The 70630-nt window shown below is 32.9% G+C and overlaps 5 protein-coding genes across 7 annotated transcripts in view; 3 read left to right on the top strand and 2 right to left on the bottom strand.

Moving 5' to 3' along the window:
* Window positions 1-9931: 9931 nt before the first annotated feature.
* Window positions 9932-14709, top strand: LOC115700521 (glycosyltransferase BC10). Of its 2 annotated transcripts, XM_030628070.2 has the most exons (11): window positions 9932-10601; window positions 11067-11180; window positions 11422-11522; window positions 11703-11774; window positions 12044-12125; window positions 12276-12356; window positions 13231-13269; window positions 13472-13537; window positions 13708-13857; window positions 14098-14226; window positions 14366-14709. In XM_030628070.2, exons 1-11 carry the CDS (start codon window positions 10374-10376, stop codon window positions 14381-14383), a joined length of 1080 nt encoding a protein of 359 aa, XP_030483930.2. In that variant the 5' UTR covers window positions 9932-10373; the 3' UTR covers window positions 14384-14709. The 2 variants fall into 2 exon arrangements, with proteins under 2 accessions (XP_030483930.2, XP_060958859.1); XM_061102876.1 differs by lacking the exon at window positions 13231-13269 and having other exon boundaries at window positions 9942-10601.
* Window positions 14710-38618: 23909 nt separating this feature from the next.
* Window positions 38619-42181, top strand: LOC115699070 (probable galactinol--sucrose galactosyltransferase 5). The gene is made up of 4 exons (XM_030626283.2): window positions 38619-40258; window positions 40614-40791; window positions 40953-41320; window positions 41416-42181. The coding sequence occupies exons 1-4, from the start codon at window positions 39026-39028 to the stop codon at window positions 41977-41979; spliced, it is 2343 nt and encodes a 780-aa protein (XP_030482143.2). The 5' UTR covers window positions 38619-39025; the 3' UTR covers window positions 41980-42181.
* Window positions 42182-47901: 5720 nt separating this feature from the next.
* On the top strand, window positions 47902-53092 carry LOC115699033 (zinc finger CCCH domain-containing protein 41). The gene is made up of 5 exons (XM_030626239.2): window positions 47902-48291; window positions 49148-50008; window positions 50278-51495; window positions 51793-52179; window positions 52309-53092. The coding sequence occupies exons 2-5, from the start codon at window positions 49241-49243 to the stop codon at window positions 52747-52749; spliced, it is 2814 nt and encodes a 937-aa protein (XP_030482099.2). The 5' UTR covers window positions 47902-48291; window positions 49148-49240; the 3' UTR covers window positions 52750-53092.
* Window positions 53093-58815: 5723 nt separating this feature from the next.
* LOC115701561 (pentatricopeptide repeat-containing protein At5g40400) lies at window positions 58816-62755 on the bottom strand. The gene has a single exon (XM_030629379.2). It carries the CDS (start codon window positions 60849-60851, stop codon window positions 58848-58850), a length of 2004 nt encoding a protein of 667 aa, XP_030485239.2. The 5' UTR covers window positions 60852-62755; the 3' UTR covers window positions 58816-58847.
* Window positions 62756-63713: 958 nt separating this feature from the next.
* LOC115700522 (protein RST1) overlaps window positions 63714-70630 on the bottom strand; it is an 11778-nt gene continuing 4861 nt past the window's right edge. For both annotated transcript variants that reach the window (XM_061102873.1, XM_030628071.2), the window contains exons 13-25: window positions 70321-70492; window positions 70020-70150; window positions 69811-69902; window positions 69329-69420; window positions 69036-69251; window positions 68827-68904; window positions 68410-68592; window positions 66808-67707; window positions 66407-66700; window positions 65128-65787; window positions 64712-64859; window positions 64473-64591; window positions 63714-64209 (exon numbers count right to left, since the gene is read on the bottom strand). In XM_061102873.1, the coding sequence (XP_060958856.1) occupies window positions 63844-64209; window positions 64473-64591; window positions 64712-64859; window positions 65128-65787; window positions 66407-66700; window positions 66808-67707; window positions 68410-68592; window positions 68827-68904; window positions 69036-69251; window positions 69329-69420; window positions 69811-69902; window positions 70020-70150; window positions 70321-70492 (3451 nt within the window). In that variant the 3' untranslated portion in view covers window positions 63714-63843. The remainder of the gene's footprint in view (window positions 64210-64472; window positions 64592-64711; window positions 64860-65127; window positions 65788-66406; window positions 66701-66807; window positions 67708-68409; window positions 68593-68826; window positions 68905-69035; window positions 69252-69328; window positions 69421-69810; window positions 69903-70019; window positions 70151-70320; window positions 70493-70630) is intronic.

The raw sequence follows: 70630 nt of genomic DNA, 5'->3' as shown, positions 1-70630 counted from the left end.
CAAATCAACCCTAAGAACCTACCCTAACCTCAGTTTATACCCCAGCTCAGGATTTAAAGAAAACCTTACCAAAACCTAGCTAAACTCAAGGAAATCCATTAAGGGAAGAGAAGAAATCTTACCTCCACTTAGCTAGCTTCTAGGGTTAGGATTTGCTCAAGAAATTGAAGAGAATAAATGAGTTTTCCCCTGGTTTCCAGCAGCCTCAAAGATCGGCAGAAGGAGAAGAAGAAGAAAAGCTTGGTGTTGTGTCTTTTTTTTGAAAAAAAATAAGTGGTTTCTTGCCTTGGAAGGAAACTCTTAAATAAGGGTTTTCTTTTTTTTTTTATTTTTCTCTCCAGCCCACAAAATATATATATAAAGAAAAAAAAATTGCCAAAACATAAAATGACTAAACTATCCCTCAAAATAACCTAAACTTAAATTATAACCTAGGGGCATTTTGGTAATTTTTACTAACTCCCCAATCCGACATTCTAATAAAATTCTAACTTAATCCGGGATATTCTCAAAATAATTCTTTCATTTAATATCGTGACATTGCTAACCACATAGCTAAAATTCCACAATTACCGGGCTCAAAATAACGCATTCCATTAAATAATTTCCCAACAATTTACCTAAGTAAGATCATAATCCTACTTCATTTTCCAAGTAATTACATATTTAATAAAATATGTCCATTTAAATATTATTTATTTTCTGGGATATTACATGGAATGTCCAAGGGATTGGAAATCCTTGGACATTAAGGCGTTTGGTTGGGAGGAATGAAAATATAAGAATAAGAATCGGAATGGGAATGGGAATAGGAATGGAATGGAATAAAATTTAAAATGCATAAAAAAAATTGATAAAAAAATAATTAAATTTTTTTCTTGTTACATTGGAATGGTCATTCCTTCCTTTTTAAAATGGAATAGCCATTCCACCAAAATGGTGGAAAGAGCATTCCATTGGAATGTCATTCCAATACTTTAAAATGCAACCAAACAAAGGAATGGAATGAAAATTATTTCCTTTCCATTCCATTCCATTTCATTACCTCCAACCAAACGCCACCTAAGAGCATTACAATTCCAACTTTTGGAGTTCAACCCAAGTATTATATTTCTTGCAGAAAGTAAACTGACGAGGTACTAAGTTGAACAATTATGTTCTCAGCTTTAGTTCGGTAAGAATTTATGGATAGTGGATCATATTGGTTTGAGTAGCGAATTATTATTGTTATGGAAAGATGAATTGACAGTGAGGGTGGATTTTAGTTCCTTGGGGCATATCGTGGCCAAAATAGCAGGGAAGGAGTTTTTGCCTTGGACCTTGACTTGTTTTTATGGCCATCCGCAAATGGCGTAACGTAATTTTTTATGGGAACTATTGAGGAAGATAAAAGAAGAGGTGCGGGGACCCTGACTTTGTGTGGGTGATTTTAATGAGAGTTAATTGTAGCAAAATTTTTAAAACTTTCACTTCGCTAGCAATTACCCTTCAAAACCCATTTTAGCAGCAAAACTCCCAAAATCTGTGTTCTATTAACAGTTTGTCATTTCTATCTATTTTATAGGTGTTAAGTGCCATGTTGCACATTCTATGTGTACACAGTGTGTTGTTTATGTGGACACAGTGTACACATGATACACTTTTATTGATCCACATAAATAATTATTTTAAAAAAAATTAAAATAAATTAATTAAAATTCAAAAAATGATAAAATATAAAATATAAGATTTTTCTTTATTTCTTAATCTTTTTCTCACTTGTATTTTATTTTCTATTTTTTTTATTTTATTCATTCTTCTTCACAACTACCACCACCATCCACAACAATTGGCGACTACCACCATCACCATCCCTCACAACTACCCACCATCACCACCACTGTCGAAACAACTGCACACCATCACCACCACCAAAACTATAATTGCTCACCACCACTACCACCTCTTTTTTAATCCAAAACAGCCACAATTATCATCACCTCTATCCCGATTCAAACACGATCCCATAATCCAAATATAATAAAACAAACATAAACACCTACCACGCTCTCGATTTAAAATCCCACAAAAATAAATAAACTCCATTCAAACCCATAAGGAAAAAAAATATTAAATCGAGCAATTAAATCTGCCAAAAACATAAATGAAAGAGAGAGAGGTGAAAGAGTGGAGAAGCTTGCTCACCAAAGGGACAAGAGCTGAGACCCCACATCTCATTTAGTTACAAAGCAAACCCTTGTTTGTGCTGTATACCCAAATTCTACAAGAAGATGAGATCTCAAATATGAGAAGACGAGAAGATGAGATTTAAAATGAGGAGATGAGATCTAAAAAGACGAGATCCTATATCTGAGAAGACGAGATGAATGTCTGTGTTCAATCATCTGTCTGGTCGTTTAGGTTCTAATGGAGCTCGTGCAAGAGAGAAGGAACACAACAAGTGGATCACTTATAGGTTTTGTTCGGGGTGGGAGAGGTGTGCAAGAGAAAATGGTAAGAAATATAGAGGAAAATTAATTTCGGAGCCAATTGGTTCCGTTACCGGCAACTGTCTGGGTTAAAGGTGAAGATTGAGGATGAGAGAGGGGGCAGAATAGGCAAAATTAGATTTAGACAAATAATATTTTTTGTTTAGCTTTTTTAGGTTTATTCTTTTATTTATTTACTAAATTCAATTTTAAGAAAAAAGTTTAAATCAATTTATTATAATTTTGTTTTATATATTTTTTGTTTGTTTTTATTTTAAATTATAATATGTTTTATTTTTTTTATTTTTTTTTAAATTGGTATTTTAATTTTAAATTATTTTATTTTATTTTTTTAATAATTATTTATGTGGGCCAATAAATTTTTTTCATACACTGTGTCCACATAAACAACACACTGTGTGCACATGAAATGTTCAACAGGTACTTAACACCTAGAAATGGATAGAAATAACAAATTACTAATAGAATACAGGTGTTGGGGATTTTGCCCCAAAAAATTAAATTTTGGGGGTTAATTGCTAGCGAAGTGAAAGTTTTGGGAGTTTTATCGTAATTAACTCTTAGTGAGATTGCAAGTCTTGCTGAAAAGGTTAGAGGTCAGGGTAGGAGCTCTACATCGATGAAGACTTTTAAAGAAGTTCTAGATGAGCGTCAACTTATATATTTTAGCTTTATTAAAATAGAGTTGACGTAATGTAATGAGCATGAAAATAATTTGATAATGGAATGTATGGATCGTGGATTGTGCAATCTTGAATGCCTACAATAATTTGAAGGGGCAGATATTCAACTCACAGAGTGGTGGGAATCTGACCGCAAAGCACTTGTGGTAGATATCCCAATTCGAGGAATGATGCTAAGTGTGGCCAAGTCAAGTGCAAAAGTCATTTCCACTTTGAGGAGGCTTGGTGTGATGAAGAAGAATGTAAGGAGATTGTACGAACTATTGGAGTGACAAAATTGACAGGAGAACGATAGGGGCTTTTTAACATAGAACTATTTGGGTTGGCAAAGCTTTGCAACTATGGAACAAAAAAAAGGCTTTGAATGGACAAATTGCTCAAGTGAAAAAGAAACTACATGATCTCTCCCTTAATACACGGTCAGGAATGTGGACTGAGACTAAAAGAACAGAGAAATAATTGAATATACTGCTGGAAAATGATGAAAAATTTTGGCGTCAAAGAAGCCGTACAATGTGGCTGAAATGGGGTGACCAAAATACAAAATATTTTCACCACAAGGCATCTCAAAGAAGGAAAAAGAATGATATTAAAGGATTTTTTATGCTACAGGGGCATGGCAAGATGATAAAATAATTGTTCAACATATTGTTGAAAATTATTTTGGGTCTTTATTCATTGCTTCTTATTCGCCTGTGGCCATTAATAGGGAAGTTCTAGATGTGGTTCAGCTAAAAATCAGAGAATCAATGCATGAGGAGTTGCTAATAGATTTTATGGATATTATTAAAGCAGTAAAGGAAATGAACCCGGTAAAAGCACTAAGAGTGGACAGATTGCCAGCTTTATTTTACCAAAATTTCTGGGATAAACTAAGGAAAAATATTATCGAGATGTGTCTAAACATACTCAATAACGGTTATGACTTTTGCTGCCTGAAAAATTATCATCACTTTAATTCTGAAAGTGGACAAGCCGAAGAAGATGGAGGAATTTTGACCTTTTAGCTTGTGTAATGTAATTTATAAAATCATCTCAAAATGTCTGGCTAATAGGATGAGAAAATCATTGGGAATGGTTATATTAGAATGACAAAGCACATTTATTCAAGGAAGAATCATTTATGATAAGGGTTATTTGCGGCAAAACCCCCTAAAGTAGGGAAGTTTTTGCAACTAACCCCCAATTCTAAAATTTTTGCGGTAAAACTCCCTAAACTCAAGTTCTGTTAGCACTTAGCCCTTTCCGTCCATTTTTAGCTGTTAAGTGCCAGGTTGGAATGTCCATGCGTACACAGTGTACACGTGGCACAATTTTATTGGTCCACGTAAATTAATATTTAAAAAAATAAAAAAATTAATTATTTTAAAAATAAAAAATTAAAAATATTTTTCTTTAAAAATTAAAAATTAAAAATTAAAAAATAAAATAATTTTAAAAAAATAAAAATTAAAAAAAAAACCTAATTATTTTTCTTTTCTTTTCTTTCTTCTTCTTCTTCTTCTTCTTCTTCTTCGGTTCGAGCAGCAACAACAACAACAACTTGCCCTTCATTGATGTCTCAGCCATCTCATCTCCCCCCGTCCCTTCTCAAATCCACCAGCCTAACCCCTTCTCAAATCCACCAGATCCAAGCCTTTATTGATGTCTCAGTCATCTCATCTCCCTATAAACCTAAACCCTCCTCCATTGATGTATGGCCAAAGCCAAGAACTGTCGCCCCCTCCTCCTCTTTCTCTTTCTCTTCTCGTTCTCTCTCTCTCTCAGCCCTACCCGTCGCCCCCTCCTCCTCCTCCTCCTTCTTCTTCTTCTTGTTTGTTTCTTAGGAAAATTAAAGCTTTTCTGCAATTTTGAAAAAAAAAAAAAAAGAAGAAGAAAAAAACTCAACACCAACAATGGAAGACGAACCCAAAGCTCGGAACCGAAGCCGACGGAGCTGCTCCGGTGGTTACAGAATCCAAAGCCCTTCCCAGTCACGGAGGTTTTGTTTTCGTCAAGGACTTCTGTCTCCACCCCGATGCCGATTCTGCCATTCATAAAGCCAAGAAGAAGAAGAAGAAGAAGAAGAAGAAGAAGGGGCGGAAGAGAAGAAATGGAGCATGTAATAGCTGATTATGGAGAAGAAGAAGAAGAAGAAGAAGAAGAAGAAGAAGAAGAAGAAGAAGGGGCGGAAGAAGAAGAAGAAGGGGCGGAAGAGAAAGAGTGAATTAGAAAATTAGGGTTTATTTTAATTTTTATTTTTTTAAAATTATTTTATTTTTTAATTTTTAATTTTTTAATTTTAAAGAAAAATATTTTTAATTTTTAATCTTTAAAATAATTAATTTTTTTATTTTTTAAATATTAATTTACGTGGACCAATAAAATTGTGCCACGTGTACACTGTGTACGCGTGGACATTCCAACCTAGCACTTAACAGCTAAAAATGGACGGAAAGGGCTAAGTGCTAACAGAACTTGAGTTTAGGGAGTTTTACCGCAAAAATTTTAGAATTGGGGGTTAGTTGCAAAAACCTTCCTACTTTAGGGGGTTTTGCCGCAAATAACCCTTATGATAATGCTATTATTAGATATTAAGGCTTACACTGTATGAGGAGGAATAGATTTTAGAATGGGAAGGCTCTCAAAGTGGATATGGCAAAGGCATGTGATTGGATAGAATGGTGTTTCATTCGAGCTATGATGTTATAACTTGGATATCAGGTGGAATGGATTGAAAAGATTATGAAGTGTGTTACACCGAAGTTTCTCCTTTCTCATTAATGGGGAAGTTCAAGGGAAGGTGAAACCACAACGAGGTCTTAGGCAAGGGGATCCACTTTCCCCTTACCTATTTTTATTTTGTGCAAAGGCTTTCTCAAAATAAATTTGAAAAGAGGAGGAAAGGGGTCAATTACGGGGCTTAAAGTTTGGAAGACAAGGCTCATCGATTTCCCACTTATTTTGTACGGATGACAGTATGATTTTCTTTGATGCAACTCAAGAAGCTTGTCAGAATTTTTGTGCTTTACTTAATAAATATACAAATGCTTTTGGTCATGATGTTAATTTCAACAAATTAGAGGTATGTTTTGGAAGTCGGGTAGAAGCAAATATTTGGGACGAGGTGGCTGAGATCATGGGGTTAGGGTGGTTGAGAATCACGAGAAGTATTTGGGGTTTCCATCCTTTATTGGTAAAAATAAAATGTAAATTTTTGATGTCATCAAAAATAGGGTATGGAATAAGCTAAGAGGGTTGAAGAATTCTATGTTCTCAATGGTAGGCAATGAAGTACTTATCAAGGCAATTGTCCAAGCAATACAAACCTACATCATGAGTTGCTACTGTCTATCCAAAAATACCATAAAAAGTCTCCATAAGATGGCAGCTCACTCCTGGTGGGGTTCCTCAGATAAAGAAAGAAAAATCTATTGGTGTAAGTGGTCAATTCTGTGTAAACCGAAAGAGAAAGGCAGATCGGGATTTAGGGATCTTAGGTTGTTTAATCAAACTCTTTTAGCTAAACAGATTTGGAGATGTGTTCGACATCCGACAATGCTTTGTGCTAAGGTATTAAAGGCTAGTTACTTCCCTAATAATGATATTTTAAGGCTAAATGTGATTCTCATACTTCTTTTGTTTGGAGGAGTTTGCATTGGGGTAAAGAAATTATTGTTAATGGCTATTATTGGTAGATTGAGAATGGAGAGAAAATCTGATTATTAAAGGACCCTTGGGTGCCTTACCCACAAACTTTTAATATTTATGACAAACCTCCTTTGCCGAATCAACTTTATGTGAGTGACTTGAAGCTACATGATGGGAGATGAGATGAGCTTTTTTATTCATGGTAATTTCAACCAAGTAGATGCTGAACTTATTTTGAACATACCCACCACAAGGTGGGAAATAGAGGACAAGGTATGTTGGCACTTTAGTAAGAATATGAATACACTGTTAAAAGTAGCTATCCCATGACTTTGGAATTAAGAAGAGGGATAAATCAATCTAATGATAGTAATTTGTTAATTTGGTAACTTGGTTGAAGAAGATGTGAAAGATGAAAATCTCACCTAAAGTCAAACATTTTGTGTGGAAGTTAGCAAACTCCTGGCTGCCTTCTCAATCAAATTTGGTTCATAGGAAGGTTACAACAAATCCAAGCTATTTTAGATGCTCAAAAGAAATATGTGAGCATGTCTTTCATGCGCTGTGGCACTGCAATACAATTAAGGAAGTTTGGAGAAGATGTAGCTTTAAATAGATTTTACAAAGAGAAGGGAATGAGGATGTGCTAGCCTTTTTAATGTGGCTGTCCAAAGTGTGTACCTCAGAAGACTATGTATTTTTTTAGCAGTGACTTGGAATCTCTGGTTCATATGATACAACACTAAACATGGAGGTAAAACCCCTTCTGCAATGAGGTGCTCGAATGGTGTGCTCACTACCTTGAAGATTATAAAGCAGCTGGTGTGAAAAAAGGCAAGGCACGACCAAAAAAAAAAAAAAGTAACAACCTCTTACTGTCGAGGTTTCTACATTAAACGTTGATGCAGGGATTAAGCAAGATAAAGGGCATACGAGATTGGGAAGTGTGATTCGAGATAGTAAAGGACATGTCTCCTTTGCCTCTGCTACGGTTCTGCCATTTGAATGTCAACCACTTCATGCTGAATTGCTCGCCATTCAAGAAGGGTTGTAGCTAGGAATATAGAGGAAATTACCAGTATTTAAGATTGAGTCATATTGTCTTGAAGTTGTCCAATTAATCCATAAGAAGGAGGATGTGTGTCGAGACATTGATGGTATATTTGATCATATATGGAATATGTTAATATATGACAATGTAAATGGGATTTCTTTAGTATATTGGAAAATTAATGGGGTAGCACATACTTTAGCCAATTATACTTTGACTAACAAAGCTAGTGCCATGTGGATTGAGGTTAATCCCCATTGTGCAAATCTTGCTATTAAGCAAGAATTGCCTAATCATTTGTAACTTTTCTTTGAATGAAGGAATTTATTTTCAAAAAAAAAGAACCAATCATCATGTTGACCTCAGATTTGGTCAACCAACAGTAGAGTTGTATTTATTACTGGTGCTTACCACGTATTATACAATAAGAATAGAAAAGTAAATAAGACAGAAGATTTTATAGAGGTTCGACTCCTTAGTTAGCAGGTAATGACCTACTCCCCTTTTAGTTGTATTGATACCAAAGATCATACCACTCAAATCACAAGTGTTGTAGAATTGGGAGTGCCTCTCTTAAGATTACAATGTGAGAATTAAGTTGGCAAATCTCGAGTGTGAGAGAGAGAATCTAGAGCGTGTAGAAGAGAGGGAGAAGAGAGAATTAGGGTTTCAGACTTAAAATTGAGAGCTTAAGGAGATTAGAGGCTTAAGACTTAGAGATTTAGGGTTTGACTAATGCTCTTCATATAGTAGAGCATACATCCCTCATATCCCTTAAAAATAGGTAAATAAAGTTATATTTACATAATTAATTAATAAACTTTAAATGACTAAATTATCCCTCAAAAATAGGAAAGTTGCTAATATTTTCTCCCTATTTTCATGGGCTGTCAAGGCCCAATTCGTGCTTAAATTGCTGTCTACGGATGAAGGCTACGCACCAAAGGCCTGCCAAATAAAAGCTATCCGGCCATGCACCTGCCAGGTGTAGGCTGGTTGGCCATACAATGCTTGCAGGTTGGGGTCTGGTCGGCCATGCTCCTGCCAGGGTTTGACCAACCATGTTCCCGCTAGCTTTGGCAAGTGTTGGCCAGCCTTTGCATGTGTTGTCCAACCTTTGTAGGTGTTGGGCAACCTTCGTACAAGTTTTTCTTGCATAGGTCCGGCTTCCTTGGTCGAAGGGGCCCTTTCTTGGTCTGAAAGTCACATTTGGCCGGCCAGCTTGTGCTCAAACCTTGGCCGACCATACAAGCTCATCTTGGCCAGCCTAAGTACTCCCCTTGGCTGGCCAGACATAGTTGTGTAGCTTCTTGACAACTTGCTTAACTCCTTTCGCTTGCTGCTTGACGGTTCTGCCATACATTGTAAGGAGACTTTGTCCTGCTATTGGCAAAACTATATTCGACGTGTCCTTAGTCTTGGCTTACGTGGATATGCCACGTCAAGTGGATAAAGTTTAGGATAACACATCATTTTTAGAAAAGAAAAATTAACATCTTTATTTATTTATTTTTTATTCGATTAAGATCAATGTGATTTTCTTGTGGGGAGATTTTCAAAAATACTATTCTGTTATGATTTATTTATAATTTTATGACTTAAAATTTTTAATTACAAAAATACGCTTGTAAAGTTTTATAATTACAAAAATATATTTTGCTCAGCCAAAAAAGAAAAAAAAAACTAAAAAACAACGAGAATTCAAACTCACAATAACTATAAATTAACTATAAAGAAACTACAAGCTAACTAGAAAAACAACCTTATTGTCGGACAATTACAGTACAACTATAAATAAACTATAAAACAATTAAAAAATAGTTTATTATTTTTACTCAAGAAGTATTTTTTTTAAATAAAATGTTCAAAGAGTAAAAATAAAATTTTTCCGTGTTATTTTATTTTTATAATTTTATTCAAATTTTTGATTTATTATGCAATTTATTTTTTCTTTAAAAAGCCCAAATCTAAAATGAGATAAACAAAACACATAAAAGAAACAAACGATTTAAAATAGAAAAAATACATATAAATTTATTTATATTTAGAAAAAGAAAAACACTTTTCATTTTGAAGTTTCAATGATAGAGAGGATTCGATCTCCTACATCATACGCAACAAAAATAAATTAAAATAAATTCCAAGTCAAGCAAAGACAAGTCAGTCTCACACTGAGAGTTGAAGTTCCTTTCTCTCTCTAACCATTATAGTCTCTCTCTCTCTCTCTCTCTCTCTCTCTCTCTCTCTCTCCCTTCTTTCTGGGTCTGAATCCCCAAAACTACACATGCTCTGCCTCTGCTTCATACCATAAAGACTCTTACCACCACGAGAATCCCTATACAAACTTTACTTCCTTGTCTTCAATCACACGAATTTATTTATATATATATAATTGGAATTTTCCAAGTTCACTGGATCTGGTTGAGCTGAGTTTTGAAGCTAAACAACATTTCCATTTGCATGGAGTATTGAATTTAATTACATTTTAGGCTAGTCTTTTCTTTTGGTTCATGAAGCTAAATGAAGCGGAAGGTAGCTCAGTCGAAATCAAATTACAAATGGAAGAGGAAGCTATTGGTTGTGATGTTCGTAGGTTTTTGTTTCGGAAGCTTGTTTTTTATGCAGAACCAGTACAGTCGGGTTATGACTATGGCTTCTTCTTTTAGCGTTCAAAAGACGAAGATCGCTTTCTTGTTCATTGCTCGAAATCGGCTTCCTTTGGATATAGTTTGGGATGATTTCTTTCAGGTTTTAACTTTTATTTAATTTTATGCATTGCTTAATATAATAATTCAGTACTTAATTTTTGTTTCCATTTATAGAGCTGTAAAACGTGTGCAAATTTACATAAAGATCAGACCGAATTATGTTATTATGCAACTCAGAATGATTAAATGACAATTGTGTAATACCATTTTTGGTCAAATTCTACTAATTGAAGTAGTTTTCTAATTACTTTCATAATTTAGAGTTACCATAGTTAGTACTTAATTTCCTTATTGTTTCTATTAATAGTGCTGGAAAAGTATGCATTGACTCCAATTCCGAACAATTAAACATTGTGTATTTGATAAAATTCTATATTGAGGTTCTGTCAAAAAAAAAAAAAAATCTACATTGAGGAATTAATAAATTCTGTTGATAACTTATGAGCCTAAAAAAAGTTTGTTTTGTTTGCTCAAGTATCTTAGATTTTTATTTTTTTGGGGGCAGGGAGGGGAGAACAAATTTTCAGTATATGTTCACTCTAGGCCTGGTTTTCTATTCAACAAGGCGACCACTAGATCGGCATATTTTCTGAATCGTCAAGTTAATGATAGTATACAGGTGCTGTTCTTGACCTGAATTCTCAAATTCTAAACTTTTGTCTGTTATTTGTACATGAATTCGTTAGTTTTGTTCATTTCTTATACAGTTATACTGTATAACATTGTGCATTTTGACTAAAAAAGAAAAGTAGCCTAAATATGAAGCAAAGTATTCTCATAAAAACTTGGGTTTAGATTTTTCTTTTCTTTCTTCTTCTTGGCAGTACAATAGTTTTGGTTTCCTGTATTTTTCATTCCAGGTAGATTGGGGAGAAGCAACTATGATCGAGGCAGAGCGTATATTACTTAAACATGCACTTAAAGATACTGACAACAAACGGTTTGTTTTTCTTTCAGACAGGTGAGATTGTCTATATAGTATATCCTTGAATTGTACTTTGTGTCTTTTTGCTGTTGCTTACAAGTAATCTCAATTTTAATTTATATATACACAAACACTATTTATTACAAAAATTCCGTATATGTTTCCGTTCGGGTGTGATTTTCTTAACAACATTTCAGTTTCTTCATCTCTTTGCAGCTGCATCCCTCTTCACAACTTCAGCTATATATATGATTATATCATGTCAACATCAACCAGTTTTGTTGACAGGTGAGTGAGTTGACTTATATTACACTGGTAGATTTCTGTCATCATGGATAATAAACAATTGATTGTCCCCTGTAAATTTTCTTTGGGGTTTTTTGTGGATTGGATTCCTTATGTTTTTTCTAGAGAAAATGTTTTTAGTACACAGGTGGGTGTTTATGTCTTCTAAATGTCAGTGTTGGGCTGATATGCTGTTCACTGTTAGCAAATATGTGATAGGTTCTGTTTAACTCTTGGTTTTTGTTGTTATTAACAATCCGTTTTTGGAATAGTTTTGCTGATACAAAGGAGGGTCGCTACAATCCCAAAATGGATCCTGTTATTCCTGTTCATAACTGGAGGAAGGGATCTCAGGTAGAATTCAACTTTGTTAAAATATAAAAAACCACTATATCTTTGGCAAAAAGGCTTAAAAAATGAATGAAATGTTTGGTATCTCCTAATTCCTAATGTGATGTGCCTAATGATTATCTGGTTCTTATTTGTTGCATTCCCTTTCTGCAGTGGGTTGTTTTGACCAGGAAACATGCAGAGGTTGTGGTAAAAGATGATGTTGTCTTCCCTATATTTCAATTGCATTGCAAGGTATGTTTTCTTTGATTTACATTGGATAATAGTCTTTTGAAACAATACAGTGAGCTATTTTGTTGGCTTTGAAACGTGACTTAAATCTTGTAAACCTAGTGAAAGTAGGATTGAATCACGCACCCTTCTTATGAAACAAAGTGAATTTACCAAGTAAACTAGATGATGCTCTTGCATTATGAAATTCCTTTAAACAATAGAAGAGCCACCCAACCTGTTCTACTTGTTAAAAAAGGCACCCTTATGGGAGCTTCTGACAGTAGACATATTTTAGTTATCTAGAATAATTAAATTTACATTGTTTTGGAAAAATGTTAACCTTCAATTACTAAGGATGCACTTGGAAAGTCACCCTGTAACTGAAATTGAGAGTAATTCGAAGGAATTATTAGGTTTGACGTGTTTGTTTAACTAGATTATTACACAGTAATCTGTGAGGTAATTAAGAGTTTCCAAATACCATTCTGATTACCCATTTCCCATAGCCTCATGAGAATGTGTAATTACCAAATATTAACATTTTTTTTGAAAATAATAATTACACTGTTAATTTTATGTGTAATTACTTATTCTTTTGTCAAACATGAAAATAAGAAATTATATGTTATTAACTTATTACTATTTGACATGTATTTACTATGATGTGCAATTACTATCCGTTTAATGACACTCTGGTAATCACATAGAAACTTCCAAAACACCCCTAAGAGGATTGAGTTACTTAACATGCATCTCTTTTAACTTCACCATTCCAGAGACAAGTTCAAACTTCTGTACAATCTTACTCTATTATTTTTAAGATTGTTCTGTATGTGAAAGCTTCAGAGGTTCTTCTACTCTTATTTTACATGTTCTATGTGTCAAAACTATGCAGAGGAAGTCACTGCCTGAATTTTGGCGGGATCGCCCCCTTGTAAGCACACTTTATGTTTGGTAACCTTATTTCATTACCTTCTGAAGTGTCACAAAAATTTGGTTAGGCACTTTTAAACTATTTTCAATATCATATTAGCTACGTAAGAAGCACTTGTATTTTCAAATTATTATTATTTTTTTTAAGAAATGTGATAAAAGTTTTGTAAGTTTAATTATAAGAAGATTTATGTCATTTGCAGCCAGCTGATGGATCCAAGGAACATAATTGTATACCCGATGAACATTATGTTCAGACATTACTAGCTGTAAGTTATTATTCTACCTCAACTTGTGAGCCTTATCATAATATAATCCTTTCAGAGAGTCAGTTTAATGCTCCATCTCTCATCTATTTTTTTTTTTCTGTTTAATATAATAAATGTCTACTGTCGTTATATCCTTAAAGATTTAAGAAGCCTCTGGTTTCAAATTGCAGCAAGAAGGCCATGAAGCTGAATTAACGCGAAGATCACTGACTCATTCGTCATGGGATCTATCATCCTCTAAAGACCGTGAACGTCGGGGATGGCACCCTGTTACTTACAAATATTCAGATGCTACTCCGGAGCTTATACAATCAATAAAGGTATGCCAATGCACTGCTAAATAGTGGAACAGTCAATTTTTTGAACTTGAGTATTTATGTTGTAATAGTAGTTACTTCTTTCGGTACTATTAGGCAACAGAGCAGGAAGAAACAGTACAAGCCACCTCTAGCTTTGACTGCTGCATACATACATTTTTTAGATTTGATTGATTATGGCAGTGCAATTTTCATCACAGAAGAGTATAAAAGCATACAAAAATAACACTTGTTTGTTTTCAGGAGATAGATAACATCTACTACGAGACTGAATACCGAAGAGAATGGTGTACTAGCAGAGGAAAACCAGCTCCTTGCTTTCTTTTCGCCCGAAAATTTACAAGGCCCGCCGCTCTGAGGCTCGTCAATACAGTAAGTTTGACATCTTATAACCCTTGAAATGCAGAAATATTGTTCTTGTATAATGACTTAACATTGTTGTTTGTTTCTTACCCACATTTGAACAAGTTCAGTAAATTTAATTCTCATGCTTTACGTTGCTCTCTTACAGTCAGCTCTGGAGCTCTAAATGAAGCGACAATTATAGCCTAACCATGGAAAATCGATATGTTAGCGTAAAATCTCCATTCTTTGAAATAAAGTCATGTGAAATAAGAAGAGCCCTATGTCTTTACTTTAGAATTAAGGGGTTGTTTGGCAAGTGTTATTCATCGTGTATAGTTTTCTTTTTTCCCTCGTGAAATATAGAATAAAAGTATTTCTTTTAGATATATTTTTGTTGTTCTAGCTAGAGGTTATTGTAACATACAGAATGAGAGGTAAAAAGAAGACTTGTGACGTTTTCTTCCTATATTCATATAGTAATGATATGTGCACAATTAAATTACATACAAACTTATTTTAGACGAATACAATTGGTTGAGTTTTTTTTTTTGCCATATATCAATGATACTCTCAGCTCATCAGTCTGGTCAACATGAAATTTTACTTTAATGGGATGATTGAAACAAATATCCTTTCAAAGCTCTAAGTTTATCTCTAGATTCTCTTAATTCTCTACTTTATATCAAACATAGTTGCATGCACCATTGAGAATACCTTATGTGAAAGTCCTTATCAATCAGGTTATAAACCATTTTAAATAAACTAATTATAAAACTAATGTATGCTCAAAGGTTAACTCCCTTAAAATGAATAATAAACAAATTCAAGATTTAATCAGGTTTGAAGATTTTTTTTCTCCCCCATTTCATTTCTACTGTATCATAAAAATTCTCATTTTTTTTCTAATAAATATGGGGTTGCATTTGATTTATTGGCTCCGCGTTTGTTACTTTTTTTTTTTAACAAAATTATGAATCACGTTATTAGCAAATTGAGAATAAACATCAAAAACACAGTTCATGTAATCGTTTTTACGTTTCTCAATTATTAAGCCAAAAGAAAAAAGTATTGTAAAACTACTTAAAATTGCTTGAACTGCCACACAAGACAATCAAATTCAAGAACCACCTGTGGCCATGACTGCATCTTCGCATCTTTATCCAACTTGAGTGCCTTACAAATGCCAATTGCTTCAGCCAATCCTGGAGCAACAACATCCTCTCTGCTACAAGTTCGAGCTTCTAAAAGATGCACTTCATGGTCCTAAATAACTCTCCAAAACCCATACAATCTTTCAACTTTAAAAATTACAGCATCCACATTTATCTTGACTTCTTGCATTTGATGCTTCACCCATAAATATGCACCATTAGTCACCAACTCAGTCGATAATACATTACCCTCCACCTTAGGACTAATATTACTCCAAACCAATGCATTCCTAGCTTTCCAAATAGACTATATCTATCTCACAAAGCTTAATCTTAGTTACCCTCCCACTCAACTAAAATAGCCAATTAAAAAAATCAATGGCTGTAATGACCTCATACTTAGAATACAGGATATGTAAGCTAATTAACATTAATTAATTAAATTATATTACTACATTTGATTATGTTATATTGTGGATTCTATTTTCAAGAAATAGGCTATAGGGTTATAATTTCTTAACTCCGAAGATTTTATTAAACTCTAGGTGTATTATATGTGATAATGTAGAAATTAATATTTTTATAATTTTTGCTCGGTAACGATAGAAATGCGACAGCTTGACCATAAGAGTCACACGGGTATGGTTTAGAATCTCTCATTTAGAGAGACTAGTATTTTCTATATTTGGAATATTAAGATTAGGCGGGGTTGTAGTATTTTATTATTTTACCCCTAAACCTTAAGATTACTTAAGTGTGAAGTAAAGGTAAAATAGTAAATTGGCCTTAAGAGTTGGTTTTGTCCTTTAGTAAATTAGTAGAGGATTCTTAGGGCTTTCTAGCTGATTAGCTAAGGATAAAACAAAGAAAAGATTATATCAAGTTTTATTCATTTTATCAAAATAGAAAAAAAAAAAAAAACATACACACATGCACACTTATCTCTATAGAACTCTCTCCCTCTTTCAACCCTAAAGAGAACCAATAAGAATAGAGTAATTCTTCATCATTTCTCCAAGAACTCAGTTTGAATTCAAGGAGAATTGAAAGACTAGACTTAAGGTAAGAACCCTAGCTCCATATTCCCTATGTTTTATGAGTTTTGAGTTGGTTTAAGCATGCAGTTGGGAGAAATAGGTTCTGTTTGAACCCTAGATATTTGTGGGTTATTTTTTGAGTTAGATTAGAGTTATTTGAGCTTAGTTTGGTTGGGTTTTGTTGGCTGTGAGAAGAGTTGAACAAGTTTGAGTTTATGAACTCAAATTTGGCTCAACAATAATGTTTTTCAATCCTGTGAGTAATAGTTGCTACTATTGATTGAAATATGTTTATTGGGATATTTTTAGGTGTTCTGGAGAGTTATGTGAAATTTGGGGTTGATTTGTGTGAGATTCAAAGTTCTTTGGGATTCTGTAGAAAAACAATTTGCTGTTTTTCTAGAAATGGTAAACCGTTTTCCTAGTCAAGATCCCAAAAAATAGTTTACTGTTTGGAATTTTGGTGGACCGGTTGGGGTGGTTTTTAAGAACCCATATTTTCTCGATATTTAGGGTATTGTCATGCTATTTATTTATAGGAAAACTTCTGATTTTAAGTTTAAATCCCCAAAAATGTTTTAGGAAGTTGCTTACTCATTTGACATAAATGTTACATATGGCCTCCATTCAGCAAGCAATATTTTCTTTCAGGTTGACTGGCACACTTGAATCTAGAAACGAGGTAAGATTAGTATAAGATATATATATACATATGTGTGTGTGCGCGCGCGCATGTGATATACATGTTTAAGTTTACTACAATGTATGAATTGGTATCATAGTGGTACGACTATAGTCTCGGGTTAGCAGTACGAGCATAGTACTAGTTTTGAGTCTTTTGACTGATATTTAATTCTATAAAGTATTAATTGATGCTATCACAACGGTACGAGCATAGTACCGGGTTAGAAGTACGAGCATAGTACTGGTTAAGAGTGATATTATGGTCAATTATACTTTTGGGTATAGATTGATGCTATCATAGTGGTACAAGCATAGTGATAGGTCCACAGTACGGTGATAGTGCTAGTTGAGACTGATATTAAGGTAAATTGTACCAAATTCAAGAACGTTCTTAATTTATTTATTAAGCCTTGTAGGTAGGTGTATGGGCGCCTAGTTGTAAGTCGGTAATATGTTTATATATTTTTATGCTTTTCTTACTGAGCCTGTCGACGCACAGATATGGTTTCATGCGTAGGTAAAGGAAAGACGAAGGCTGAGCAGTATTGAGTTCAGAGCTTGCGGGTGACTGTATATATATCAAAATGGTTAGGCCTACAGTGTTAGGTTTTTGAGACGACATGGGCTCATATTTTGTAGTCGATGGGTGACACTTTTATGAAATAATATATTTTGAGTACAGTTGTAAACTTTTAACGGGATTCTAAATTTTTATAAATATATGTATTTATTAAAATTTAATTTATCACATTTTTTTTATAAAATCTTCGATTAACAAAGGTGTGGACAGTAATTAGAAAATAATTGTAGCGTGCCTAATCAAGTAGGAAGTTACAATTCGGTATTAGAGCCACCAGGTTGTCCTTCAAAGATTGTCAAGATATGTACAATCATCATCAGAGACAAGCTCAACTCACACTTTAGTAAGCCTTTACTTGTTTAGTAAATTATATGATTAAAAAAGCATGATAGGAAGCATGTAAGCATTATGTTAGTTGGATAATGCATTGCCTAAAGTTCCATGTATGCGGTATCTGGATTATAAGTTCGATCGTTGTTTGACCGACCTGACTTATGGTTTTGCAGGCTAGTCTTATAAATGGACAATAAAACACAAGGAGTTAGGATAACTTGGCTGAGACTGGAGAAGGTCGGGGAGGTTAGAATCCTCTTCGTCCCCGTGGCTGGGGTAGAGACCATTGAAGAGCTCGTGGCAGAGGTAATGTTAACCTGCCATAGGCTCCTAAATACTAGGAGCAAAGGTTTGTAGAAATGCAAGCCCGAATCCATGAACAAGATGAAGAAATTCAGAGGCTAAGGTAGTAGGGTCCTCTTGTTGTGCATCCTCAACAAATGCCAGTTGCTTATGCTCTAGTGTTGCCAACAGAACAACTTATTAATTGTAATCAAATGGAGCCTTTGTATGAGCAATTCATTAAGCAAGCACCTCCAACCTTTATGGATCTTATGAATAGAGTGTTCAAGGATTTCTTCGAAAACTGTGTCATAGTATTTATCGATGACATTCTTATATACTCAATCAAAAGCAGAACATGAACAACACTTTTGGAAGATTTTATAATGACTTAGAGATCAGAAGATGTATGCTAAATTCAAGAAGTGCAAGTTTTGGCTATCACAAGTGTCTTTCCCTAGGTCATATCGTCGGAAGGGATGGAATTATGGTCGATTCGAGGAAAGTTAAATCAGTTAAGAGTAGGCCAAGACCAAAGACAGTTTCTGAAGTCAGAAGTTTCTTGGATTGGATGTCGACATTTTGTAGAAGGGTTTTCTAAGATTTCTATGTCGTTAACAGAATTGACCAAAAGGGATAAAAGGTTTATATGGTCTGACAAGTGTGAAACTAGTTTCCAAGAACTAAAGCAACGACTTATTTTGGCACCAGTGTTAGCTTTTCCATCAAAATAAGAGAAATTTTTGGTGTATTGTGATGCATCCAGACAGGGTCTGGGGTGCGTTCTGATGCAAGCTGACCTATGGTTATTGCTTATGTTTCTTGTCAGTTGAAGGAGTATGAGCAATATTATCCAACTCATGATTTAGAACTTGCCGCTATTGTGTTTGCCCTAAAAATTTAGCGACATTATCTGTATAAGGAAAAATGTAAGATGTATACAAACTACAAGAGTCTCAAGTACTTCTTTACTCAGAAAGATTTAAATATGATACAAAGATTGTGGTTGAAGTTAGTTAATGATTATGACTGTGAGAGTTTATATCATCCTAGGAAAGCCAACGTGGTGGCAGAAACTTTGAGCAGAAAAGGTCCCGCGCAAGTTTTCAATACCATGATGATCTCTCCTCAGCTAGCAACAGACATGGTTAAGGTTGGTATTGAGTTTGTGGTGGAAAGACTTTATAATTTAATGCTTTGGTTCAATTTGCTAGAAAGAATTAGATGTGTGCAATTAGAAGATTCTAAGTTAATCAACTTCCGAGAGGAAGTGTTAGCTAGTCAGACTAAGGACTTCTCAGTCTCAAATAACGAAGTGTTACTTTACAAGGCCAAGGTTTGTGTTCCGAGCAGTGATGAACTTAGGAAAGAGGTATTGGATGAAGCTCACACTACTTCCTATTCATTGCACCCAAGTACCACCAAAATGTAACAAGATTTTGAAACCCTACTATTGGTGGTGTGGAATGAAGAAAGATGTCGTGGATTATGTGTCTAAGTGCTTGACCTACTAGCAAATCAAAGCTAAACATCAGAAACTGACAGGGTTATTGCAACCTTTAACACTTCTTGAGTGGAAATGAGAGGATGTTACAATGGATTTTGTGATTAGTTTACCTAGGACCACGAGAATGTATGATTCATTTTTGGCTATAGTGGATCGTTTCACAAAACAGCACACTTTGCCAACAAAGACAACTTATACAATGGATCAGTACGTGGAGTTATATGTGAAGGAGATAGTTTGTCTCCATGGAGCTCCAAAATATATTATTTCGGATAGGGATCTGAAGTTCATATCTAAGTTTTGGGAAAGTCTTCAAAGGGCCATGGGTACAAAGCTAAAATTCAGTATAGCTTTTCACCCTCAAACGGATGGCCAGTCTAAAAGGACGATTCAGATACTAGAAGACATGTTACGAGCATGTGTGATTGACTTTGAGGGTTCGTGAAATAAATATTTGCCTTTGATATAATTTTCATACAACAACAATTATTAGAGTACAATAGGTATGACTCTCTATGAGATGTTATATGGTAGGAATTGTCATTCTCCAATTCATTGGGATGTAACTGGAGAAAAAAAGTATTCGGATCCTCAGTTAGTTCAGCGGACTAGTGAGGCAATAGATATGTGGAAATTTATGCCATAAAAGCAAGTATTTAATTGATAATATATTATAGATATATGAAATATTATTATAAGATAAATAAATACATTAATTATTGAAGTATAATTAATAAATATTTGAAAATTTCTTATTAATATAGAGTTGGTATAATCTTGTAAGGTCATATAAGAGAATTAAGATTATACAATATGAATAAAATAAGTCAGTAGTGTATTAAAGTAAGGAATCTTTAATATGGAATTACCAAGTACGGTTTACTATACATTATACTTTAGTGTGTATGATTTTAATTCAGATCACATATATGGATAGACATGTGATAAAGGTTCTGTGTATAATTCATATCACAACGATCATCATTAGTAGATCAATCTAAATCTTGAGTATACATAAACTCCTATTTGTGTTCATTAAGTTCTTTAATTCACTTGTTAAAGTTTTTCAGAGAAGATGATTATTACAACTTATGTTTTGGGCGATTAATTGTTGGAATTTATTTTACCAGGACCTAGATTTACTAACAAGTATGTTTTTAACATCCTAAATATGAACTTATAAAACGATGTAAAATAAAACACATTAAAGGTATGAGAAACCTTACATTGGTTGTAGCAGAATTAAATGACTCCTTCCGCTCAAATCTCTAACCCTTGTATCCTTTCTGTAGCAGAGTATAACCAAATCTGAGCCCGACACTCCTTCAGTTGTTTGGATTCTTCACAGTCTTACACACTATGATTGAGGACGAACTTGCTATGGGTGGGCATGCACTCAATCACTAAGGAAAAGTTAGAGAAACCATGAGATGGCGGTCTTCTCCAGCAATGTACATATTGACCCTACTGGCCTGTGTGCCGAGTTTCCAGGAATTATTTTTGGGATGTATCTGCCATGCATTTTGATTTAGTATTTTGACTTGTTGTTGTATTTAGTCTTTTTGTAAACTTTTTATAACATGGATCCCGAGAATATATTTTTAATGTCGTTATGATGTCCATTTTTAGTGGTTTATTTTAGTCAAGCTTTTGATATCATCACGATTTTTACTAAATAATTAATCTATTAGTATTAAACTAGTTTATAAAATCACACACGTGACATCCCTATAGATTAAGACGTTACAATTATACTTAGGATGGACTTCCTATCCAAGTATTCAGTCAGTATTGATTGCAAACGGAAGATGATAACTTTTCAGCTGGAGGGCGAAGAACCACTTGTTTATGTTGGGTTTGCTCAGGGTTCTCAGATTTTGATCATTTTAGTTTTAAAGGCTAAAGATTTACTACACATGATGTATAGGATTTTTAGCAGTTGTGATTGACTCCAGAAGACCCAAAACATTTAGGCCTGAGGTTGTCAGAATTGTAATAGATTTTCTAGATATTTTTCTCAAGGAGTTACCGGGATTCTGCCACAGCAAGGAATAGATTTCATTATTAACTTGGCACGGGGTAGAGCCTATTTCAAAGGCACCATATCGGATGGCTCCATCAGAACTTAAGGAGCTGAAAATACAACTTTAGGGGATGTTGGATCTAGGGTTTACCCATTCTAGTGTGTCACCCTAGGGAGCTCCAATTTTTTTTTTTTGAAAAAAAAAAGATGGGTCCCTTCGGATGTGTATTGATTACCAAGAATTAAATAAGTTGACGATCAAGAATAAGTATCCATTGCCTAGAATTGATGACTTGTTCGATCAACTTCCGGGTAAGACTGTTTTCTCCAAGATTGATTTACATTTGGGGTACCATCAGTTAATAATTCGGGAGGAAGATATTCTGAAGACAACATTTCAAACTAGGTATGGTCACTATGAGTTCTTAGTGATGTTGTTTGGGTTGACAAATGCTCCAGCTGCCATTATGGATCTTATGAACAGAGTGTTCAAAGACTTCCTCAATAACTCTATTATAGTATTTATCGATGACATCCTTGTATATTCTCGGACAAAAGTGGAGCATGAGCAACATCTCTAAATGGTTCTGAAACGACTCAGAGATCATAAGTTGTATGTAAAGTTCAAGAAGTGTAAATTCTGGTTGTCACGAGTGTCTTTCCTAGGGTATATTATCGGAAAGGATAGAATTATAGTCGAGCCTAGGAAAATTGAATCAGTTAAGAATTGGCCAAGGCCAAGGACAGTTATTGAAATCAAAAGTTTTCTTGGATTAGTAGGGTAGTATTGGCATTTTACGAAAGGATTTTTTAAGATTTCAATGCAACTGACAGAATTGACTAAGAAGAACCAATGGTTTGTATGGTCCAATAAGTTTGAAACAAGCTTCCAAGAGTTAAAGTTGCAGTTGATCACAGAATTAGTGTTAGCTTTGCCATAAGATCAAGAAAAGTTTGTTGTATGTTGTGATGAATTCAGACAGGGTCTGGAGTGCATTCTGATGCAAGCCGACGGGGTCATTGTTTATGCTTCTTGACAATTGAAGGAGTATGAGCAATGTTACCCGACACATGATTTAGAACTTATTGTTGTTGTGTTTGCCCTAAAGATATGGTGACATTACCTATACGGGGAGAAGTGTGAAATGTTGGGTTATGTGCCCTAAATAAAACCCATTTCAATATAATCAGATTTACTTATTAATAAAGATCAGAAATAACATTTTATGTTGCATGGTTGACATGATTTATTTCATGATTATATATATAATGTATGAATTCTATTTAAGTCCAGAACATATGAATTTGTTAATGATTATAGTGTTGTCAACACAATGGAATATAATCTTAATTATATGTTCGAAAGTTTATTCCCTGATTTGTCAGAACACTGGATTTAGACTGACATGGTATAATCAGCGATAGGTATTCTTACACCTTGGAAAAGTGTTATGTTCTTTCCAGGACATTGGCAAAGTTTACCAGTATCGGATGTATGGAGTATACATCGGAAGGGACCGATATTGAACTTTGATTAGATATATTAAAATTTACCGTAATATCTATTCAATTAATATCACCTGTTGATCCTAGATCAAATGATCTTAATCCTGATATGGTTAGGTTCGATCTCAAGAGTACTATACATGTTCTTTGATTTGTTAGTTAAGCCTACTTTTGGGTCAGGGTGATACGTACATTTTGGGAACATGATAGTATAATTGAGTGGGAGCGCTACCATAAATATGGAGTCTATAACTTCTATAGGAATTTAGAGGTAAAGCGATGATATCCTTCGAGCTTGGCTAAACAGAGATAAATGGTGGAGATCTCATTTCACTTTGTTAAAATATCATTTATACGGAGTTAAGTGTTTTAAGGATAAAATACATTGAAGGTGTAACGGTAACTTAGTGCCTATTCAATGTAGATCATCTATTAGAGGGTCATTGATCAAATTAGGATTATAACAATGGATAATTGATGACGTGTCTATATCATGGAACATATAGAGCGTTCTATATGACTGAGAGTGCAATTCCAAGTTCTAAGTGTGGATTCAATAAGGAATTAATAAGTTAGGAAATTTACATGGTAAATTCGGTTCGACTTATTGGAAGCTCGGTTATATAGACCCATGGTCCCCATACTAGTTGAGACCATACTGCTTGTAAGACTCAGTTAATTGATTTTAATTAATCAATTAAAATTCTAAAGTTAGACTATGTCCACTTTATGAATTTTCACTAAGCAAGGGCAAAATTGTAAAGAAAAGAGATTCTAGGTTTATTTATTAATTAAGAGACTTTACATGTCTAAATTAACAAATATATTAAATGGAAATATTATTTAATAATTATTTTTAAGTTATTAAATAACTAGAATTGGCATTTAGATGGTTAAATTGGAAAATTGGCATTTTTGAGAAAATGAGAATGAAAAATAATAAAATGGGAAAGTTACAAAGTGAGGCCCAATTTCCTTATTTGGGCCGCCCACTATGCATAGGCTTTTACCATTTTATTTTTTCATTATTTTAATGCCATACAATTCTAACCTAAACCTAGAAGGCATTCTATAAATAGAAAGTATTGGCTTCAGGAAACTTATGACTTTGAACATTGTTTCCTTCAGAGAAAAGCTATGCCGCCCATTTCTCTCTTTTCCTCTCTAAACTTTCGAAATTCCCTTGAGTGAATGAGTAGTGCCCACACACATCAAGTGGTACCTCAATCATAGTATGTAAGACTGTGAAAAATCAGCATCAAAGAAGGAGAGAAAGAGATCCAGATTCAGATCTTGATTATACTCTGCTACAGAAAGAAATCAAGGGCTAGAGATCTGAATGGAAGGAGTCATTATATTCCGCTGCACCCAATGTAAGGTTTTCTTAAACTCTTATGTGTTTATTTCATTGTTTTAGAATTCATATTAGGATGTTAATGAAACATACTTGGTAGTAAATCTAGATCCTGGTAAAATATTTCCAACATGAAATCTATATAGACCACAAGAGTCTCAAGTACTTCTTTACTTAGAAAATTTAAATGTGAGATAGAGACAATGGTTAATACTAGTTAAGGACTATGACTATGAGATTTTGTATCATCCCAAAAAAGCCAATATGGTCCTGGGCAGGCTTTCAGTACCATAAAGATCTCACCTCAGCTGGCTTCAGATTTGGTTAGAGCTGGTATTGAATTCTTGGTTGGGAAACTACATAACTTGAGCCCCTCAGTCAGACTTGTTAGAAAGAATCAGGTAGGCACAATTGGAAGACTCTAAGCTAGTCAAGATTCGAGAGGAGGTATTAGCAGGTCGGCCTAAGGACTTCTCAATCTCGAACATTGGAATGTTACTTTAGAAGGCTCGAGTTTGTGTTTCGAGTAGTGGCGATCTCAGAAAAGAAATACTTAATGAGGCTCATACTACACCTTACTCATTGCATTTGGGTACCACCAATATGTACCAAGATTTGAAACCCTATTATTGGTGGTGCAAAATGAAAAAAGATGTAGCAGAATATGTGTCTTAAGTGTCTTACATGTCAATAGATTAAGGCAAAACATCAGAATTTGGCTGGGTTATTACAACCATTAACGCTTCCTAAGTGGAAGTGGGAGGATATGATAATAGACTTTGTGGTGGGTTTACCTAGAACCACAAAAGGCTTAACAAATGATCAAGAATGCTCTTAACAGAAGTACGACCTCTGTACCACATGCATGAAGTACCGCTACTATACTAGTGTTGGTAATGCTGAACCATACCTCGAGTATTACTGAGAGTTGTACTAATTTACTGCATACTTAATTGTACTAGTATTGGTAACACCGAATCGTATCCTTTGAACATCATATACTGTACCAATGCGCTCAGCACTAATAACTGTACTAGTGTTGGTAGTATATGAATCACATAAACTCCATGCATACAATACATCTACACATATACATATACATATTTTATACTAATCTTACCTTATTAACCCTCCGCGTGTCCATATTTATGAGTTAATGGAAGTGGTAGTAACGGTGTAAGAGAATTGTAATATTAGGTATTTTTGCCTCCAAAAATAAACATTAAGTATTTAAGTGTATAAAATCTAAAACATTAAGCATTTAATACCTAAATATATATTTAGGTATTAAATCTCACAATCTCAATCTTAATAGTTTAAATATATAATTTTAATAAATCTAAACAGTACATAGACCATATTTAATACATATTAAATCTCTGGGCAGATGGAGTATACGGTGATTACTGTTTTCTCTGATTGTGAGCGGGTAATTCTTCCTGTCAATAGCAGGGCCCCTTGTTTCAATGAGTTTGATATTGTTGTTAATGATATTAATTATATTAGGAATTCTTTCAGTAGCATATCCTTGTCATTTTGTAATAGATCAAAGAATTATGTTGCTCATTTTTTAGCAAAACGAGTGTTAGATTTAGATGAGGCTCGGGTATGGTGGACGGACTTGTCCACTGATTTAGCTGTTTAAATTTACCTATATTTTGTATTTTGATCTTTTGGCTTGATACCTTTTAATGGAATCTCTCTCTTTCAAAAAAAAAAAAATAATAAATAACTTATATAATTACTAACCAATAAATTGATTCTTCCTTTGTTAAAATAAATGATACATCTTTAATTATTTCTTTGTTCCCTCTTTTTATGGAAAGGACGAGGGTCTTGGCCGGTGCTGATTTCCTGCTCTGTTTTTTAAATTATAAGTTTGACTAATCTTGAGTTTGGAGAATGAAATCAATCTCTTTATTTCTTTTTTAAAAAGAATAATAGTCATAGAAGATGCAATGGCAATCTACATTATCTTATCTACATTAGTAATTGGGTCAAAATTAACGTAACATCCACATTTAAGGCTTTGATTTTGCTGTCCTACTAGTTTATTATACTTTATCCATACAAAATGAATAATCAAATATATAAAAAAAAAAAAGTACGTAGAAAGAACGCGTAAGTGATAATTTTTTTTTTTTTTTTCTAAAAGAAAAGTAGATGAGTTATAAAAGAGTGAAGGAAATCTCAAAGTAGACAACGTAGTGGTACAGCCTTACAGGTGTAATTTTCGTTGTTGAAATGGCTCACCAACTAACAACTGTCGTTTGATGGTGCTCTTAATCCCACTCACTCCAAGTGTTGTTTGTTCTTAAACCTTGGGTTAATATATATACCAACTAAATTAAACAATTTAGCACGAAATAAAAAAGCTTAGAAAGTATAGAAAACGACATACACCACCACCTACGCCACTTATATGAAATGAAGAAATGGAAAAAATAGGGATGAAGATATTTAATACTAAATAAATCATTAATTGTTAGAATTTGGAGGTGTGTAAATGTATATGTTAAACTTTGTGAATCATATTGGACCAATTTGATACACCAAATCGAAATGATGGGTAAATTAGATTTGATCTATTTTGTTTTATTTCTCCATTAAAAGGCCATATCCACATACGTCAAAGAAAAAAAAAAGCCATACCTGTGCTTTGATTTGTTTTAACTTAATAATCTTCTTCAATAGTACACTTATAATAGTTATTTTTTAAAATATAGTTTTGGATTGAAATCTCTTCCAAATATTACATCATTCTAACTGTATTCATATACAAATTATTAAAACATAATAACTAAAGTTAGTAATTAAATTATAATATTAATATATAGCATTTTATAATATAGCTAAAAACAAACATATAATTACACTATTTAAATATCATATTCAATAAATAGTGATTATATAATTATTTTCATAAAATATAATTATTTTTAAATTACTTACCAAAATATTGTAACAATAACACCATAAATGAACTGGACTAATTTAATTAAAACAGGTCACTAACACTATGTTTGTTAGATAAACTGAATTCTTAACAATGTTCTGCAATGCTTTGGGTTAGCAGATCAATTTAGAAAACTTATTGCTCAGTGTGTTTCATTTGTTAGCTACTCAGTTGTGACAATCAGTAGTCTCATGATCTGTAAGGGGAAATATCGGGTAAGCTGTTGCTTGGGAAAGGTCAAGTGAGATGATTCTGAGACTGTGTAGGTATAGGACTACACAGTTGAAGAGGGCTTAAATGGATTGATTGGTACTACCTATATCAACAAGGTGCATCTTGTTTTTTGATAGCCATCACGAAAGAACTCCACAGTTAAGCATGCTTGACCTGTGATAATTTTAGGATGGGTGACCTCCTGAGAAATTTTCCCAGGAAGCGTGCGAGTGAGGACAAAGCACACTGAAAATACTCGTGTTGGTCTGTAGGGCCAGTCGTCAGTCCATGAAGCAGCCAGAGTGACGTACTCGTGTATAAGAGTCATCATTCTGTGGGTGCAATGGCCAATGGAGACTTGAAGCAGGGACGTTACAAATGGTATCAGAGCCTTGACCCAGCGGAAGTGTGGTTGACGGAGATGTCAGACCCCGTAACGGAGGGTGATTGTAATAGTCAGTAGTCCCGTGATCCGTAAGGGGAAATACGGGGTAAGCTGTACAATCTCACATTGCTTGGGGAAAGTCAAGTGGGATGATTCTGAGACTGTATAGGTATGGGACTACACAATTAAAAAGGGCTTAAATGGATCGATTGGTACTACCTATATTTACAAGGTGCATCTTGTTTTTCGGTAGCCCATCACGAAAGAACTCCACGGTTAAGTGTGCTTGACCTGGGTTAATTTCAAGATGGGTGACCTCCTGGGAAGTTTTTCCAGGAAGTGTGCGAGTGAGAACAAAGCACGTTGAAAACACTCGTGTTGCCCTGTAGGGCCAGTTGTTAGTCCATGAAGCAGCAAGAGTGGCGTACTTGAGTATCAGAGCCATCATTTCATGGGTGTAAGAGTCCAATGGAGGCTTGAAGTGAGGACGTTACATCAGTAGGGGAGACCCTTTGAAGACCGTGAAGCCAAGTCGTGAACTCCGCAAGGGTGATTCCATTTCATTGTATTTGTTTATTTTAGTCATTGAGGTTTCTCTAGAATGCTTTTGAATGCTGAGATGAATGGTAGCATTTTGGGGTTCAAAGTGAATTGGCAGTGCCCTCCTATTTCACATATTATGTTCACTGACGACACTATGATTTTTTGTGGAGTTAATGAGGGTAATGCAGTTACAGTGAAGACTATCTTGGATACATATCATTTGTGGTCGGGTCAAATTATTAACAAGTGAAAGACTAAGGGTACTCTTTATGTCTTGCAAGATGATGTCATTGCTATCCTGGGCTATGGTGAGTTGATTGGTAGGGGTAAATTCCTCGAAAATCATTTTTTTCCTATCAAATAGTAAGGTGTTGATTTTTGTTTTGTTGTGGACAAGGTTAAACAACGAATTCAAAGCTTGAGTTGCAAGCTTCTTTTCTAAGCAGATCGAGCTACCTTAATCTGTAGTGTGGTGCAACCTTTCCTATTTATTTGATGTCATCATTTCTCTTGCCTAAAGCTATCTATGAGGATATTAACAAGGTAACCCGTAAATTTTGATGGGGGGGCTCAAAGGAGAAACAACATTTTTTGGCCCTCGACTGTTGGGATAACCTTTGTAAGGCAAAGGATTGTGAGGGTTTTGGTTTCTGGTGCTGTGGAGATTTCAATAAGGCCCTTATGTCGAAGCTTGACTGGATTTTAATGTTTGGATTTGAGGCTCTTTGATGTAAAATCTTTAAGGGTAAGACCATCTCCAATGGAAGATCTAAAATTTGTGAATTTAGCACAAAAAATGAGTGTATGCTATATTTGACCCACTATTTACAATTGTGCTCCAATACACAAGATGTAAAATATAAAAAAAGTAATTGATTATATTGATGGTCATTTAATATTTTATTGAGAATGTAGAAAAATATTATTTTTTTTTTATTCTTTTATTATTTAAATAATGATAATATGGTAAATAAAGAATGTAAAGTTTAGTAAAGGTCAATGAATCGTAATAATTAGTTGTAAGCCTTCTCCCTCTTTTATTAGTTGTAATTTTATCAATGTTAGTAGGTCCTGTAATTTTGTTGCCTACAACGTGGCTAAGTGGGCTTTTACTCACCATTTGAACGACTCTATTTTAGTTTATTCCTTACCGGAAAACTTATTTTGTAATGACCGAGAGGTCTAACTATTTCGTTTTATGATAATACGCTTCTTATTCAAAAAAAAAAATGAATCATAATAATTAGTGGTATTATAGTAAATAAAAAAAATATTTATTGTGGTCTAAATTTGACACAATATTACATTTTCTATATCTGTTTGTATTATGAATTATTTTCAAGATGATCATATTAAAAAAAAAAAGTTGTCAAAAATTACTCAGGGTCCTATTTTTACTATTTTGGAAAATACATAGTCAATTTTGTCATTTAACAAAACACATGGTCCAATCGGTAACTTTTACAAAACACAGGGTCCAAATAAATACTATTTTGGATCCTGTATTTTGTAAAAATTACTAATTAGATCCTCTATTTTGTTAAATGACAAAATAGACCTTGTATTTTCTAAAATAGTACAAATAGGATCCTAAACTGATTTTTTGTCAAAATAAAATTTAATAATACTTCGATCTAAAGGTGTTATGACATAACTGTTTACATTTTTTGTATCTGTTCGTGTTAGAAATTGTTTTTAAGTTAGTTATATTAAAAAATAAAGTTGTCAAAAATTTAGTTTAGGGTTCTATTTTTATCATTTTGAAAAATACAGTATTCATTTTGTTATTTAACAAAATAGAGGGTCTAATCGATAACTTTTGCAAAACAGAAGGTCCAAAATAATACTTACCCTAATTATAAACTATATTAGCATACCTCTCCCAACATATTAATTAGCTAAAAAAATATATCAATTAAAAAACAAACTTGTTTTAAAAAATAATGATAATGGATCAACAAAAGAAATAAAAGCAAGATGTTGCTTTGGTTTTGATTGATTTCAAATGTTAAAAAATTGTGTTTGTGCTAATTTTAATTTTTCTTATGTGTGTGTTTTTCTGAAATTTTGAGAAAAGGAAGAGATTACGAAAAAGAATGAATATAATTTTATAAAAAAAAAATTGTGAAAAGAATAAGATAAAGGTGGTGTGTCATTATTCACACTATTAATTTATAATTGACAAAACAAAACATCATCAAATTGATTAAACTTAGATTTAATTAAGTATTACTAATATTATAAATTAATTCATTATTAATGTAGAGTGAACGAACTTAACTACCACAATTGTGATTTTACAATGAAAATTAATTAAGCTACGTGGCATATTATTAGAGGTGTAAGAGGTAGTTGGAGCTAACGGTCTATTGACTATTGACTAATTGTAAGTAGATTTCTATTTTTTTTTTTTTTCCAAGTCTTTTGCTTATTTCTTCTCTAAGAAGTTACCACGACGTGGCATATTTACATAGCTCCACGCTAATTACTGTTTTAACGTGTGAGTAATGACGTGTAGTATTGTCGGTGGAGTTAGTAATGACTATGAGATTGAGGAGCTAGGACCAAATATTTTTATTGAATCCAAATGGGCTTATTTGGAAACTTTTCTTAGTTAAAAAAAAATATATATTTTTATCCTCAAAATTTGGATATGAATATAAAATGTGCTAATAAATGTTTTATTACCATAATTTTTTTTCATATGTCATAATAATCGTTATGCTTTAATAAAATTACTAAATCAATCAAATTATAACTCTATGATAAATAATACAAATAATAAAAGTAAAAATTAAATAATATTACAATATTAAACAAAATATAACATAAAATAGAGAATATAAGATGAAGAAAAAATTTATCTCAAAGCAATAAGCTACACATAAAATATAATACATAAATAACATAAATATATATATATATAAAAGATATGAGATCAATCTCAATATCACATACACTGCAAAGTGTATAATAGAAGAATCAACAAACTTGAACAAAGTCTTACACCTTTGTTCAAAAGCTTATTTCCCTACTACAAACGCTAAGAGAAAGAAAAGAATAGAAATAGTTTTATAAATTTATCAAGCTTAAAGTGTTTTTAGCAATATATTCTCTTGATAGAAACTTGTTATTAGACTATCAGGACCTCTATTTATAGTATTTTGAAGATCACATATAAAAATTAAAATCTCTTCATTACATGGTTGTTACCAGCACTTCAATTGGTATTTATAGGGACAAAAATATTAGACATGAGAGCTGGAAACGTGCTCAATGAATTCATATACGTTTATGGACATTATTTCAAAACTTGCTCCAGACGAAGGAGAACAACTATAAAACATGTCAATATAACCACAAAACAATAGTTTTTAAAAAACTCAATATTTAACTTTTTTTTTTTATTTAAGCGTTTATATATTACACAATGCATAACTTGGGACTCGAATTCAAGACCTCTAACACACACGCACCCTCCTATAGCCACTTGAGCTAGCCTCAAGTGATTATTCTATCTAAGCTAATTTTTTCTCCAACATCCCAATACATTTAAATGATATAATTAAATGAGTATTGTAGCAATTTTTAACAGTTAAAAACTTATTCCTATTAATTTTAAGTTTTTGTAACTTCAATCTAAGCTAATTTTTTCTCCAACATCCCACCACATTCAAATGATATATATGAGTATTGTAGCAATTTTTAATAGTTAAAAATTTATTCCTATTAATTTTGTAACCTCCATATATAATAAGTCACTTACATAATATTGAAATGTCATCTTTAGATTATAACACTATTTTCATTTAATATACCAAATTTCACTTTAATATATATATAGAAAAAAAAAAAAAAAAAAAGCCCATTTATATATATATATATATATATATATTTATATATAGCAGGTAAGCTGGATTTTTGAAAGATGTTAAGTTATGTGGATGGAAAGAAAAGAAAATTGAAAACGTGGTGCGACAGACTTCTAGTGGAATATAAATAAAGTACTTTACTTTCTGTAAAGATCGAACATATTCGATTGGGTCCATGTATATATGAATTTTAAGATCAGAAATAACCTTGCATATCTATGGAACCATACATTTCATATAGGAGCCATTACCCATAAAAATATATTTATATATATTTATTGGACACTTGTACCTACCTGGTACCCTTTTAAGTGTATATTCCTCTCAAATATATTATAATATATCCCCATATATAATGTATATTCTTTCTCTTTCTCTTGTTCTCTTGTTCATGTACATGTTATAGTCTTCCAACTATTTGGGTTAATAATTATTTGGATATATCTATTATATTCTTGAATATGTAATGCATAATTATTATTTATATTCAGATTTTTTTTAATGATGTGCTATATTTCTCCTAAGTGTGAAGAGGAGAGATATATCTTCATTGAAAGATATATTTGTGATTCTATTTTATTTTATTTTTATTTTGACAAAATTTGTGTATTTAATATCTTCAATCTAGTAATTAAGTCTTTTTCTTTTTTTTTTAAAAAAAAAAAAATAAAGAACATCACTTATGTATTTAATGTGTGATAAGATAAGTTTTGTTATGATAGTTGGTGTAAATTAATTGACATTCGGTATTTGTTGCATTGAAATGACAGCTGTTTTCTTTTTTAATCATAAAATTTATTGTGAATTTAACTGATGGTTAATAAAATTATACAAGTAATGCATACTATATCAGCATGTATAATGAAAGAAATGAATAAATAAAACCTTTGAACAAAAAGAGAAATATTAGATATATTAATAAATTTTCTTAAATATATATATTTGTATGATTATTTATAATTTTACAACTTAAAATGTTTATTTACGAAATACATTTACAAAAATTTAAAATACAAAAATAGACTTTAGTTAGCAAAATGTAATAAAAAAGACAACTAAAAAAAAAGCGAAGAAATCAACTTCACAATAATTATAAATTAACTATAAATAAACTATATAACAACAAAAAACAATAAAAAAAAAAAAACTCACAACAACTATAAATAAACTACAAATTAACTAAAAAAACAATTTATTATTTTTATTGAAGATATATTTTTATAAATAAAAAAGCTTAAAGTGTAAAAAAAAAAAAAAATCGTATTAAAGTATTAAAATTATAGGTTGAAAAAAAATAGCTATCTGCTAGGGCTTATGTATTTTTTAGAATAATTGTAAAAAAAAAAATATATATTTACAATTAATAATTTTTAGAGCTAAAAATTATCATGATCAAAATAATTCGCGTAACATATAAACTTTCATATATATATATATATGGAGGAGGTTCTAATGGTTACATTTTTATTGTAACTACATGGTTACATTTTTTTTTAGCCATTGGATCACTATTAAATGGTTGTGATTAATTTGGAAATTAAATAAAAAAAATTAAAAATGACCTGTAACCCGATATTAACCTGTTAATTTATTTCCTTTTAAAACTTTAATTAAGATTAATTATATTTTAAAATTAAATTAATTATAATTATTAATTAATTTTTTGTAATTTATTATTAAATAAGGATCTTTTAGCAATTTATTTTTTTTACACTTAAATTATTTTAATTTATATAACAAAATTCTTAATAATTTAAAATTATACACATATAATTTCATAATTAAAATTTTATTATACTTATAATATTAATTTAAAATAATTACACTTCCTTATACTTCTTGTATTTCAATGTATCTTAATAATATCCTCTCTTGTATTATTAATATTGTACTTCATCTGAGTTCTGACTATATTTGTTATTTTTTTCTTGTTTAGATTTGTTTCACCATCAACTATGTGTGCTTGAAAGTATGTTTTTATATCGATCTAGCTTGGGTACAGTTTATGATTGCAAGATAGTGTGCCATAGGAATGGGCCGGAGTCAATTTTAAATGTTATTGCTGCTGCTAGCACTTTCTTTCTAGAACTAGTTTCCAATGATGAGTGCCTTTCAATGTAATTTTAATTAAAGATTCGGGCTCAAGGCTGAATGGTATTTCATTATGTACAGGGCAAAAAGGTTAAAGTTCCAATATTCCTTGTCCCAGCTACCCAAAAGGTTTGTCGACTCCCAAATGCAATGCTAAAATAATTGGTTGCTTAAAGTTGTCCATAAGAGAAGAGAAATTTGTCTAGCACATCCTAATCTACAGGTGTGAATGGACTTATCTTTTTCACAAAACTCATGAAATGAAAAAAATTATCTTCATCTTCGGACAAATTTGCTATAGGTTCTATGTTTTTCGTTGTCAATCATTTTCAATGTAAGTGTGGTGGAGAGTGAATGAAAGAAGATAATTACGAGTAAGACTTTAGTTAATTAGAATTTATAATTAAAAAAATAAAATTCAAGACTTTAAAGATTAATTAGGTTTTAATTAAGTGTCAATATAATATCATGTTTTTTAATTTATAAGGACACATCCTGCCAAAAAAAGCAGGGTGTGTTCTTATAAAAAAAATTCATTATAAGGATAAAATTTTAATTTATATAAAACTAATTTTAATTTTTGTAAAAAAAAAATTGTAAATATTAAAATTAAATAGTTTAATTGTTAAAATGATTAAGCTAAGGGATTTATATATAAATAAATAAATAATTATTTATAAATTTTAATTGCTAATTAAGATCTTCTTAAATATTTCATTTAATTACTTAAAATATAAGAAATTATAATTAATTAAATTTAAAAATGGAATTTTTACTTATTGTTAACCTTCTATTATAGGTAAAAAAAAAAATTGTAACCACATGGTTACAATAAAAATGTAACCATTGAATAGTCACCCATATATATATATAGTTAATAATTTGCCATTAAAATAATCAAATTACTTGATTTAGTGTGTAGGATCATTTATTTTTAATATTATTTTTTTTTTACATTACATATTTTTTACAACTATTTTAAATAATTAATTAAATATATTAGTGTAATTTATTTGAGAAGATAATAGTTAATTTTGATAAATCCAAATAAAGTGTTCTTTTAAGTTGATTTATTTCATGTTTAAGAGGATATTTTTTGTTTGTGAAATAATAATAATTACACTATTAAAATTATTTTTATTTTATATAAGTAATTGATTATTATTAAAAAAAATTAACAATTGAATAAATAAATAAAATGAAAGTATTTAGTTTTTTAGCGATTGATATATTCACTTGCTAAGAAACTCAATATATCTATACACATAACTGCTCAATTAATTCAATTTATTTATATATTTATTTGTCACAAAAGTTATCTAATTTTCTTTCTTATTTTTCTTTCATACTAAAATACAATATAAAAAATTAAAACTTAAAAAATTCGTTACTTTTTGCACTTAGATTTCATTCAATTATTTTTGTGTAGTAACTTTCCATAGCTACAAAAAAAAAAAATTGTTTAAACAAAAGTGATCACCAAAAGAATAGAATGATTGAGAAAAAAAAAACTCAAATAATAAGGATTTATACAATTTGGTTAGTTTGTTTTATCTCTATTTCTTTCTCTCTTTCATCATCTTTTTATCTCTCTCTAAGATTAAATTATCATAATTAATTATCATAATTTCTTATTTTATCAGTTATAATATGTTTGTGTTGTGTATAAAGGAGAAAAATTGCAACTTGTCTATTTTATTATATTTTACTATGTAGATAAATCCATATATAGATAAGACAAAATAAAAAATTAAAATAAGTAAATGAATAAATAAAAGTAGCTGAAAAAAAAAGTTTTAATTGGTTTTTCTATATATTAGTGGAGAAAAAACGTGCTATGCAGTGCCTTATATAATTAAAATAAAATAAATTATTTAAAATTAATTTGATTATTATACATTTTAAAAAAAAGAACAATTTGCGACGAAACCCCCTTATGTTTTGATTTTTATACATTTAACCCCCTTATCTTTATTTTTGGTGGCAAAACCCCCTTATGTTTTAATTTTTATACACTTAACCCCCTTATCTTTTTTTGTGGCAAAACCCCCTTATGTTTTAATTTTTATACACTTAACCCCTTTATCTTTTTTTTGGTGGCAAAACCCCCTTATGTTTATTTTTCTTTGCAAATTTGACACGCCAGTTAAATATTACCGTTAAATATTAACTGGATGACCACTGTATACACCTTTGTATATGTAACGGTAAAACCTCGAAGTCGATACAGTAGTAATCCGGTTAGTTTTTAACGGTAATATTTAACTAAAACTTTAAATTTGCAAAGAAAAGTAAACTGAAGGGTTTTGCCACCAAAACAAAAGATAGAGGGGTTAAGTGTATAAAAATTAAAACATAAGGGGGTTTTGCCACCAAAAAAAAGATAAGGGGGTTAAGTGTATAAAAATTAAAACATAAGGGGGTTTTGCCACCAAAAATAAAAATAAGGGGGTTAAGTGTATAAAAATCAAAACATAAGGGGGTTTCGCCGCAAATTGCTCTAAAAAAAATAATTTATAACATATGATTCATCATATATATATATAAAAAAACTTTTATTATTCTAAAATGAGAAAAGAAGACTTAATTTTTTGTAAAAATAATATTAAACTAAACTAAATTATTTTTCTATATATATATATTTTTTAAAACAAAACCTCATAATAATTATTTTAAAAACAACCTTATGATATAAACGTTTTTTCTCAAAAAAGAAAAAAAAAATCTAAAAACAACTGAATTACCTATTAATTAAGTACCATGCACATTTAATTTTTTCTAGTTGTAAAAGCTTTACGAAATTATGTACACTAGTTTTAGTAATTATTTTTAAATTGATATTTTAAATTATTATAATACACTTTTAAATTTTCAAATGATTTGTTAATGTAATAATACGTATGTTAGAAGTATTTTTAAAATTTTAAAATTACTTTTCATTTTTTAAAAAAAAAAATACATCATTTTGAAAAATATTGAATAAGTTAAAACAACGACAAACTAATTTAATTTATTTTATTAATATAATGGAGGGTGGATAAATACTACTGTAAATTTATTTTGTAAGATAAAAAAAAAATATTTAGTTAGTTTATTACTTAATAGCTTAAATTTAGTGCTGTAGAATACTAATTGATTTTACTACAAATTAATTTTTCAAAATAAAATTAGATTGTATAACTTATTTAAACATCTAAACGATTTTAAATTAAAATAAATTACTAACGAAACAGTAAGAATTTTATAAATCTTGTATATAAATTTGTAAAAAAAAAAATACAAAAAACTTAATATTTCTTTTAATATTATTCAAAAAAAAATATAGAATTAAAATTTAAATATGTAGATTTAATAAAAGAAAAATATAATCATTATAATATATTCATGTATTTCATTTGTAAATAAATTTTAAAATATCCAGATAATTTGAATAATTAGTGGGATGCAAATAAAAATAACATATCACTTCGTCAAACATATAGTTTTATAATTTAAAATGCACATTCAATTTTTAATACTAAATGACAAAAAACACAAACGGCACTGTCAATGGATCGACTTCCTTTTTTTTTTTAATTTTTCATATATTCTAGTAGTGTATATTCATATAATACAATATATATTTGTATTTTTTTTACATAAAAAGTGAGTATTATTAATTTACCAAAAAAAAAGTGAGTATTATTAAGTCATTTAGTAAAGAACACCCCCATGCGATCAAAGAGCTTGCATTGATTATTTATTTATTTTTGTCCAAGTGAAAGCAACTATTTAACCAAAAAAAGAAAAAGATAATTTAAATAATTATTCCTAATTAAAAGCAATAAATAATTATCTCAGAGATTTTGTGTATGAAAAATAAACATATATTAATAACAAAAATTCAAAGTTTAAACCAACTAATTAAAAACTCTATATCATATCCTTCTTTTCACGAAGCTTCCCTACTAACTTTGCCTATATATATTTGGACAAGCTCCAAATCCAAATTAATCAAAACCACTAATCCATAAAACTCTAACTCGATTTCATTTCATTACTCTCTTTTTCTTATTCATCTCAATTATATGTTCAATGTTTATAGATTCTTTCATATCTTTTTTTCTATACAGAATCTTTTTCTGATTCTCCATTAATTCTCACTGATCATTCTAGTACATTAGTATTATCATCGTAGTACTTTCTCCAATTCATTAATTATTATTTTTTCTCTTTATATAAACCCATTCAATCATACCCAGAAAAACCACAATTCTCTCTCATTCTTCCATACAGGTAACTTTCTCTGTTTCACTCTGTTTCGACCACCATGGCTCCAAACTTGAGCAAAGCAGCCTCCGACGTTGCTCCTCTAGCTGATGGGTCCAAGAACCCATCACCATTTTCCATTGATGGGTCAAATCTCACAGTCAACGGCCACGTCATACTCTCAGAAGTACCGGATAACGTCACGGCAACACCTTCGCCTCACACCGCCATTAACGACGACTCAATCTCAACCGTCGGTTGCTTCCTTGGCTTCGACACCGACAGCGCAAGCAGCCGCCACGTGGCCCCCGTGGGGAAGCTCAAGGACATTCGATTCATGAGCATATTCCGGTTCAAGGTCTGGTGGACCACCCACTGGGCCGGGTCCAAAGGCCGGGACCTCGAGCACGAGACGCAGATGGTGATACTGGAGAACTCGTCGGAATTGGGCCGGCCTTACGTCCTCATTCTCCCACTCATAGAAGGCCCATTTCGGGCCTCAATCCAGCCAGGCCCAAACGACAACGATTACGTTGACGTTTGCGTCGAGAGCGGCTCGACCAAAGCCACGTCATCGGAGTTCAAAAGCATCCTCTACCTCCACGCTGGAGAAGATCCGTTTAATCTAGTGAAGGAGGCGATGAAGGTGGTGCGGGTCCACCTGGGGACGTTCCGGTTATTGGAGGAGAAAACTCCCCCTGGAATCGTGGACAAATTCGGTTGGTGCACGTGGGACGCATTTTACCTTACGGTGCACCCTCAGGGGATTCTGGAAGGCGTGAAGGGACTGGTGGACGGTGGCTGTCCACCTGGGTTGGTCTTAATCGACGATGGCTGGCAATCGATCGGTCATGACTCGGACCCACCGACTCAGGAGGGTATGAACCAAACTGTGGCCGGGGAACAAATGCCTTGTAGGCTCTTGAAGTTTCAAGAGAACCATAAGTTCAGAGATTACGTGTCCCCTAAGAAACCCCTTGATAAGGGCATGGGTGCCTTTATTAAGGACCTTAAGGAAGACTACAAGAGCGTTGATTATGTCTACGTGTGGCATGCGCTTTGTGGTTATTGGGGTGGGATTAGGCCCAATGTTCCTGGTCTGCCAGAGGCCCATATTGTGAAGCCCAAATTGTCTCCGGGCTTGGAGATGACTATGGAAGATTTGGCCGTCGATAAGATTGTCAGCACTGGGATTGGACTGGTTCCGCCGGAGAAGGTTGATGAGATGTATGAAGGGATTCACTCTCATCTGGAAGCAGTTGGGATTGATGGAGTCAAGGTTGACGTCATCCATGTAAGTTAAATTTTTTATCTTTATTAATAAATATATAAAAATATCTTGTCGTGCTATACACTCGCTATATATGTTAATTAATTGACTGTGCTCACTCAAATTGAACTTGGTTGATGTTAATATTAGTTTATCTTAGCTTATTATTTAGTAGATTTAACAGTTATTTCTGTTGCTTTGACCTTGTTTGTCGGCATGCTTTTCATCTAATTATAAGTTTGGTCGGCACGTTATATATATGTCATAGTTTTTTGGCCCTTTTTTTACTTACTTCTTACTTTTACTTTTCAACAGAAATATTTTAACCTAATCATTATTAATTATTATAATAACATTTTCATGTGTTTGATTTGAACAGCTGTTGGAGATGTTGTGTGAGAACTATGGGGGGCGAGTGGAGCTTGCTAAAGCATACTTTAAAGCCTTAACATCCTCAGTTAATAAACACTTTAAGGGCAACGGCGTAATTGCCAGCATGGAACACTGCAACGACTTCATGTTCCTAGGAACAGAGGCCATCTGCCTCGGTCGCGTTGGTACGTAATAATTACTGAATACATACAAAATCTCAAATAATAATAATAAGAGGAAGAAGAAGAAGAAGAAATCAAGTATACAATATTCATTTACATGTTTGTATGTATATATATGGTAGTATGATATTAATAATGAATTTGTTGGTGTGTTTGTTAAACAGGGGATGACTTTTGGTGCACCGATCCATCTGGTGATCCAAATGGTACATTTTGGCTTCAAGGGTGCCACATGGTTCACTGTGCTTATAATAGTCTGTGGATGGGAAATTTCATACACCCAGATTGGGACATGTTCCAATCAACTCACCCATGTGCTGCCTTCCACGCCGCCTCTAGGGCCATCTCTGGTGGTCCTATTTATGTGAGTGACTCAGTTGGAAAGCACAACTTTGATTTGCTTAAGAAGCTTGTTTTGCCCGATGGCTCAATTCTCAGGTGTAATTACTATGCTCTCCCCACTCGTGACTCTCTCTTTGAGGACCCTCTTCACGATGGCAAAACCATGCTCAAAATTTGGAACCTCAACAAGGTAATTAATTAATTACAAATCAAAATTAACCAAAACCTTCTTTTTCTAATTTGGGATATTATTAATGTACTTATTTTTTCTTGGTTTTGGTACAGTACACTGGGGTTGTTGGAGCATTTAATTGCCAAGGAGGAGGTTGGTGCAGAGAGACTAGGCGTAACCAATGTGCCTCTCAATGTTCCCATGCGGTGACCTCTAAGTTCAATGCCAATGACATCGAATGGAAAAGTGGAAAGAACCCAATTTCCATTGATGGAGTTGGAGTGTTTGTTATGTACTTTTCTCAAGCCAAGAAGCTTCTCCTTTCTCAGCTCTCTGAGAATGTGGAAATTTCATTAGAGCCCTTCAATTTTGAGCTTATTACAGTTTCACCCGTAACTCTTTTGGAAAAGAAGTCTGTCCACTTTGCACCTATAGGCCTTGTCAACATGTTGAACACTGGTGGAGCCATTCAATCCTTGGCTTTTAACAATGAGAAAAGCTGTGTCCAAATTGGTGTTAGGGGAACCGGAGAGATGAGGGTTTTTGCATCGAGTAAGCCGCTGGGTTGTGAGATTGATGGAATCGAAGTTGAGTTTCGATATGAACAACACATGGTCGTAATTCAAGTCCCATGGCCTACTTCTTCTGAAATGTCTATTGTTAACTACACATTCTAAATTTGGAAGAGCTACTATCTTTATACTTACATATAACTATATATGATAAATATTTATCGTATAATATCTTCTTAAGGCAAGTCAATTAATGTCTATGTTTATGCACGAGTGATATGTGTCATCATTTGCAATATGTATTTGAGAAGAAGCTAGCAAGTAACCGAAGTGAATGGATGAGAAACATTCGCCATTACAATATAAATATTATATGAACATTGCTATTATATTATATAATCATATCCTTACATAGAATGGAGACAAAACTCAAAACAAATCTTTGATTGACCAATGTCAATTCACAACACTTAATATCGGTTGTTATTAGGTAGGTAAGGATGATGATGCTTTGTCATAAAACAAATTAAAAAGAAAGAGGAAAAAGGTATTAACTATTAAAGCTGATTCGCTATTATCTATCAAAAGAAAAAACAATGTGATGCTCTATTGGGCCTCAATTGGCATATCGAAGTTGAAAAACACATTTTTTTTTATAAGGCACTATTTTTTGAAAACAAGAAATTACTTTTTTTATTGTGGGAAATTTACAAAAATATTAGATTTTGGTTAACTTTTATAAAAATATTGTCACACGGAAATCTTTTAAAAAATACTGTGTCTTTATAAAACACCAGTAGAACACAAAACAAAACATGTCAAAACAACAATAGAACAACTAAAAAACACTAAACAGTGAAAACTTAACACAGTATACTGCAGTATAAAACTTATAAAACGGAAATCTTTTAAAAAAATATTGTGTCTTTATAAAACACCAGTAGAACACAAAACAAAACATGTCAAAACAACAATAGAACAACTAAAAAACACTAAACAGTGAAAACTTAACACAGTATACTGCAGTATGAAACTTGTAAAAAAATACAGTAAAAAAGTAAAAAATACCGCCTGACAGTATTTTTGTAAAAAAAAATGGCAAAAGTTAGTATACCATGTAAATTTCCCTTTTATGTTTGAAGAATTTTCTTTTACATTTTTACGGTTTTCTATAAAAACAACATGAAAACAACAAGAAAATTACATAAAGGTAACATGAAAATTGCATCTAAATAACATTAAAACTACAACAAAAAATAACATACAAATCACAAAAAAATCAACAACAAATTAACAAGAGTACAACATAAAAAGATCGTATTTTCAATAAATAAAATAAAAAAAATCGTTAAAATGTTTAAAATTTCGTAAAAATGTATTTTTGTAATTTTTTTTTTATTGTGTATTTGTGAAATAATCCCTTTTCATACATTAACCAAATTTACCTTCAAATAAAATTTAATTCAAAAATACATCCTTTTATGAGTATTGTATCCAAATTATTCTCACACCCTCACATAATCAAGACACAATTTCAAACATAGTAAATTGTATTCTTTAGAGATGGATGTGTAGGTTTGTGAAAAAGTTAGGGCAAAATTTTGATTAGAGAAGAATAGAGACTATCGTAAAATGATAGAGGTAAAATTATAGAATGATTGAAAAAAGAGGTAAAGATAATAAGTTTCCAAAAATTGGTAAAAATTAAAGGCATCAATTTAAAAGAGGTATGGAGTATAATTTCCTCAATAAACTTAGCACTAGCATACCGAACCGGACTAGGCCTATCCGCGTTAACGATCTTGAGCCCAACTCTAAATTGATTCTTTTTTTTTTTTTTTGGATAAGTTGAGGAATACTTCTTTTTTTTTTTTTATCGATTAATCAAAAATATCATCATATTATATTTCATTAAAATGTATTCACTTTTGTAAGTAGGTTACCTATTATACCCTCGCCCTCCACTTAAGTATAGCACATAATTTACATTAACCTAAGGGGTATAATGAGGACATTATCTATAAAAGTGAGTATTGTTGGGTTTTGTGCCCTAAATAAAATCCATTTCAATATAATCAGATTTACTAATTAATAAAGATCAGAAATCATTTTATGTTGCATGGTTCACATGATTTATTTCATGATTATATTTAATGTATAAATTCTATTAGGTCCAGAACATATGTATTTGTTTATGATTATAGTGTTGTCAGCACAGTGGAATATAATCATGATTATATGTTCAAAAGTTTAATTCCCTGATTTGTCAGCTCACTGGATTTAGACTGGCATGATAATCAGCGATAGGTATGCTTACACCTTGGATAAGTGTTATGTCCTTTCCAGGGTATTGGCAAAGTTTACCAGTATCGGATGTATGGAGTACATTGGAAGGGACCGATATTGATCTTGGTAAAGATATTATAATACTTACCGTTGTATCTTTCTGAGTCAATATCACTGGTTGATCTTAGATCAAAAGATCTTAATCCTGACATGCTTAGGTTCAATCTCAGGAGTGTTATTCATGTTCTTTGATTTGTTAGTTAAGCCTATTTTTTGGTCAGGGTGATACGTACATTTTGGGAACATGGTAGTATGATTGAGTGGGAGCGCTAAACATAGATATGGAATCTATAGCTTCTATTTGGACATAGAAGTGAAACGATGATTTCCTTCGAGCTTGGCTTAATAGAGATAAATGGAAGAGCTCTTGTATTAGTGATTATATTTTAGTTCACTGAAATATCATTTACAGAAAGCTAAGTGTTTTAAGGATAAAATACATTGAGGGGTGAAACGGTAAATTTATCCCTACTCGGTGTAAATCATCTATAGAGGATCTTTGATTATTGAGATTAGAACGATGGTTAAATGTTTATAGCGTATCTATATCGTGGAACATATAGAGTGTTCTATATGACTGAGAGTGCAATTCTAAGTTCTATGAGTGGATGTAATAAGGAATTAATAAGTTAGGGAATTTACTTGGTAGATTCTAATTCTGCTTATTGGAAGCTCGGTTGTATAGGTCCATGGTCCCCATACTAGTTGAGACCATACTGCTTGTAAGACTCAGATAATTGATTTTAATTAATCAATTATAATTCTAAAATTAGACTATGTCTAATTTATGAATTTTTCACTAAGCAAGGGCTTAAATGTGAAGAAAAAAGATCCTATGTCTTATTTATTAATTAAGAGACTTTATTAAGTCTAATTAATAAATATATTAAATGGCAATTTTATTTGATAATTAATTTTAATTATTAAATAATTAGTTTTGACATTTAATTGGTTAGAATTGGAAAAATGGCATTTTTGAGAAAATAAGGAAAGATTGTTGTAAAATGGCAAAATTCCAAAGTGGGGGCTCACATCCTATGGCCGGCCACTAGGGAATGATTTTCCATTTAATTTTTCTATTATTTTAATGCCTAATAAATCCTAACATAAACTTAGGTGGTTGCCTATAAATAGATAGTGATAGCTCACACTTAAAAGTTGATGAAAAATTCACCTTCAGTCAAATTTTCCTGAGCCTTCTATTCTATTATTTTCGAACCAGCCCCTCTCTTCCTTTCTTCATGTTTTCATACCTTGAGTGATAGAGTGAGTGCCCACACACATCAAGTGGTATCTCAATCATAGTGTGTAAGGTTGTGAAGAATCCAGAATCAAGAGAAGGACATTCGGGCTCAGATCTTGGTGATACCCTGGTACAGACAGGATACAAGGGTTAGAGATTTGAGTGGAATGAGCCATTAATATTTCGCTACACCCACTGTAAGGTTTTCTGAAACTTTATATGTGTTTATTTACATTGTTTTAGAAATTCATATTTAGGATGTTAAATAACATACATGGTAGTAAATCTAGATCCTGGTAAAACATATTCCAACATGGACTTCTTGGAGAGACAACATAGATAGAGAGATGTTTGACCTATGGCGAGAAAGGAGGCATACTTAGATTGTTTTTCATTGCATTATTTGTGTTTGATTTGCTTAAATTTGTATGGATTTTTATATTGTTGGATATTTTATTTCTTTGTATTATTTGTGCTTGACATTGTATGAATTTTTATATTATTGGATATCAGTTTTAAACTTATGTATTGGATATCAAATTTATATATCTATGTTTTTAATTTAATTTCATATGTTAATATATTTATTGCTACATATTGTTACAAGTAGATGTGAGATATACATATCTTAAGAAAATGGATGCTTTGGAGCAAGCAACATCGATTCCTAGAAAAAAACACCAATGGACTTCAATTGAGGATTCAAAACTAGTTGAGTGTTTGTTGGAGTTGGTAGATAGTGGAAGATGGAAAGTAGACAATGAGACTTTCAAACCTAGCTATCTACAACAATTAAAAAGATGGATGAATGAAAAAGTTCCTCATTGCGGATTGAAAGGACAGCCCCACATTGAGTCTCGTATCTAAATACTAAAGAAACAATTCAATGCAATTTCAGACATGTTGAAACAAGCAAGTGATTTCGGTTGGAATGAGGACCTAAAGTGTGTGGTTTCTAAAAAGAGTGTCTTTGATGATTGGGTAAAAGTAAGTGTTACTTTGTTCAATTTAATTTCACAAAATATCATATCTTAATTCTTTTAATATGTTTTTTATTCATTGCAGAGTCATCCAAATGCAAGGGGCTTAAGGAATAAAGTATTTCCTCATTATGATGACTTTGTTGCTATATTTGGAAAGGATCGTGCAAATGGGCAAGGTGCCAAGAGATTTTCTGAAACAATGGATGAGATTGATAGAGAAGCAGAAAATGATCAATAATACGAGTTTGATCCATTTGCCCCAATAGATGATCTTGTTGGTAATGCAACCGATAGTCACACAAGTACGGGAACAACTTCAACACAATCAATAAAGAGAAGTAGAAAGAGGTCTAGGAATGAAGATTCATTAGTTGAGGTATTGACTACCACAGTGAACAAATTTTGTGAAATACAAGCTGCTGCTGGTGATAGTATTAGAAGAATTACTGATTGTTTCTAGTTCGAGACAGAAAGTGCAAGTAGAAGACTGAAAGTGTTTGATGAACTGAAAAAAAAAAAAATCGATAGACTGTCATTTGAACAACGAATTGAAGCTAGAAAACTTCTTGTTCAAAATCAAGCTTATATGGATCTTTTATTGACTTTGGATGATGAATACAAGTTGACATTCATTCTTGGTTTGTTTAAGTAAGGTGAGATTTAATAGTTGATGGTATTTCGAAAAATACTATTGGGGTGACTTTATGAAACTTTTGACCGGTTAATATCATCTTTTAGATGAAACTTTTGGCAATATAATAATATGCCATATTTTGGATTATAAACTAGATATTATGCAAATTTTTAGAATTTAAAATTTTAATCAATATTTGGATTATACTATTATGTGTTAAAGAGCTTGTATTGTTGTTTAAATTATTAATTCTTGAAAAAATTATTAACAAAAATTTGCAATTATTTGTTGTGACAAGTATATATATAGGAATGGTAAAAGAGATATTGTGTTAGGTCGGGTCAATGCCGAGTCGAGCTTGACCCAGCCCGATTGACTTTCCTATATATATGTATATTTTATTTTTTATAATTATTTATTGTTGTTAATTTTTTTTTATAAAAATTTATATGAAAAATAATAAATAAAAATTATTTTAAACACTTAAAAAATAATATTAAATTATTAGTATTTTATAAAAAAAAATTATCACATTCTATTCCTATATCAACCCAATAAAGTAATCTTTATATTCAGCTATCCTTATAATATTATTGTGCACAACCAAACACGGTGTTGCTTTTCTAGGTTTACAATTCCCTTCATCACTTAGAAGCGCAATGTTAAACCTATTCCCATGAAATAACTGTATACCAAACAACCTCTAATTATTATCTAATCTAAAACAAAATTGATAGAATATTCTAAAAAATATATACTTATATAATTAAAAATATTTTGGTAATCGTACACGAGAGAACCCGTGGTACATACAGCTTAACTAATAAATAAAGAATTAAAAAATATATATAAAAGATGAAAGAAAATTTCATTTGTGGGAGAAAATAAAATAAAATAATAAAAAGAGAAACAGATATTGTATTATGTATGAATTAATGGGAGAAAAATACAATTTTCAACTCTAATCTCTCTTTCTCGTCTCTCTCCCGTTCCTGTTTGCTCCTAAAGCTTCAAACCCCCCCAAACGAGTCACAGTCGCGAAAGCTTTCTCTCTCTCTCTCTCTCTCTGATATTGTTGGTTGTTCCCTCCAAATCTCTAGCAGGACCATAATTAAAGCTCCTTCGATTGTTTCTCTATTACGATCCCGCCCCTTCGGTTCGGTACCGGTTTACGTTGCCGCCTTCTGGTTCCGGTACAGGGAAGGAAGATACGAGTTTCTTCAATATCTGATTATTTGAAGTTACTTGGCGGCATTGGCTTCCCAATTCCGGTAACGATTATGATCAATTTTACGCTTTTGTTCATTCTTGAAACCTAGATTATCATCAACCAATGCTATTGTTAGGGTTTTCAATTCGTGTAATATGGTCGGCCTTATCGGTTTATATTACGTTTTCGCTTTGTAATCGTGCGAATTTTTATTTAGGAGCGTTGCTTTTGCCTTCTTTTCTTTTCAGTTGTTGATTAGAGAGTTTTTGTGGTTGGTTGGTTTTGGTTGGCAATTTTGTTTGTCGACTTTATTTTTTACTTGTCTTGAATAACTCTAAATGGATTTTTTATTATGTGGGTAAAAATTCGGACTCAAGTGATTTTATAAGGAGTTGGGAGATGAGTTGTTTGATATGTATAGCAAGAAATAATAAGTGGAATCCGTGGTTGTTCTTGTCAAGTGTAGTTTGAACTGATCAGACTATGTTTAATTAGGTTTTCATTCAATAAAGTTTCCAAGGCTTCAGAAGATGATATTTAGGTTTCCTAGGTGCTGTTATCTGTGTTTTGTTGAGAATGGTCGTGAGGGTGGGGCTGACATGAATTGGTATGGATTGCAATTTCTGTAACATAATATTTTCTGTATAATATTATTGATAACTTAACTTTGGGAAAAATCATATAAATATGATGTGGGGATTATATATGCTATGTATATTATGGTCTTGGCCAATGACTTTTTATATGCATTTAACCATGTTCTTGCATCCCGAGTTATCAGCTCAGGGTACTGCCTATCTACTTTGCATATTGTCGAGCTGAAATTCTGATGATAACACTGAATTTAATCTTAGCTATATATGTACCAATGACTTTTTCCTGATTAAAAAAAAATGACTTTTTCCTTTTGGCTGCAGGTCCTGTTGTGATAATATTTCAGAGATTGAAGGTGTTTGATTGCTGAAAGTGAGATCTAGATAGTTGGACGCTATATAACAACATTTAAAAAAATGGAGTTAAAAATTTCATCTCCAAAAATAGGTCTTTCTCCTTCTGATTGTAATAGTGATCCCGAGGAGAAAGAAGTCAGTGATGATGATGATGATGATCGAAACCATAAGCATCGTAGGAGGGATGCACGTTCTCAATCTTTGGAGAGAGATACAATTGATCAAGCTTTTACGAAGCCTTTTAGAAAGCGGAACAAGCCTTTTCAAAATGGGAATCATTTCAGGGAAAATGATTCTCAAGCAAGTGCACCTTGGAGAAATTTCAATTCTAACCCTCTCGAGAATGGAAAATTTGATAAGAGACGCCCTGGCCATGCATCCTTGCCTAGATCAGCTTTGGATGTAAATCAAAGAATCTGGCCAAATCAAACTTTTTCAGGTGACCCTGGTCTTGCTAGGGGAAGAGGAAGAGATCTTGGAACCTGGAACCAACGTGATCCTAGGTTCGGCTCAGATATTGCATCTCAAGTGGTTCAAGGCTCTATTCCTCCTAGTCTATTTGCTGGAAGAGGGTTGCCAAACGTGTCAAATGCACAGAATGCATCTTGGAATGCATTTGGCTTAATTCCTGGAATACCAAATGGGGGCATGGATACTATTCATTCCATTGGTTTACAAGGTCCTCTTAGACCACCCATTCATTCTTCATTGAGTATTGGTATTCCTCGCCAAAGATGTAGAGACTTTGAGGAGCGTGGATTTTGTTTAAGAGGGGACATGTGCCCAATGGAGCACGGTGTCAATCGAATAGTTGTTGAAGATGTTCAGGTAGGTGTACTGTAAACGTAGTTTCTGTCAGTAAGAGCTGTGCTTCTTTGAAATTTTTCTGTGCTTTTCAAAGTATCTGCACTTAAATATGCATCTGTATTAAGTCATTTAGGTTACAATCCATGTCAATCATCATCACATGATTTTGTTGTTAAGTTGAACATACATGGGTTTGGTAAATGATAATATGCTGTTGTACATCGTTGTTGTTATTGTTTATTTATTTTTTAGGGTTGTATTAAGGAATTTTCATTTTCCCCAAACTACAGAGTCTCTCACAGTTTAACCTTCCCGTATCGCTTCCAAGTGCACATCTACTTGGAACAAACAGTGGAGCTGGGCCTGGGTCTATACCATCGATTAGTGCCTCTTCACTTACATCAATGAACAGTAAAGGGTTACATATCAACATGAGTAAGCCTGGTTTCGCTGATGATGTCTTGGGGTTGAACGCCTCATTTTCTGGTTCTAGTTGTGTGGCTGCAGCTGATTTGTACGATCCTGATCAACCACTGTGGAATAATAATGGTCCTGAAACAACTAATGCACTTTTAGGTATAAATTCACCTAAGATTGATGAAACTGAATCCTTGTTGAATGGTGATCCTGCTGATAATGAACTCCCAGTAAGAAGCACTGGAAATGCTGTTGGTGGTTCACATGGTACATCTGTTTGGGGTAGAATTGGCGGTTCAAAAAGTAGATTAGATGTAAAGGAGAAGATTGATCCTCAAATAACTTCCTCAGATTATATTGAGGGTGACAACAAAGAAGATAAGTTGGCATCTACAGGGATTCAAAACTCATTTCGCCAAGGAAAGCGAATTATTGCTGAGGATGCTGGTCAAAAACCTTTGGATTTATCTGCAAAGGCACAATTTGATATTCGAAACAATCGAAAACCACCTCAAAAAGCACTGCGTACTCTATTTGTCAATGGGATTCCTCTTAAAAACAACAGAAGAGAGGCTCTTCTTTCTCATTTTCAGAAGTTTGGAGAGGTTATTGACATTTACATACCATTGAGCAGTGATCGAGCTTTTGTCCAGTTTTCAAAGAGGGAAGAAGCTGATGCAGCTTTGAATTCACCAGATGCTGTAATGGGTAATCGCTTTATCAAGCTATTTTGGGCAAATCGTGACAGTATTCCTGATGATAGTAGTGGCCCTGGTACTAGCATTTCTGCAACACCCCGTGGTGTAGCAGCTGTTTCTGTTCCACCCCATTCATCTATTGCAAGTAGTAGTAAAGATAGTGTCCTCCAAGCTGGTGCACCTAAGAGTAGTTTCGTTCATGCTCATGATACTTCTTTAACTGCCTTTGACAACCCAAGGCCCATTGTCTCAAATGGTTCCAAGGTTACACCTCCCACACAGAAGAAGTTAGAGACTTTAGAGCAACTGAAGATAGAACTTCGCAAGAAACAGGAAATGCTAGACCAGAAGCGAAATGATTTCCGCCGCAAGTTGGACAAACTCAACAAACAGGTAAGATCTTGTGTCATTATCATTTGAATTATTTATACGTTGGGTTTGATTTAATTACATTTGTACTAATATTTCATGCTTCATACAGGCTGTGCAACTTGTGTGCTCCCTAAATTTTCTATTCTTTATGTTTTATATTAGCATTGCTGTTCGTATGTTGATAAGACACTGTATAATGGTTTGCATATGATATTATCTTTTTATAAATGGTTTTCATCGATAAAATTTGTGTGAATTAGTTAATCCTTATTACATAAAATGGGTGCATATATGAATCTCAGTTTCAATATTGTGCAGGCTACGGGAACCAAGGGTGAGTTAGACATGGAACAGCCTGCTAAAAGACCTAAAGTGGAGATAGCAGCTGATGTTACCAAAGCTGCTACTCCTGTTGTCATATCACAACATGCTGATATGACGTCTGACAAGAACAAGGGGGAAAATGCACTCTCCCATAGTCCTAAAACTAATACAGTATCTGGCAAGAACAAGGGAGAAAATGCAATCTCTCACACTCCTAAATCCAATACAACTGCCGTGCTGCAGGAATCTATGGGCTCAAAGCAGCACCCAGTTCGTCCTTTTACACCAGCGGGGTCACCTTTTCTGGTGAATAGATACAAGTTGGACAATCGTCCTACTGCATTTAGAATCCTTCCACCTTTACCAACTGGCTTTGCTAATGTAAGCCTCTCTCTCCTCTTACCAAGATCTCATATTTATTTCTGTTAATATTTTTTTTTTCTTCAGTCGTAGTTCAGGTTTGTTATTCATAGTACAATTATAACAATGATGCTTTCTCATGCATTCTAGGTTGCTGTGATGAGGGAACACTTTTTACCTTATGGCGACATATCCAATGTGGAGCTAGAAGCTGTGGAAGCTTGTAATGGCAGTAGTGAATCAGAGTTATCCAAAGAGTGCTCTGCTCGTGTGAGTTTCATAGCACGTCGCTCAGCCGAGAAGGCATTTACTAATGGGAAATCCTGGCAAGGGCATGATTTGAAATTTGTGTGGCTGCCACCAAGTAGCTCTTGTACCGACTCAAGTGGTGTAAGAGAAAATTCACCATCTGCTACTTCTAAGGAGGGCGGTGAAAATGCAGCAGCGGGTGTTGCCCCCCAAGAAGGTGTTTCATCAGGAACAGGAAGTGAGGAACGTGTAAATCAGGAGAAAAGAATAACAGAGAACGATACGGAACAAGGCGAAGAAGAATGTGAGGAAAGCCGGATGTCTGATAAGGAAGTCACCTAGGGGGTATATTTTGAGGATGGACTAATAATCAAGAGTTGTACAGTCAGGTAAAGTGTTATAATGTTAGAAGAAACTCTAATTTTTCTGAATCCTTCTCTCCCTCTTTTCTTATTGGTTAAATTTGATTTTTCAATATTTGTATTTTATGGACATGTCTAAAGGGAAATCTCCTTATTTTTGACTGCCCACCTAAGGATACTTGGTCAGTGGTGAAATTTGGATATGTCTAGGGCCAGAAGAACTTAAAGTTGAATTTCTGTTCAAATTTAATCAGATGTTTACGTAAAAAAAAATTATATAATATGGGGGGTCTCATTCCCCCCTCAGTTTTTTCCCATATCAATATCAAGTCTATTGAGTGTATTTTATATATATAAATAGGTTAATATTAGGTGTAAACATTTTGGTTATGTAAGATTAATTTTTTTTAATTAATATTTTTTTTTTGAAAGAGTTAATTAATATTATTTAATAAATAAAATTATTTTTTATTTAAAAAAATATTTAATTTAAGTGATATTTATATAAAAAAATTAATAATATTTAAAATTTATTGTCAATTATAATTTTAATTTAATTTTAATATTTTTATTTTTTATTTTTTTAATAAATATTATACTCTTTATTAACGTGACAAAAAGTAGCAACGTTATAACAATAATTTGTTAAGAAATATAAATAATTTTTTTAATTTATTGTTTGAAAAAAATAATAAAAAAATACATTTTTTTTTAAATATGTAAATTAGATAAAAAATTAATATGAAGATATTTTTTAGACGTGTGAATTGGGATTAACTTTAAAATGTAATGTTAAAAAAGACACAATTAGCTGGTATTTAGTTTGAAGGAAAGAAAATATAAGTAAAGAAATGAGAATGAGAATAATAATAAAAATGTAATGGAATAAAATTTAAAATGCATAGAAAAATTAATAAAAAATTATCTTGTAATAGTTTTTTTTTCTATTTTAAAATAGAATAGTCATTCTGCTAAAAAAATGAAAAAATTATTCTATTGGAATGATATTCTAGTATTTTAATATGTAACTAAATAAAAGAATGGAACAAAGATTGTTTTTTTTTTTTTGTTTTCATTATACTCTATTTCATTACTTCCAACTAAGTGTCACTTAAATGTAAGAGATAAAAGAAATAGGAATTTAAAGTTTAAATTTAAATTGTATTAGTTTAAAAAAGAAGGTATATAGTCATATTTAATACAACATAAATATATTTATAATTATATTAAAAAAATCTCTAAAAATTAATAATTTTGTATTGGGGGACTATATATATATATATATATTTTAGAAGAAAAAAATTAATTTTTAAGAGTGTTCCTAATGTGTTATGTTTGGCAAGAAGAAGAGAACGAGGGAGAGGAGAGATGGAGGAATACTTTCTCCCATCAAACTTTAAAATTTTAATTTTCAAATTTTGGGAGGATTGTAGAAAAAGACAATCAAATTTGTTAATACAATAATGAGAAATTATTCTATATACTATTTTTTAATCTTTTTTTTCTTTCTATTTTTACGATTTTTTGTTTGTTTTTTTTATTTTTATTTTAACAATTTGAGTTGCTCTGTTAATTGCGATCTGAATTAGGATTGCAATTTGAATTAAGTTGCGAATTAGGTTGCACCGTATATTATATAAAAATGCAAAAAACTTTAAAATATAAATGAAAAAACTCCTACAATAATAATTACCTTTAAAAGGTAATAAATATTTATATTCATGATAAAAATTTTGTAATTTTACTAATTAATTTCTCTTTATCATTCTAACACCTCACCTAATACCAAATAACACTAAGGAGATCAATTATCCTCTTGGTTGACGTTGAAAAGTGACTAACACCAACTCGCTAGATTGACAAAATGAATAATGAGTTTAAGTAAAAAAAATTAGAGAGACATTATATATAGTAATTCACTTCCCATGTCGCGATGTTAATAGAGCTACGCCTACTTCGAATTTTTATTTCTCACGAGAGATATGATAATTGCAGAAAAAGGCTAAGTGTTTAAGCTCTGATTATTAGAGAGACATACTCTGACCTTGTGGGTAGTTTTTTGGATATAAAAAATGAGCTAAAGAATCTCTCATTTCATAGGTGAAGGAGCTCTTTCAAAATAAGAAAAAAATAATTCAAAATATGAAATATATATATATATTAATATATATAAATGGGATAATTTTGAAAGTACGGTCAAACTAACCTCTGAGGTTGATAGTCAATTTTTTAAGCTCGAGTCGCAGCGGTAGGATCTGCTCCGGGTAAGCCAGAGCTTATTTTCATAATTCCCTTGGAGGTTAAATTTTAGATGGATAACTTCAAAATTGTGATTGAAGTGTGAGACATGACTTGATAGAGCATTGAAATAGTTTCGAAACGCAAGTTGAATCGTGTCAATCGGGTCAATATTGAGTGAGTTATGGTCGTTTTACTGAAGGTCGTTTATAACCCAACGCCCCAGTTAACATCCAGCGTCCAGGTTGACATCGCAGCTCCTAGGTTGACATCCCAGCTCTTATGTCAACCTGTGCGCTGGGTAAGTGAGAAAACGTCTTAAGGATGTACTTTTTGATGCTAAATGATATTTTGACATCACTTAGTCTATTTTTGTGTTTTGGCGAAGCTGGTCACCAATTCTCAGGGATGTTGTTCTGCAGAAATGAGAGACTCAAACTCTTCATTTCCGAGCGATTTTCCCATGTTGGAAATGAGAAATGTGAAGTTGTGAATTTGAATTCTTTGACTTCATGGCTCTCAATTATTGTGAAAAACTAGACGAACGGTCGAGACGGAATCATAATCGAATAAGCAGAACTCAATGTACCAGGCCATTTATTAACTTGGCCGTTGGGTGCTTATTTCGGAGCTTTTGGAATGTCGTTTTGATACTTTCAAGGTTCTAGAACTTAAGGATGAGGTCTCCTACCCCATTTTTGTCCATGCCGCAGAGAATGCTCGGATCAGATTCGACATTTGAATGATCAAAACCAGCGCACCAGGTCAACCTAGGCGTTGGACTCTGTTAATAAGTCCTCGAGTTTGTGGTTTTCTCCCCAAATTTACTTGAATCTTCATTATCTCTGATGACGGAAAAAATGCCCTGAACACTTTTTCAAGAAACTGATTAGAAACAGCCCAAGTTGACAATATGTCAACCTGAGTGCTAGGCCCAGTATTAAGTGTCAACATGGGCACTGGGTCCTAGTTTTGGCCTTTAGAAGTTCCATTTGGTCCCCGAAAATAGTTAAATCTTAATCTTTACTGAAAAAGGAGAATATTCCGAGAAGAGTTCTCAGAAAATATCTTTAGAATTAGCCCGGGTTGACAAAATGTCAACCTGGCGCTGGGCCAGCCCCAGGTATCAACTTGGGCGTTGGGCCTTGCTTCTGGCACACAGGGAGTGTTGTCTCTACCGCAAAAGTACCTATTTCTCCATTTTTGATGATGAAGAAGAAGATGCACGACTCGAATTGCTGATCTAATACTTGGAAGTTGCCCAGATTGACAAATTGTCAACCTCGGTGTTGGGTGCCCAAATACCGAGTGCTTTGGGTGCTCAAAACTAAACTTTCTTTGAATTTGATTGTGATGCCTCAAATATGTATGTGGTATGTCCAATTCATGTCCCAATGCAAAGTTTGACCTATTTACTTTGATCTTTGGTTGTTGTCTTATCATTGAATCTCTTGTCACATTGTGTGTTTATGTGAATATAAATGCTGTCTTTGTATTTTCTTAGGTTGTAGCCTTATAGTTCTTTAGCATTTCATCGGCTATGTTTCAACAAAGGTGGTCTTGTTCATCTCCTCAATTTGATAGCAGAGGAAGCCTTCGTCAACTCTTTAGCTTTATAGTGTAGGAGGCCTTCAACATCCCCTTGGCTTTACAGCAGAGGAGACCTTCAACATCCCCTCGGCTTTGCAGCAAAGAAGGTCTTCGTGATCTCCTCGGCTTCACAGCGGAGAAGTCTTCATCATCTCCTCAACTTTACAGCAGAGGAGGTCTTCTTGACGACTGTCAACAATGTGTTGTAGCAATCGCTGGATGTTCATTGGTCAATTGAGCATGCAACCAACTCCCAAATTAATATACCCAAGATGGGGGTAATGTCTTCCCGGTCTTGGGTGCACCTTAGAGTGATTTTAGGTGCATTCGCCATTTTATCCTTGGTCTTAACCTTAGAGGTCTTCGCCGTCCCTTCTGTTGTATTCGCAATAAAAGAGGCCTTCTTCGCCCCTTGGTTGTCTCGACAACGAAGGAGGTCTTCTACTTCCCCTCAGCTGCTAGCACAGTAGAGGTCTTCCTCATCCCCTCGATTGTTATCACAACGAATGAGGTCTTATTGGTGAATATCAATGATGTGTTGTAACATTCGCATGCTACTCTTTAGTTGCTAAGGATACGGTCGATACCAACTGCTGTTGAGAACTTGACAAACATGTGGTAGATAATTGAGATGGCTCGAAGGTCGTTGGGTGTTGACTTTTCAAGGAGATATGGTGTCGATTACTATAAAGGTGGTCATAGTTATGTTTGCTACGGGGCAATTTTGACTGTGAGTGGTAATATGATTTTACCATAGGGAGTGACATTGGCTCACCTAAAACCATACATGAGTTGCTTGCATTGCTCCAGATCTCTTAGGGAGTAACCCACTCTTTTTCAGGGACTGTTCTGATTAAAATATTGGTGATGTTTGATCATTAACCATCACCTTTGTCACCATTATGTTTGAAATTTTATTAACATTGCCTGAATTTGACTGCTCTTGGCCTCAGCATTTATCTCTTAGTAACTGGGGTGAAAAGCTTTAAAGTTTGTATGTTGAAACTATCTATTATCAGCAAGATAGACCGATGTTGAGGTGTAATGAGTTATTGCTTGTGTGCTTGGTGCTCAAGCATGAGTTCACTTTATGATCACAAGTGAGGTGAATCACTGTCGAAGAGTAGTGCAAAAAAATCTATCAAATGTTCTGTACAGGAGCAAAATCACAGGTTGTTGAAGAACCTTTGCTTGATGATTTCAACTCATAGAACTTTGTTAAAGAAAAAACTCCAAGGGAGGAAAAATAAAAAAGAAAGATTGGATTAAACTCGTGCTAAGTACAATGTCTCATACTTAGGAAGAGCTTAGTCACTGAAAGAATACCACAACTGAGGTACTGTCCCACTCCCAGAGGGTTTTCTTCAATAAATTAGAAAATTTATTCTGGACGCAATGTTATGCTTCTAGAGAGCTTTCTACAATTGATGATGCTTTTCTTTTCTTTTTAATATTTATGATCCAAGAATGAATACTTGCACTAGCACTTTAAATTTATAAACTCGGTTATTATATTCTTGTGTGACCTCAAGTGTTTTTATCATAACAATGCTTAACTCTAGAGTGCAAATAGTTTCTATGTGCGATTGTTCAACTTAATTAAGTTACCAGTACTCGCACTAGTACTTCAGGATTAAGAAACTTGGTTACTAGAGATAACATCAATATTTCATTAAACCATAGAAATACTAACTCAGGTGTGCAAAATTCTTGAATGCCACTGCAACCACTAGCTCCTGTATACCAGGATAACACCTGGCTCTCGTATACCAAAGTGTCTGTGACATACATGGCTCTCGCGTACTATGATTTTCTATGAATGCTCATGTAACGTGCATAGCTCCCGTATACTATGTCTTATTTGCCATTCGAGTGATCGAAGAAATAATTTCATTGGTCACTTGTGTGAAAACTTAATAGCTTAAGACCATTTATAAGAATAACATGAAATGGACTACTCCATTTATAACTAATGATTTTGTTAATTTTGAAATAGAACCCCCACATTTTTAAATCTAGCAGTGAATCTAACCCTAAGAATTCACTCTTAAGAATCTTAAGAATCGTTTGGTGATGGTTTTCCGTTGATTGGACAAAGCTACATCTCCAAACTAATAGTAGAAGATACACATGATACGACACCAAGTAAGCAAACCTAAGGCTTACATAACATTTCAGTAACCAAAAGAAGACAAGCAACTTAAGTTTTCCCACAAAATAGAAAAAAAAAATATCAAAACTCTTCATTGATCAAGTTTGTACTTTTTTCCACAGACCATGAATCACATACTTACATGTCAAGCTGTTCGGTAAAAATCCTACTTTCTGCATTCTATCCTGCAAATCCAACAACCTGGCCACATCTCCATGCTCGCTGAAAACCTTGGCAACTGCGTTATAACTCTGTGTGTCGAAAACTTGGAACTCCTTGGCAAAGAATTCAAGAAGTGATTCTGCTTTAGCAACATTAGTTTCTTGGCAATATCCATTTACTAATGTCCTACACATCTCAGGGTCTGGTGATAAACCAGATTCAGCCATTTCTTTCAATAAGGATTCACCTTCTGCAGTTCTATCTATTCTACACAAGCATTCCACAAGAGCTTTGTACGTGACAAAGTTGGGATTAATGTTGATATGTAACATGTTATCCTTCAAAACTAGTGCCTCAGTTACATAATCACATCTGCATAGAGACTCAATAAGCTCATTATAGATAATAGCATCAGGCACATAACCATCTTGAGAAATTCTTTCCAAAAGACTCTTAGCAGCAAATGGGTGATTTGCTCGACATAAAGCAACCATAAGATAGTCATAGATACCATGAGACACATTGACTTCGAATCTTTTAAGTTCTTCAACCAAATTCAAAGCTGAGAGCAACTTACCTTCTTTCTGATATCCATCAACAAGTACCCTACAAGTGAAACTGTCTGGCAGGATCCCATTCCCAATCATCTCATGCAATAATGACCTGCATTCTTGTATCTTTCCCTCATTGCAATAACCATGAATAAGAGTATTATATGATACAATGTCTGGATTCAAACCTCTATGGACCATTCTGTGGAAAAGCTGATGAGCCTCCCTCACTCTTCCCTGTCGACAGAGCCCGTTCATCAAGGCTGTATAGGAAACCAAATCTGGAATCACATTCCTTCTATACATGATTCTGTACAAGTAAAATGCATCCCCTAGTCTACCTTTTCTGCAGTAGCTATTGATTAAAGTGTTATATGTAACAACATCAGGGTCAAAACCTTCTTCTTCCATCTTTTCTATAAAAGCATTCACTTTATCTACATCCTCATCTTTACACAAGACATGAGTCAAAATATTAAACGTATAGCCATTTGGGTGTACACCAATTCTCCCCATTTCTTCATAAACATGCCAACACTGCTCAACATAATTCATTCTCGCCAACCCATTCAAAAGACAATTACAAGAAATCACACTGGGAATAAAACCTACCTCTACCATCTTTTCAAAAGCACCAAAACCTTCTCGAACCATACCTGTTTTCACATAAGCCTTTATGAGCATATCAAAAATAACCGGATCCCAGTTACATTCTTGGGTACACAAGACCAACGTTTGGAAAATGTCCTCCTTTGGCGAAACATCTTTAACCATCCCTATCAGCTCAGATAACAATTTCATGGCGGGCGAAAAATTTCGAGACCAAGCCAAAATATGGAGAACAAGGCAATAGTTCTGAGTGGAAGGTTTGAGACCCAGATCATTTTTAACCCAGTTAAAGAATATAAGCGCTGAAGAGTAATGAACTTGGCATCTCAACAAAACCCTTGAAATTTCACGGGTACCCAGATGAGGAAGAAGGCCTTTTATGCTATTTTGGAGAAGGGAAAGACTCGTGTTGTCATGTCTGAGGGTTGAGCATATGATATTGACAATATTGGCGGGGTTTTGGTTCGGGGGAAGAAGATGGTAAAGAGGGATTAAACCAGATTTGGAGTCTATATCAGGGACTGCCAGTTGGGAAGAGGAAGAAGAAGAAGAAGAAGAGGAAATGGTGGAAGAGATGTCCGAGTTTAGTGAATTGAGCTTAGAGAGTGAATCTGAAGAGAAATATGTGCGACCTGAGTTGTTTTGTATGTTACGAATTCGGCTAATGTAATGGGTTGATGAAGCTCGACTCATCAGAGCAAGCAAGTATCGAAAAATCAAAGAGTAGAATGAGAACCAACAGAAAACAGGGTTTAGTTTAAAGTTTTCCTTGAACAACATGTCGCGGCACTTTATTGTCGTTTAACATGAAATTCACATTTTTATTTAGATGTGACAATTTGTGTTCATGGATAGTGTTCGTCTTGTATGGAGACTTAGGCTTAGGTATTATAAATAAATATTAAACCCAAATCCGACCTTTTTTTTTTTTTTTTTTTTTTTTTTTTTTTGACAAAGTGATTTAAATCACTCATGAATTTACGACGCCCATGTCCGCCACCGGCGCTGGAATCTCCTCGAACCAGGATAGCTCATCGTCTAACCGCAGAGCATGCTTTGCCAACCATGAGCCGCTAAAATCTTAGAGCGAGCCCCATGGGACAAAACTGCCCCCGAAAATTTAGACAATAAAGCTATAACATCTTCAAACAACGCTCCTAACTCAATAAATACTGAAGTTCCACCTGAAAAAAAATATCAAAAAAAAACATAAAACTTTAATTAGAAAACTATTCAAATTGAAGAGAATCAACCAACCACCAAGACTAAGCAACTAGATCTCCCTATAAAATACTAGAACTAGCCAAAGGGATTACCCTTTTGGCTAGTAACAACTAAATTATAGCATTCTACTTCATAACCTTCATAGGATCCCTATTCCTTACTCTTACTCTTTTAAAATCAAACATAAATAAAATTTTCCTTTTAATATCCATTATTCCTTAAATATTCAAAATATTATATACTAATTATTTCATTTTATCTCTTAAAAATATTACTTATTTATAGAATAAAACATGTCAAAATTCTTAAGTAAGTCAAATTATTTATTATTTTATTTATAGCGTAAAACATGGTATCTATAATCTTTATTCAAGCTAAATTAAACTAAAATTGTATTAATATCCTTAAAATTTAAGATTGCACTTTTCACATTCAAAAGTACCATTTTTCTAATACCACTTCATCATACATTTAATTAATAATATTAAATTAATATTAATTAATCCAATTCGGTATTATGACATAATGCTTCTTTATTTATTATTTAAATAAATAACCTCCTAATTATTATACCATTTAAATTATTATAAAACTATTCATATTAGTATCTTCCTATACAACTAATAAGGCAATAATCTCAATCTTCATTAGCATTTACTTCCCATTTATTTCAATATCTTCCCAAAAATAAAAAATAAAATAAAACAAAGTATACTCAATTCACAATTAATGTCCCTACCTCTAATTTATTACAAAATCCCACATTTATAATTTATTACCAAATTAATATTATGTTATCTATAATAAACTAATAAGGCAATAATCTCATAATTATATATCATAATTGTTAGCTATTAAATTTTATAATATTTTTACAATTCATGATATCTTGTAATTTTAACCAATTACCCTAAATAATTAGTGACCAGCCATAAATCATACGTTAAAACCTTAAAAGGCACCAAATCCATAAACAATGGCACAGCTCATCCATCAAATTTGTACTTCCATTTCTTCCATCAAAAAACTAATACCACTCATCCAGAAATTCTTTAAAAATACAAATAAATATAATAATTTTGGTACATTCCCAAAATATTGACAACAAACCAAATTTTTATAATAATTTGACTTCCCAAATATATCTGAACCAATATATTCTCATTAGACCATTAGTGTTTCCACCTCCCTTTATTACAAGATCTTCAAGATTCTTATTCTTCAATTTACTTAATTAATTATAATATTAGAATCTCAATACTAAAATTCTAAACACTTTCCTTTTATGTTGAAAATTCCTAAAAAAATATAAACCAAAAGATAGCTAATAGGAATTAGCGATTAAAGTAAACGCTCTTAAACATTATTTCAATTAAAAATATTCTTTAAAACATACCTTAACCAAAATAATCCTTTTATTCCGACTAATAAATCTGTATAGTGCATAACTTATTAACTTTAAAATATTAATGTGTCAAAATTTTTTTATACATTCAATACCGAAAAACGTGAAAATATAAACAAACTACCCTAAATACTTAGGGGCCCAACCATATAATAGGTGCTAAAGCCTTGTAAGGCGCCAAAGCCTTGTAAGGCGCCAAAGCCATAAATAATGGCGCAAAATAGAACAAAATCAATATAAAACAAACCTATAACAAAAAAAGAAAACATTGAAAAAAGAAAGAATAAAAAAGAGTTGTGAAACAAATCCGACCTATTTAATTGTGTTGAAAACTAAAACTCAATCCCAACTTGTTTATAAACGAGTTAATTCAATCTAATAAATTTATATAAAGAACCGTGTTTAAATTTTATTAACTTATCAACTATTAACGTGTGAGATTTATGAACAATTTAATATGTCTAATATAATTTATATGTAATAAATATAATAAATATAGGAGTATACCAAGTCATTGTCGTATTATTTTCAAGTTAGATGTCTCATTCAAAATCACCTAAACTGGTTTAAGAAAAATCCAAACTCATTTATTTTGTACTAATTTTGAATCGTATTATTATGTCTGACCTATTTGTATCCCCTATTTTTATCAAGATTAATCGAGCCTCTTTTAATATTTTGGACATTCGATAGTAAAAATAAATAAACTTTTTCAAAAAAATATTATTATAACATAAATGAGGTTCCCATAATATAATTTGATAAATTATGTTCACAAAAATATCATGTACCTTATATTCAATTTTAAACTAAATGTAACAAGCTACAATATTTTAAGGTTTTACTTTTAGTGCATTGTTATAGTTTTTTATTATCTTTACAATGTCTTTTGTTGACTATTGAGTATAAAATTAGATGTATGTAATTTTTTTTTTTTTTTGTTTCTTTGTTTGTTTGAGACATAATCTTTCAAATATAATTTTATCACCATAATTGTAGCTCTGGTACAAAAATTAGAAAATATATATATATTTATATCAATGAAAATGAAAAGTATCATAATTCGTCTATAGAAACTAGTTGTAATCTCTCTGAGCAAATTAGTGGTCAGCAGTTGTGTACAAGGGAGGTATGTATGTTATATCAATGAGCAACCATGGTAGCAAGCTTAAGCTGCTTTTGTAGAGGCAAGTAGTCTTTCAGAGATAAGCAAGTATGGAGCATAACACGCAACAGAAAACCACCCATTTCATTCTCACTTTCATCAATAGGCTGTACATCACTACTATATTCTTCTCCCCTGGAAATATGTGTCACCCAATTGTGAATGCGCTCCGTTGAAGCCAAAAGATTGAAAACAACAGATTCGGCGATGTGGCTCCAACTGGATTCCGATAGAAGAGAGGTTAGTGTCAATGGTAAATCGCTCAGCACTGCCTGTTTATCAAGAATCAGAAGAGCCATGTATTTGCTGCAGCTACCGGATAGCAGACCTACAAACTGCAGTGCCTATAGGAGAATAAGAAAAAAAAAAACATCACATAAGTACATAACTTTGAAACAGAAAACATTAATTTTTAAAGATGGCAAGCTTGTGTGGTAGTATGAGCCTATAGGCGACAATGCCAAATGCAACATATTTAACAAAATTTGATTTTTTTTTTCAAGGCAATAGGAGGGTTGAGACTTGAGAGCAGTTTATGGTACTGTCATCAGGAACGGGAAATCTATTTTTATTGCCAGCGAAACAGGAAATCTATGCAAGTGCCTACCGTGGACGGATAACTTGAAACACAACTGATTTCTACTGCATCAATAAGCCACTGTCTTTTGACACTTCCCTCCGCACTTTGTAAAGCAGCTACAACTTCAGTCAGCACATCCCATGTACCTGAAATGTTAATAGTTTGTAATGGCATTTGAAACGATATCTTCTCTAGTGAATATAACGAAAATAGATCAAAAGAACTGTAAAAATTGGAAAAAAAGAAGAAGAAACAGTACAACTAACCATGAGACTTGAAGTTCAACAATTGAGATTTTAGTCTGCCCAACTCAGTGGATGCCAAGCAACCAATTCTAGTTAACCTAGCTTTGGCTTGAATTTTTTTGAGAACCTCAATAACCTGATCATGTTGTAGCAGGTCTGTCTTGGACACCTGGGATATGAAAATGTTGAAGTTATAAAACATGCATCTTGACGAACTTGAAAATAACTCACCACATAATCTCAAGCAAAAACCAATAAACAAGAACTCTTACACTCTGTATAGCAATAGTGTCAGTAAGGGGAAATTACAACCTTACATTTTCACAGGACAAAAGGCCTGCTAATCTTATGAAATCAAATGAGCATGTTTGTAAGACAACTGGAAGAATTTTTCAAGAGAGAAACCAACAGAAATAGAAAATAAAGAGTAGCTATACCTCCAGGAAGTTCAATATCCAAGTTCGCCGAGCCTTTGCTAAGCATCTAACGGCATTAGACCATTCTTCCTCACAATTCGCCTGATCCATCTTGATAGTGACATCAGATTGCAACAGGGGCAACAAAGAAAAGAGCACCTCCATGGCTTTCTCAACATGAGATACGTAGTCTAAAGAGTCAATTGAAGCTTCATCCAAACACTTACAAAAGCCCTTCCAACATGAATTTCTCAACATGCTTTTCTGATCTGTGTCATATAAAGGGTCTGAAGTAATTGAAACCAGGTACACGGTCACATCGTCAATCAATTTCTCAACCCTGGAACCTGAGAATACTTTTATAAGGTCTGCCAGATGAATAAGCAGATAAGACTGAATATTCAGCTCTAGTGTTCTGAGCCTTGAAAGATCAGATAGCTCATCAAGGAAATTCAGGAGTTGATCAAACTGATTTGCATGGGCTAGTGAGAATGTGATACATTCCTCCCTAAGGGATCCTTTTCTATAAGATGAATCTTGATGTAGCAGCTCAGCAACCTGAGACTCATATCTCATGCAGCGCCTAATAATTGTTCCCCAGTCAAAACTTGGCAACCTAGGAGCTCGGGAGAGACAACGTAACACTGTTGTAACTGTTGCGATAGGTGTAGTGCTACCTGTCTTGAATTAAAAGTGTAAGAAATTAGTGAGAAATAAAAGGAAATGTCACTAAGTACAAATTTGTAATTTCGCTGTGTTTACTAGAGAGGTTCATGTTTTTTTATTTTTTGAAAAGGAAGAGGTTCGTGTTGGAAACCGTTAATTATCAGGATAAGCTAAAAATTAATTTCTGGACTCTTGATCAGAGACGAGGGGGATAAGTGGAAGCAGTTGCCCCCACTAAAATTCTTGATTTATAATTTTACACACAAATCGTAACTTAGTATTATTTATTTATTTATTGAGACCATAAAAGAATATATTTTCAACAATATCCTTGCTAGGATTTTTTTTTTTTTTTTTGCCTTCACTAAATTGTCTTCCTCTATTTTACCCCCCACTGCAAATAGGGCTGACACATCTCAACCATTGTCTGGACTACTAGTTCTGTTGCATATGACTCTTTCAACAAATATCTTTAACCAATCAATCAACCAAGATTAAAATGAAAGAGGAAGAAGAATAAGAGAAAGAGAAAGGAGAAAAGAAAAACAGACATGACACTTTCATTATGAAGAGAGCAACTGTAAAAGAAAGAGACACAAAAAGATAACGATAAACTTGGAGTAACAGACTTTACCCCAGAAAGATTGAGATGCATTAGCCATGAGGAGAGCTTCAAAACTGCACTATCATCGGCAAACGTTTGAGAAGACTTCAAACTAGTTATGTCGGTCTTAATACCAGTATCAACATTAAGAAGTTCCTTCGACCACAGTTGATTTCGAAGAAAAGAAACTGCCCATGCTGCATATTTTTGCAGTTCATGGTCATCAGAATTCTGTGCAATGAGAAATATCTCTTGCATCAATGATGTCAAATGTGGCTCGCATACAGAACTTGAAAGTAGAGGACCAATGAGATGATTGGACACCTGTTTCATGATCAATAACTTCTGACCATTAATTCAAAAGAACAATAAAGCAAGAAAACTGAATCAAAGAAAAGAAAAAAACCCATTAAGGCAACATGATAGGTTACCTTCTTTTCAGAATTGTGTTGTAGCAACATGGATTGGGGACGCATCTGAAATAAGGTTCCAGCATCTGCACCCATCGCATTAACAATTCCAATCATGGCACCCAGGTGGACCAAGGCAGGGTAAGTGTCGGAATAACAGCTTCTGAATAAATCTAGCAGAACTTTTACAGACTGAATTTCAATAGAGTTCACTCCTTCATTCAATATGCAGGAAACAAGGCTTCCTGCTCCTATGCAAGATGCCATCAACAAGCTCTGATGGAAAATGCTTGATCTCTTGACAGAGAGTAATTCTGAAATAAGTTCTTTATAACCGTTCAATAGTTGGTCTACTTCATTCACATCCATCAGTTCCATCCTCAGAAAGAAAGCCACTATAGAGGGTAAGGCTAAACATGATCCTACTGATAGAAGTGTCTCAAAGCTCTCAGAGTAAGAGCCAGAATAATCAACCAACGAAGTTACATGTGGAATCCATGACATTATTAAGCTCTTTATCTTAAGAACAGCATCATGCAATCCAGCCCTGTACACAGCACCAATTGAGCTTGCCAGGCCAAGGACAACTCCAGAAACACCCCATATATCTTCGTCCAAGTCATCACAGTTCTCATGTGACAGTTCAGCATTCAAATTTGTATGTAGACCATATTTGCTCGATGGGAAGTATGCAGAGAGACTTTCTATAATATTAGAGGGAAACTGAGTGAACTGACATATTGTGAACAATAAGGTGCTAACTATCTTTCCAAGTAAGTCTGCTTCTGACATCTTGTTTGGTTCTTCATCCAAGTCTGAGTAATCAGTTGCTTCAGCCCTTGTAAGAAGATCTTGGCATGAAAATCCCAAGCCAACTCCACAGGCTCCTTTGACAAGAGTACTTTTGGTATTACACAAAACCTGAAAGCACATACTTGAGTAAGAAACATGTTGATCTAGAACCAAGAGAATAAACAGAAGTTGAACAGTTTGCAATTCAATAATCATATTGACAAATTATGACATAGAAAAGCATATTCATATAGATATGCAAATAACAACTCTAAAATCAACTGGAAACCAATTTTAGAATTTTAAACAAGCTACATGTAATAATATCTAATTAGCTTAAGTATCTATCCATTTCTGCATAACCTGTATTTCAGAGTCAAAAGATCGTCTTACTTCACATCTAGCAGATTAGTACAGTAACTTTGCTAGTGTAAGTTTTTGAGAGAGAAACAAGCAAAACAAGTGGGAGAAAAAGGAATATCCAGCATGGATAGCATTACAATGAGAAGAAAATAAAAATTAAATGAAAACAAAGTGACTTCTCACAAAATGGAGATAAGAGAAATTTCAAGTGTTAAAGGTTGTTTGGCATTGACAAAAGTAACAAAAAATTACAAGATTTATGTTAACTTGTAATATGCCTTGCACTATATGCACCCATAATTGCCAACTGAAGGTAAGAAGCATAAATGTAATGATTAAACAAGTATGCAAGTATGACTATTGAACTTATCAAATATATCATTTCATATAGAAAATTAGGAAAATAAAAAAGCCCACGCACTATTTACTAGACTCATAATAGGAAGTAATCAAAGTAGATTAGTATACCTCAAGAAGTCCATTTATGTTTTGAAATTTCTGCTTGTGATCAGTTACATGCAGGCAACTAGTGATTAATCCAAGAGAAATTGCAGATGACCATTGGCGGTGCTCATGCTCATCCTGGAACAACCAACTCAAAAGGAAATTTGATGCAGCTGATTTGACAGTATGGACAGATGGAGGCAAAACCTAACAAAAGCAATAAAAATTTGGAATGAACAAAGCATGTCAACCACGAAATTACTATCTGCTAAGTGGGTCTTACTTTGACTCAAATCAAAATTAAGGGACTTTGTCTCAGTAAAGATTAATGAGCTTTTGACAGCCTCAATTGAAGATTCTATTTCTAAATATACTTTATAAGCAATTAATTTCCAACAAATTTAGTCTAGAAAGCATTGGAAAACCACACAAAAATCTTACCCTGCAAAGTGCACCAATAGCAAGAGCAATGTTTTCAGAAGATCTAGGAATAGCATCTTTTGCAATATGTATAATTCTCTGCATGATGGCAAGATGGGAAAGAAAAGAAAAGAGTAACATTATAATTTCATAAGTATCATTGTTGTGAAAATAAAATGCATGAAGGAAAATTCAAATGTAAGTTTCTCTCTCTTCAACAGATATTGGACCTTCAGAATGTCATTTGCAGCTTTTGTAGTTTTCTCTAAGCTGATTGATGGAGCTTTAGCATCAACATATAAAATATCAGCTCTTAGCCAGCGTTGCATAAATGTTTTCCATGATTGAAGTGAAAGAAGAGCAACATAAATGTTTCTTGAAAGTGGAAGAGATGCAGCTAATTCAAGAAGTGTCTTCTCATATGCAGTATGCACATCATCTAGTCCCTGAACATAAATTAATGTTAGAACAAAAACCATAAAATACATTATATTATATTATACATATAGCCACAATTATTCACCTTTGATGTCCTTTGGGAATTCATATCTTTAGGAGTAACTGAAAGACATAACAGAGCTGCACCAGCTAACTCTCCAGCATTAGTTCCTTTCCCTGCAGAAATAATTTCAATTGTGAAACAGAAAAACTAAATGAAATATTTGTTTAAGTCACATGGAAGAAAAAAAAACATCAATATAACAAGAGGGCTACCATCAGTCGTGAGAGTTATAGATGCGCGATAAATGTAAAAAATGTTGATATCATTAGTCCACTAAAGTTGTGCATAAATTAATACATGGAAAGTTATCATTTTTGGATTAACATTCATTTTAGGCATATTATTTACAGAAAAAAAAATCAAGATACCACTTTTGACCTTTTCCAAGAAAGTCCAACTAATTGCTAACCGGTAAGCTCATATGTAATGTTGTATAATAATGATAATTACGATAATGTAACAAAATTAATTACAGTATCTACAGTATACCCAACTATCAATACCTGATGGAAATATCGCCTGAGGAAATACATCCAGCAGCTTCTCAATTTTACTTCTTGCTACTCCTTTTTCCTTGCGTACTCGTCTCCTTGTTCTGAAGCATACAGATGTAAAGGTTTTCAGAACTGGACTTTACCAAAAAAAAAAGTTCACCAAGCTAATGAAATAGAGTATATAGAGTCTGTGTGTGTGTGTTGTATATATTGCTTACATATGCTCATTTGTTATGATCTTGACTTGGAGTTCTTCCATGGCCCTAAGTACATGCAGATTTGTTTCAGAAAACAGAACCTCTGAGTACACTTTCTTGAAATCTGGAATTTTTTGCTCAAGGAGTGATACCTGGGAAATCATGCATAAAATAGAATTATCTAAAGGAAAGTACATAATTTTGATACAGACTATTAGCTAGAAAATCTAGGCTAGTACTCCACTCTGGAAACACAGCTTATGTTCCTTAATACTGAGAAGGATTATCAAGGGAATACATATGGAAGTATCACAAAATTCACCTCATACTGAGCCAAGGCTTCTAGGGCAGAGACTCTCGCCTTTTCCCACTGAAATTCCTCCTGATCAGGGGAAGTAGAGGTGCTTATACCCCACAAAATGTGCAAAACTTCCTGTGATGGTTCATGATATGCTTCAGCATCCATTGCACCCCATCTTAGAAGAAGGCAAATGCTGCCAATAATCATAAGAATCAAAACTTGTTAAAGAAAAACAATATACAATCCTTGTAATTATTATTTGCTTTCTTTCAATGGATATTGGAAGTCATATTAAAATCAAAATGAGATATTATTTTGTTAGCAACTACCC

Source organism: Cannabis sativa, chromosome 8, assembly GCF_029168945.1.
Source record: "Cannabis sativa cultivar Pink pepper isolate KNU-18-1 chromosome 8, ASM2916894v1, whole genome shotgun sequence".
Classification (NCBI taxonomy): domain Eukaryota; kingdom Viridiplantae; phylum Streptophyta; class Magnoliopsida; order Rosales; family Cannabaceae; genus Cannabis; species Cannabis sativa.
This window is presented reverse-complemented; position numbering and strand designations above follow the sequence as displayed.

Bases quoted from the DNA above. Each gene is read 5' to 3' on its own strand.
- LOC115700521 (XM_030628070.2), top strand. From the start codon at position 10,374: ATGAAGCGGAAGGTAGCTCAGTCGAAATCAAATTACAAATGGAAGAGG. The intron at 11,181-11,421 runs GTGCTGTTCTTG...TTTTCATTCCAG, and splicing joins AAGTTAATGATAGTATACAG to GTAGATTGGGGAGAAGCAAC. The intron at 13,270-13,471 runs GTAAGCACACTT...TGTCATTTGCAG, and splicing joins TTTGGCGGGATCGCCCCCTT to CCAGCTGATGGATCCAAGGA.
- LOC115699070 (XM_030626283.2), top strand. From the start codon at position 39,026: ATGGCTCCAAACTTGAGCAAAGCAGCCTCCGACGTTGCTCCTCTAGCT. The intron at 40,259-40,613 runs GTAAGTTAAATT...TGATTTGAACAG, and splicing joins TCAAGGTTGACGTCATCCAT to CTGTTGGAGATGTTGTGTGA. The intron at 40,792-40,952 runs GTACGTAATAAT...TTTGTTAAACAG, and splicing joins CATCTGCCTCGGTCGCGTTG to GGGATGACTTTTGGTGCACC.
- LOC115699033 (XM_030626239.2), top strand. From the start codon at position 49,241: ATGGAGTTAAAAATTTCATCTCCAAAAATAGGTCTTTCTCCTTCTGAT. The intron at 51,496-51,792 runs GTAAGATCTTGT...AATATTGTGCAG, and splicing joins TGGACAAACTCAACAAACAG to GCTACGGGAACCAAGGGTGA. The intron at 52,180-52,308 runs GTAAGCCTCTCT...CATGCATTCTAG, and splicing joins TACCAACTGGCTTTGCTAAT to GTTGCTGTGATGAGGGAACA.
- LOC115701561 (XM_030629379.2), bottom strand. From the start codon at position 60,851: ATGTTGTTCAAGGAAAACTTTAAACTAAACCCTGTTTTCTGTTGGTTC.